The sequence below is a fragment of the Chanos chanos genome, chromosome 6, assembly GCF_902362185.1.
Source record: "Chanos chanos chromosome 6, fChaCha1.1, whole genome shotgun sequence".
NCBI lineage: Eukaryota > Metazoa > Chordata > Actinopteri > Gonorynchiformes > Chanidae > Chanos > Chanos chanos.
This window is the reverse complement of record NC_044500.1, coordinates 31,773,913-31,846,001: the sequence shown is the minus strand read 5'-3', so window position 1 is coordinate 31,846,001 and position 72,089 is coordinate 31,773,913. Positions and strand designations below refer to the sequence as shown.

At 40.9% G+C, this 72,089-nt stretch overlaps 2 protein-coding genes across 3 annotated transcripts in view; one reads left to right on the top strand and one right to left on the bottom strand.

Annotated features, from left to right (window-relative positions):
• The first annotated feature begins 31,510 nt into the window (after positions 1-31,510).
• pcbp4 (poly(rC) binding protein 4) lies at positions 31,511-56,307 on the top strand. 2 transcript variants are annotated; one of them, XM_030776822.1, is made up of 13 exons: positions 31,511-31,618; positions 33,020-33,043; positions 35,287-35,319; positions 37,449-37,565; positions 40,152-40,283; positions 40,944-41,072; positions 42,598-42,672; positions 43,639-43,710; positions 45,951-45,992; positions 46,334-46,412; positions 48,554-48,606; positions 53,723-53,892; positions 55,956-56,307. In XM_030776822.1, the coding sequence occupies exons 1-13, from the start codon at positions 31,511-31,513 to the stop codon at positions 56,305-56,307; spliced, it is 1,386 nt and encodes a 461-aa protein (XP_030632682.1). The 2 variants fall into 2 exon arrangements, with proteins under 2 accessions (XP_030632682.1, XP_030632681.1); XM_030776821.1 differs by having other exon boundaries at positions 48,551-48,606.
• Positions 56,308-70,392: 14,085 nt separating this feature from the next.
• rbm15b (RNA binding motif protein 15B) overlaps positions 70,393-72,089 on the bottom strand; it is a 2,500-nt gene continuing 803 nt past the window's right edge. Inside the window, 2 exon segments of the mRNA XM_030777886.1 lie at positions 70,393-70,983; positions 70,985-72,089. The exon segment at positions 70,985-72,089 is cut by the window's right edge and continues 803 nt beyond it. Coding sequence (XP_030633746.1) covers positions 70,393-70,983; positions 70,985-72,089 — 1,696 coding nt within the window.

Below are 72,089 nucleotides of genomic sequence, written 5' to 3'. Positions count from 1 at the left end.
GGGTTTCATTTCCAAACAGCTCATATTTCATATGAAAGTAATAACAACTGGACAAAGTTCATTTAATATTGTGTATTTCGTGTATAATTAATGCTAACTCTAAAACTGAACTATGTAGACTAACATATCATGAGATTTTAAAAGAAATATGACAAAATGTCATTTCCAGAGTGACATATTAGAGTGAAATATGTCTTATTTAACAAAATCATCACAGCCACTATCAGGATGTGTTTCTACAGAATGGAGAAATAAACCATAACAATGCATTTATATTAAAAAAAAAAAAAAAAAAAATTAGATGCTAAATGCTCCTAACTTTTTCTAACCAAAATGGACCATAGTTGAAGAATTACCCATATCTTCTTTATTTATTATCTTTATTGGGTTTTTACACCAGTTTCCAGTCAGTCAAAAGGTTAAAATCGATATTAGGCTAAGTCTGAAACAAAGCTGCGGCCTAGCAACTTTTCTCTGCATCAATATTCCAAATAAAGCCTGGACTTGAGTGCCTTATTGTTTGAATGAAAGGTTAACAACATTTGGTATGAAGGCAATCGTCTCGAGTTTTGTAAAATAGTTTTCCACCCAAACATTGTCTGTATATGGTGATATTGTATTCTGCTGCAGGTTATGTAATTTACATTGCTGTGCCAAACCCCTCTTGGTTAATTCCATTTAGTGTGTTGCAATACCAGTCCTCTTGCCATCAATTCAATTTTGTGCATTTCTAAGTAAAACAACTTGTCCTTAGTTCCTATTGTTGCTAAGTAACATGGCCTGGAAGCTAGATTTCTACATAGGACCATTCCCCTCTCATTCTTATTCTTATTCTTATTCTTATTCTTATTCTTATTCTTATTCTTATTCTTATTCTTATTCTTATTCTTATTCTCACCCACTTTTAATAAACATCTGAGAAATTTTCATATCAAAAGAAATGTGTATCTTCCTCATAAGCGTATGACTTGTTTTTAATCACTCTGATACATGTGGGATTTTTTTCAACATTTTATACACACATGAAATGTTGCTCACATATAATAAACATTTTTTTATTCTTAAGAACATTTAACAAACAATGAACAGTTTTTTTTCTGCATTTCTAGTATTCTATCGCATATTTCTGTCAATCTTTTTGTAACTGGCAGATTAAATCCAGCTAGACATGCCCCTGCTTTAAAGTAGTTAAGAGGTATGGTGTATGTCTGTTTTCCTACTCTTTTTCCCCTTAATGGACATATTCTAGAGCACCAACTGATTGCGTTCCCTCATATAAAAATTGCACACCTATTCTCCAGTTTTCTTAGCTGTGTTGCCTGGTTTCCTGTAATGCCTGAGATGTTATTTTCCAATTTGCTGAAGTGAAGTGTTATGCTCTGCTGAAGGTTGTCATGATCTCTATGATATCCTGCTGCGGCTGCTGGCAAACGACTTCAGTATCATTCTAGTACTGCCCTGTCTGTTATAGGTTTTGGCTCTTTTGTTCGCCTGAGTTTGCTCTTTTAAGTTTAGCTTCCCCTTTTGTGTGTGTTTAAGTGTATTTGGCACTTTGTTTTGCTTGGCCCCAGCTGGCTTTATTGTTTCTTTTATAATTCATGTCTTGTATTTTTTCAGCCTGCTTTAGTTTGCTAACTATTTACTTTTGTGTAGCTTGCTCTTCCTTTTCCTTTAATTTGTTGCATAATTGGTTGCAGTCTACTGTATCGCTGCCTGTTGCTTTGCATATCAGGGCCCTTTGTACATGCTTAGATACAAAGTCAAAAGTGTCTTTGAAATTTACATTATCCAAACCCAAAAAAACATCAGGATTTCTCACTCACTGGACTACAAAATAATAGACCAGGCTACATCATTCTAAACTGAATGCTCATGAAAGTGCAGAAAAATCCATGTGTGGTTCTTTTAGGATCAATAAAAGCCTCCCTTGTGACATAATTACAATAAATTGATCAGTCACAAAACTTTCAACAGTGTATTCTGTCAAACAAAATCTACCAGTTTTGTCATATATGTTGTGTATGTACAGCTCATGTCAGCAGTGATGGTACATGGGATTTACCACCCAAAGCCCGATGGCTGAAATTAGATTTCGTGGTTTGGTGTCAAAGACATTTCAAGATTGCATGGAACAACGTGATTAACTGAAGATCCTTGATACTCCACTGAGGTTGGGAAACAGTTGAGTCCAACTTAAGCTAGAAATTAAATCACATCCGATCTTACATGAGGTTTTCCTGAATTTGCCTTTTTAATGTATAATTTGACTGCATTACATAATGATTTCAGATGGAATGAGGACGACACAATAATTAAATTTTGCAATTCTGAGGCCTTTTGCCTGTCCTCTACAGAACTGTTATTGGGAGCCAAACTTCAGCCCACAGTCATAAACAGACAAGAGGCTGTCTCCCCTGTCCTACTTATTCATCATTTGCTAAAATGAATGTACTTTGTGACCTGAGTAGCCCGTCTTCGCCTTGTTAAGAGATGGTGCTGATTGGATTGAACAGTGCCGGGCACCTGCTCACTCTGCTCTGTCATCTTTAAGGCAGCAAGAGTATCAATTAAAACAGTCAGAGAGTCAGCGATGGACAATTACACACAGGGCGAAGGAGAAAGCGCCTGCTGCTCGGCAACGCCTCTCTATAAAAAGGAAACCAGCTGCTCAGTCCTAAAGGGCAGTTACATCCTTTTGCCACAAAATGGAGATAAATCAGTATAGAGAACGACAAACTGAGTCATAACGTCTAATGTGGTAACACTGAGATGATTCTCTCATTATTTCTCCTCTTGTTTGTAGTCTGTAAACATATGGATGTGATTTCTTTCTTAGCCATGTCAGATGCGGATCAGATTTTAATTCATTATTCCTTCAGTCCTTTAAATTTGTTGAGTTTTTGTTTTTGTGTCATGAATGATGAAGGCACAGTACATTGATTATAAGAACTACAAATCATATGAATATGAAACATTTTTATGATAAAACATATTTATAAGACATGTAGTCACAAGGCATAAGGAGTATTTGTAGGGTTCTTTGCGCTAGATGGCAGTAACAGATCCCATTCAGATCTTCATGGGATTTTGTGGACCAACCAAAGTAGAATATCTCTCCTCGTCCAATAGGCGCGCCACTTGAATCACGCGCGTTTCGGTGCAGGAAGCGCAAGTATCTATTATTGCAGTGGGAAACATAACCCCCAATTTTAACGCAGTTCAAAGTTGTTAACCTAATTCACAAAAAAGACAGACCACCAAGACTCTAAGATGATGTTGGTGCTGTTTAGTTATTCATTTATCAAATTAACTACTGAATAAAATACGCTTTAACAACTTTCAAATAATAAACACAAGGTATATATTTCACTTTGCCACATAATGATCAAATATCAAGCAACGTAATTCTTCTCGTATTAGTCATACAAATTCATACATCCAAGTATATCAAGACTTTACGCAATTATTCTCTTTCAAATAATTAATTTCACTTCAATCGATTTTACGCATTGTATTTCAGTGTGGGAAACACACGGTGCGGAAACCAGTGAACGCTGACTAATCCCAGTCATTTATTCTTCGAGACAACTGGATGTCATATCTATCTCCCCATGTCTCATGATTCAGATAACTCTGACATATCTGTGAGGTAAGGGAACTTGATAAAATAAGAGATCATTTAGGATGCGCACGACACTTACCCTACCCAACAGACTACGAGACATAATACTGAGCAGGGGGTAGCCGTGGCATAATTCGTTGGAATCTTGTGAGGCTGATAAAATGTTGTCGTTCAATGATATGAAACGACATCAAATGTTCAGCTCGTATTTTCAAAAGATGGTCTGACCCATGGTGTATTGTTTTTCATTTAGCCTCTCATTTGTCTGCTGTAATTGGATAGGGTAGTCCCACGTACGCTGCATGCATCTCCCTTGCCCCCCTTCTCTCTCTCTCTCTCTCTCTCTCTCTTCCTCGCTCGCTCGCTTGCTCTCTCTCCGGTTTATTGTTACACTCTGACATCAGGATTTTTTGTTACAGTAAAAGCTTCACGCTGACAATGTGGACATCAGCCGGGGATATGTAATATAAATCTGTTTTGTTTATTCATCGCGTTCAACTCCACAGTGAAAAAGGTAAGAACACTTCTTTCTAACATTGTTTTACGGTCTATTGAATGCTGTAGGCCATTATTTCAGTTTTCGCTTTTGAAACCGACTGACATGTTCTGGTGAATAAAAGTCAGCACACCGAACGCGCTATGACTGACTAAAATATGTCGCGGACTTCAGAAAGATGTTGTCCCGTAGGGAAACGTCGTGCCTTATCACAACAAATACCTTCACCAGCTGAACTGTCTCAGTACCACAGTACTATTGAACTTTGAAGAACTAGCTTCTATTTGACGTGTAAAGCAAAGACCAATAAATATTACGTATAACTGATTTTGTGACGAAAGGACCCAGGTAAACCATAACTACTTGCTGTTTGTGTTGTTCACGTGTCTTTTGCGAACAGTGTATTCAGTTAGCTTGGATACATTGTCTCAAATCGGATTTATTAGAATGAAACAAAACAAGTTCAGGGCGCGCGTTTACTCGTGCGGTCATACTAACTAGTGGCTAATGCAAAGAAGCTCAAAGCCGGACTGTGATTGTGGTGCTAAGCACGGCCGGGATCTCGGTCTAGGGTGTAGGTGGCATATGGCACGGTCTCGACAGATGTTCAAGGATTGTTATAGTATTTTATTAGGATTGAGCCCTTGTTCTACCTATTGTACGTTGGAGATATACAGTAAAGGGTGACACATCGACATTATTAAGACACAAAACTGTGATAGAGAAGGTAGAGAGTCCGCGTCCGGACGTGCGTACATATTCAGAGCCTGATTTCTGCTCATCAGTTAATTTCATTACATTGGCCGGAATCTCTAAATGACCACGCTGATCGTCACATAACTCTCGGAAAGAGAACAAGCACAAATGTTCGGAATCGGTGGTGTTATACAATTTATTTAGCCTATCAGAAATTCTGTGGTTTAATAGACGTCGATATTTGTTATGGATTGTATGGCTCTTTTGAATGCTGTTTTGGAGGAAAAAAAATCAGCGTTGGTCTGTAAAATAATGAGATGAGTATTCGCTCAGTAATAAAAGAAATGGGTTGCTGGTGGCCTTATTCATCATGTAAATACACGTTAACAAAGGCATTTCTCCCGGCCCTGCGAACAGTTTTATAGAGGTTAAAATGTTCTATATAATAATCATCCGGATTCAGACATTATGAACACGGGAACTTTTAACTATGACTGTAACATCATTGTAACAGTGACAGCGGATGTAACAGTTAACAGTGACAACGGGTGTAAATCAACATTTGACACCCAAATCCTTTAGAATGAATATATATATATGTGTGTGTGTGTGTGTGTGTGTGTGGGTATGTGTGTGTGTGTGTGTGTATATATATATATATATATATATATATATATATATATATATATATTCAAAAGCAGAAAGCAGAGATGCGGACTTGGCTGTTTAAAGGAGAACTTGATTAGTTGTGGTGCTTGGGGCTAAAAGCATCAGAATCATACTTGTGAAATTGTCTTTTGCGTTGGATGATCGTTCCTATTAAAAAATGTCAAAGCTGAAGCAAAGTACTTTGGCGCTGGTGTCAGTTTTAAGCCTCATGTCAGCACAGGACCCTGCTCATTGAAAGTCCTTCAAAGCATGTTTAACCATAAAGCAGATGGCTCCTCTCTTTTGAAGACAGGATATGAGTATTTTTTGTCACAGAGAGGAAGAAAGAGGGAAATGAATCAAAAAGGAGGGGGTTAGTGAGTGAGAAATAATATGATTTTAGGTAATCATCCAGCGCAGAATGTCTGAAATGAAACTCCATTTGGCTAACCCTTAGTTTGAATTTGTTTAGGTTTTCTGCTATATGAATCTGTGCATAGAGGCAGTCAGACAAATGTAGTCCCCTCTCTCCATCACAGACAGGAGATTAAAATGAAAGTTTAATCTGTTTGGGCCCCCCCCCCCCCCCCCCCCAACATACTTACATTTCAAAGTACACCACTATTTTTAGCCCGACCAAACAGCACTGAATTCGGTGCTGGTTGGCAGTCAGCTTTGAGGAATGCTCCAGTCATTCTGATAAAGATGCTCTCTCCTGTTCCAACAAATGAGGCTAGATTCTAAGTTTATATGCATGACATACATGCATGTGATTAATGCAAATTTCGCTTGGTGCTTTTTTTTTCTTTTTTTTTCTCCGACTTTGTTGTTCAAAGCTTTGTGTGGAGCCTCACAGTGCCTACAGCCATACACAATGGCAAAGTTGATCTTCTCCTAACTGGGTATTATCAAACAGTACGGGAGAGATATTGATCATTTCTTTGTACAATGACCCTGGTAAACAGCCCCCCAGGTCTGCAATGTAATCTCTAGGATTCATAATTTCAAAGCTAACAGAGTACAACCCTTTAAATGGTTGTGCACTCTAATTCATATTTTCCTTACATCGTCCGTTTGGGTAAGTTATTTTTAAAAGAGAGAACATTTAATGACAAGAGACCAGTATATCTGAATTCAAAACTGACTGATTTATAGCAATACGTTTTATGTGTTGGATGAAGAACAGGCATATGATTCTTAGATGGATATTTTTTGGATGCAACTTCCTTATATACAACTTCCCCAATCTAAAATTGTCAACATGCTGGGCAGAGTTCTCCAGCCTGGTGCGTTTATAGGTATGGTTCCACGTTTTAGATTTGTTCAACAGATGGAACATTCCAGATTTAAAGAGGCTGTTTCCTGGCAGGTCCGTTGAGCGCTTTTCTCTCCTGCTTACACACTTCTTCGCCAGCATGTAAATGTCTGACATATTTTTATCTTGAAGACACAGCTCTGCGACATGTTGTTTATGATTCATAATCACTGGTTTCAATTACAAAGTGCCTGAAACCAATTAGTAATGTTTAAGCAACTGAATTACACATTTACACTTTGCCCAACGACTCCTTTTACCAAAATGTTGTAATCAGTCAGGTCCAAAAAAGATCTATGGTATGTCAAACAGTCTTGTTGCTCTTCAAAAGCTCTCTCTCTCTCTCTCTCTCTCTCTCTCTTTCTCTCCTTCCCCCCTTTTTTCTAGCTCCTAATTTAATGGAGTGGTTTGGCTTTTGTTTAGAGACTAGTCTAAACTTAGAGCTGATTTCCTCTTCTGCTTGTTGTTTGTCACTCATATCCACTTCAATTGGAATTCTTTCCTCATCAATGTCACCACATCCCCCTCCTTTCCTCTCCTCACTTCTCTTTCTTGCCCACTGTCAGTGTTTCTGCCTTTGCTTCTAACTTTGCTGAGGCTCTTTGAAATGCTCTTTGGTGGGTGCTGCAATACAGGCCTCAGAAATGTTCACACTGCAATGTAGTTTACCTCTCTTGCCCTGAATCACATCTGTTTCAAAGCAAGCTGGTAAGATTGCAATGAAAAGATTAAAAAAAAAAAGTTGTGTTTTGAAACATGTGAGGAAGTCTTTTAGTCATGTTTTGAACCAAAAAAAAAACAGAGAGAGAGAGAGAAAGAGAGAGAGAGAGAGACAGAATGCACTGCCATGTTGGTAAAAGAACACAGAATTATTTGTTATATTGTAGTACTGTAGACCGTTATCATTAGCCCAGACGGTGTAATTGCTCACTCAAAAATTACATGCTCGTACTATACAATTCATAACAGAACCGGCGCCTCACATTGAGAAACAGCCCACCGCTCTGTGTGCCAGTGACATATTGAGGGAAAAACAACCAATCATTCTGAACAAGCCTTCCCTCATTTCTTAGCTTTCTGAGAGATTGAGGTCATTGTTAATTGAAACTCAGACACATGTTAATTAGTGAAATGCCCCCCCCCCCACCCTTTCCCCAACACCACCACTGAAATTCCCTAACCAACAGTGTCCTTCATTTAATTACTATGTTCACGTTACTGCTGGGAGCCTGAGATTTAAAAGCCTCCCAAAGTCAGTGTGGACACAGAAAATAAACATAAAGTTAATGATGTGCAAAAAAATGTGGTTTTCCATCTCGTTCAATTCATTATTTCAAATGAATATGACATTCAAAACTGTGAGCCGGACAATTTCATGATTTGATATGAACTTAAATATCTGTATTATTTATTCTGTTTTCATCAGTGTTCATTTTAAAATATTTGCTCTTCTTTAAAACATGTTAAATACGTGTCAGCTGTAAATACATTATCAAAGCTCATTATAAAGTTTGCTGTTCACCAGAACTGATCACAAAAAATGACAGACAGGAGTAATTATGTAATGGACAGCTCTGCGTAATCTCACAGAATATCCCATTTTTGCGGTGGATTTTTAGATATAATCTTACTGACATCTGTATCAAACACCTGGTTTTCCAAACAGAATGCCTGTCGTCCGTCATTTTAATCAGCTACTGGGAAGCTGTCATGGTGTGTCTGACATGTACCACCCATATCCCACATATACAAACAAACAAAACGCATCCTGCAGTACTCCTTTGAGATCTGTCCAACGGAGCTACATCTGAATTCCAATAACAGTCGCTCTCGCCTCAAATGATAGCTGATATGGAAATAAATTGCATGTACCTGGTGGTTGTTGGTTGTGTGGAGATATGTTTTAGTATGCTGCATTTGCTTTGGGAGAGAGAATCCCCACCTGCTCCCCCCTCCCCATTGTACAGCCTTTTTCCATATTAGCACTCAAGTTTAAGTGAAGGGTGGTGAATAGTATGGACCTTTGGGCTTTCTGCCGGCTTGGTTAATACGGACTAGGGCAGAGCAGGAAGAAAGGAGCATTCTCATTTCAAAGCACTCTGAATTCTCTCCGGGATAAGGCACTAAGCTGAAAGAGTGCTGAAATCTAGTCTCAGATTGGAAGGTTACAGGTTAACTACTTACCTCAGGGAACCGAGAAGGCAAAAACTCTTTTGTCATATAGCCTAATGCAGAGCCATTGCAGCATGGACTGAGATTGGAGAGGAGGGCCAATGAAAGTGTCAGATGGTAACACGGAGATGGTGTTCCGAGATACACCACTCTGAAAAATAATTATGATATCTACATATTGAGGCTAGCAATTTTTACCAAAAAAAAACAAAAAACCCACGATTCCCTAATTGTGCTGAATTTAAATATTGTATACTTCACATTTAGCTTGGGTGAGAAGAAGAGAAATGAGCATGTATACAATGTACAGAGTTCTCAGTGCTCTGAAGAAAATAAAGCTCGATGTTTGCCCCATTACTCTTGTTTGAAAGGGAACAATGGGTGATCAGGTGGTACAATGGAAAAAACTGCTCGCCCACCTCACAAATCCAGGACTCTGCAGTACTTCCGGCTTGGCCTGGCGTCCGTACCAACAGAATTGGCAGTGTTTGCGGGTGGCAAGCCAGTATGGGTTCAAATCCCTGTCGCTGCAACAGCAAATCACATGATTGGTTGGGGGTGCCAGATTAGCATTGGGCTAATGTGGGAAGCATAGTGTGAGCCTCCGCCTGTGTTACAGCTTTCCTTAGGAGACCTCTGCAGTCTGGTGAGGAGAAACAGTTAGTGAGCCTACATGTATTGGAGGGGACAGTAGTCTGACACCCTCCTTGGCCAGTGACAAGTGAATGGGGATTGGTGACACATGACTACATGTCTAAACTGGCTTAAAAAAAATGCAAAAATAGGCAACAATAAACTTCATCCATGTCTGTTTTCTATGTCCTCTGAATAAGAATGTTGGAGGTGGAAGATATGGAGGAAACAAACAGGGCAATGTGATTCAGCAGTCCAAGCTTTTCAGCCCGGCAGGCCTCCGATCATCCGCGTAATCGAGTTGAACATGAGCAATGTTCTCTCATCTCTAATGTATATCTCTGCTGAGGATCTAGGTCAAATGGCGTGTCTCGTTAAAAGGGGTGAGAGGACCTCCCCCAAGTCGTTAGAAACCCCCACCCCCAACCCACCCTCAAAAAGTGGGTTATTCACCAGATAACAGAAGAATGCCTTGTTTGTCGCTCCATTTTTGCTCCATTCAGGCATGACTGCACAATTATGTCCAGTAAGGCCATGGCTGACTAAAACAAGTTTTTGTCTTCTACAGTCTCACAGACAACAAGAATACCATGGACTGTTTCTTATTCACTCATAATTTTTAGGAACATGGACAGAGCATTGGACTTTTGATCCATGTAGAAATGGGATATGGTGTATCTGCATATATAATCTCAGATGTCAGTTGAGGTGCCTTGGCCTGGCTGATTTAAGAGCCCTGAGACAGTGGTGACCTACAAATGCTAGCAACCCACCATGACCTTTATCTGTCCCTATCCCATCCAATCAACATACCCCAGGTGACGCAGACAAATGTCCACGATCTTTTTTTTTTTTTTTAACAAGATGGACAGATTGACACCAGAATGAATGAGGTCATTCCACTATGTCAACGGTGAAAGGGGGCAAAAAAGCATTGCCCATTGATTTCATCTTTAATTAAGTTGGAAGCTGGTGGAATATTCCATGAGGTGAGCATGAGAGAGCAGGGCTGTGTGTGGCTCAGTGCTACTGAAATTCTGGGGCTTATCGGAAAAAAAAAAAAAAAGTACAAATTAATCCCTGGCAAATTTAAAATCCATTCAAGGCTCCTCCTCAGATCCTCTGGGATGTGATGTTCCCATATGAAATCTTAATCTTTCTTAAGTGACAAACCAGCTGCTCAAAGCATTTTACTGATCACACAGATGCGCAACACAATTCGTCTAATTTTTTCCCTCCCTTTGTTGTTAAGTAGAACAGTTATCAGCTGTCAACTTGGTGAAACTCAGAATAAAAAAGATATTTGGTTATTTTCTGTAGTTGCTGCACCCCAAACCCAGATGAATTGCCACGGCGGAGGAATCGGTCATAATAGACCCCTCACATGTCATGAAGAATGTTCCGTAGGCTGTGAGTGGTGGGGGTTTGCGTGGGTGCATGCATGCACGTCTTTATTCACTGATGCGTCAGTGGAATTCGTGCGATGACAGAGCGACCACTGTGCTTTGCCTCCGCCGTCATTTCCCTCCTCACAAGGGGCAGCTTTGTATCTCTGTCAAATGCCATGGCGCACACAAAGACAGTGACAGGCCGAGCTGGGCCCGGCACTCACACACTGGACAGTGAGAAATGCCTCCTCTCCTTCTCTGTCTCCCTCTGGATCAGTCTGGTCCAAGGAGGACAGAAGAATAGAGAGGGAGTCAGAGAAGAAGAGAGGGAAGAGAGAGAGAGAGAGAGAGAGAGAAGGCACTAGCCGAGTCCTGCCAAGTCAGTAGGCAGCATCCATTCCCGGCTTGGATTTAATATCCTAATGCACTCCTGGAACCACAGATTTAATAAGGAGGGAGAGAGACACAGAGAGAGGAGAGGGGCCGTTTTCAATAATGAAAACTGGCCAGGATCTCTCAAGCAACGAGAACGAGAGAGAGAGAGAGAGAGAGAGAGAGAGAGAGAGAAAGGAGGGGGTGTCAGGGAGGGGCAGGGGGCCTTCCATAAATTACACTGCTAGGGAGTGACACATGCATCTCCAAAGACTCTTGGAAATGCCAATAACCGGACTCATTTGTACAGCAAAGATGCGGCGGTAGCAGTCCGAAGCAGAAAAAAAGGGCTTCGCTCGGTAGAAGTCTCTGAGCTGGAGCAGTGCTGACGGAGCACCATACTCAGGTCAGGGTAGAGTATTGGAGAAACCCTCCCTGGAGACCCCTCTAACTTCTGTGTCCTCATGGTCCGTAGTCCTGGGTATACATGTCTGTGGGAGTAATTACAGAGCACATCTCTTTGTTATCAAGCTCTGAGGATATGGTGTCAGTATGAATTAGGGATGAGACAACCCTGGAGCTGACAGCAGTGCTCATTTGAAGATATAATCATTCTCCCTCATGGCGCTCACGTCAGTCCCCCCTCCTCCTCCTCCTCCTCCTCCTCCTCCTCCCCCCGTATTCCTTCATTTCTTTATACCTAAATACAACTAATAGCTGTTATTAGACAGTCAGGTCTCCATGAAATAAATTGATTTGGTTGACCTAGTTTGAATTGTTCAATGCTATGTATTGAACAATTCTATGTAAAGACTTTCTTCCCCCCTTATGTATATGTGTGTATGCTTGCGCATGGGCGCACACACATGCGCACACACACACACACACATCCCATACTTCGGTAATGATGTTATGATAACCAGCAATCCTGGTGCTGTAGTGCCTACAGTTTCAGTGCTTTGGCCTGCACTCTTGAGTGCTCAGAAATCACCTGATTTCCATTCCGGGAATAGTGAGATAAATCTCTCTGAATGACGAAGACTCAAAGAGTCTGGGCCTGTGTGCAGTTGCAGTGGAGAAGTTTGCACAAATATATGAGAGGCGTGTATGCTTCTCTCTGCTTCTTTTTTTTCTCTTCACGATACTCACGGGGTCAAAACTCATGTCTGTCGGAGCTCTCAGCACATTCATCGTTGAATACCTGCCTGCCAGATTACCAGCCAAAGCCAAGATTCTGGTTTTTACTCAGAAAAGAAAAAGACAAAGACAACTCTTGTGATCACAATGAAAACAAACCACAGACAGAGAACGAGTGGGGATGTGTATGTAATGGATAAAGAAAAGCATCATGAGGAGAAAGGGAAGAATGAGAAAGTATGAAGAAAAAATATTTTTGACATGTGTGTGCGTGTGTGTGTGTGTGTGTTGCATGGTTGTTTGTGTTTTTTTTTTCAGAATGAGTAGTCATGAGAGAGAAAAATAGACATAGAAACAGATATAGAAAAACATAGAAGAATGAGAGTGTGTGTATGTGTTTGTGTCTCCCTTTTCATCGATACGTGGACTGCTAATGACACAGACACAGTGGCAGCCAAGCACAATAACACAGCATGTAAGAACTTACATGTCGATGTGTGTGTGTGTGTGTGTGTTTGTTTATTTTTGAAAACAAACCTCTTCTGTGATAGGATAAGATGTATATTTGTCTTGTTCTGGTGTGACTGACTGAGTGTGCCCACGTGCACATACAGCCCATGGTGATGTAGCATTTCTTTAAGTGGGCACCAAGCCTGCTTATCATTCTAGTGGATACACATACAAGGTTGGATGCATCTCCTTCTCTTTGATCTCTCCTGTTTGATTCGTTCCTCCCGCACCCACCCCACAGCGAGAAAGCCGCCCTCTGGTTACCTAAGCATCTGATAGATAGCCAACAACCCTTCTGGCTCCTAATGTTCTGCACAGCGTTTTGATGAAGCGTCATGGATTGGAGGGGAAGGTTACAAAGCACTACAGTGCCCAGAGGTACCCTTCCCAAACTGTTTGTTGCCAAGCGTTGCTAGCGTGACAGCGGCGACTGCTAGCTGTTGCTAAAAGCAGCTTGCTTTCCCAGCATTGGTTAATCTCTTTCTACTTGCTGTGCCTGACTTTGACAAAGCCAGCACCCAAATAACCACTCTGGCTTTGTAGCGATGGCCAGGCCGAAGGACGTCACAGGGTCTCCGTGTTTTGTTTTTTTGTTGTTTTTCTTTTTTGTCTTTTTTGCCACGACAGATAAATCCCCGTCTTAGACAGAAGCCCCATGATGAGTTTGATAAGTCTATTTATGTTCTTTTAATGCAGGTCGGAATGAATCATTCTGTATCGGCATGTTTTTGTTTGCCGTTTGGAGGTTTTTTTTCATTCCCTTCTGCAGCCGAGTGCCTAAAATATTTAACAAGGCTTGTGCTATTTTTGGAATGGAGCTCTCTATCTCTCTCTGTCTCTCTCTTTCTCTCTCACTTCTTTTTTTTTCAGACAGTGATGCAACGGCTCTGACCGCCAGTTTGAAGCGATTTATGGCTTTGTCCAGAATCAAAAGACCAGTATACCAGACAGGCAGAGTTTAACCCTGGTGTGTCTGTTGAAGGTGTGTAAATAGTAGGTTTCTTTTTTTTTTTTTTTTTTTTTTTTTTTTTGCTCGTGCTGCCCACAGTCAGACTGCCAACCTGGTGGCATGCATGTTAATCAGTCTCGTCGCATCCCATGTCGTTTCTTTCTCTCTCTCTTTTTAGCCTCACATCCTTGTTTTTCTCCCCTCCCTTCCTCTTTTCCCCAAAACCTGCTGTGCACCTGTCTGTCAATGTGACAGACAGATGGGATTCAGAGCTGAAAAATCTGCATTGAAATCTGCTCTTGTCTGAGTCACAGAGATGGACTGTTTTAAAGAAAGCTACCCCTGAGCTGTACAATTTCAAACAGCATAACACACACCCCTCCTCCCAAAATGCTGTTTGGGATTAAAAGAAAAGGTCAGATGTCTCCATAACCTGGTCGATTGTGGAGAGACGCTAGTGAATGGTTTGATAGATGGCTCTCACTACCTGCTCTGACAGTCTTTTACTGTCTGATCAGTGTATGCCGAATTGCCCGGTGCTTCGGATATACAAGTGTGTTTGAATTAGATTTCTCTCACTCCCACATGCCTTCAACCTGTGACTTAGACCTTGTGACTTTCATAGGATAGGTTCTCTTTAGAGATCCAATGGCTTCTATCAATCTTCAATAGCTTTCGCTTTGTATGAAGGATTGCTTTACTCTAAAAATTGCAGGTGCGGAATTTTGCAACGTAATCTTATCTGCCTCACGATCTGGATGTAATTCTGGATTACATGTTGCTTAATGTCCTGGATTATTGATATAATTTTGAGATAATTTTGTTACTCACAGATGGATACTACGGCTTGCTGGTAATAGTTTGTTTGATGGTAAACAGGAGATTAAATTGAAGATGGTGTTTTTCCCAGGGTGTTTTAGCATTTATATTGGAAACCAGCTGGAATGGTTTGGAAAGCTATAACGGTCTATTGAATACACAAGGCAAGCCTATTGTTTTACTTAAATTAAATGGAAAGAAAGATGTTTAAAATGAGAATGTTGACATTATGGGACAGATGAGGGTTTTTTTTTTTTTTACAGTGACTCCCATAAGATGGAACTCAAGGTCAAAGATGCAGTTCTCAGTCACAATGGACTGGCGCATTTCAATTATTTTTATTTCATGTTTTGGCTGACACCTCCACTCCGTGGCACGTACAAATCAGGGTGCCCATTTTAGAGCATGGCATTTACGGTTGCATTCCAGGCAAGACAGCTTCTGTACTTAACACCGACAATGAGGTTTTATCAGTGCGGCCCCCTGCCAAAGTAAAGCGAAAGGTGATAAAGTGTTCTGAACAGTTAACTTGTTTTCACTAGCAAGTATGGAGAGGTACGAATTTACTGACTGACTGACAAATTCAGCACTGTTTATTTAGACATGGCCTAGGATCAGTTAGGATCAAGTACGATATTGAATGATGAGAGAAAAAAAAAAGGATGATTCAAAAAAGAAGATTCATACTTGATTAAATATCAATGAAATCTGAAGCTGTGATTTCAGAATAATTTGTCACTGACATTTAGAATATTCTAGACTAAAATCTCTAGAAATGCTTTATATATATAAATGTATTAAACAAAAATCTGGTCAAAAGAATTGAAATATTAAAGACATGATCACAGGTCTCTGAGGCTGCCGCTGCTGACTCTGAATGGAGGACTGGCTGATTCTCTCATCTCGTGTGTCTGCATTTTTAATCGACGTCCTGGCCACTAAAGAGAGCCTGTTCTCTTCATGTGAGATCAGTCAAAGCCAGATGGAGATCTCCTGCCTGCAACTCATATATTAGTCTTCCTTCCTCCGGCTCTCTCCGACACCGGGAAAAGTACTTTACCTCAGTTTTCTCCCTCTTTCTCTCCCCCGGTCAAACAAAAAGCGTCTGCCGAGCAAGAGTTCATCTGGATGTAAAAATAGCCGTCTTTGCCTGCTGATTGTCAGCGTAATGAAAGGCAGGTGATTTGTTTGCTGTCACTGTGTTCTAAAAAGCTCGCTGATACCCGAAACAAGCAGTGCAGTGAAAGGGGCATAGCACGGTACTCGAAAAAACAGAGACTTGTGTATGTAATCAAATCAAGAATAGCTCAGCTCAAATTACAGCCAATTTATACACAAGGACAAAATGTACATCTCTCTAATTTGTCCTTAAAACATCTTTCGGTTTCTCATGTCTGACTAAGACCAGGTGACTGACAGGAATTTTGGTTAAAAAAAAAAAAGAGAGAGAGAGAGATTTTACTACTGTTTGCTCTTCCGTCATTAAATATTACACAAATAACAACAATTTTATTTACGTGTCTTTATAAAAGCTTGTGGGTCTGGTGAAAGTCAAAGTATCTCTTGCACATATTTGGAAAGTTTTCAATATATTCCTCAAATAGAATAGTATTACTGAAGCTGTGAAACAAAGTAGCTGGTTAATTAGAATGAATGTAAGTGAAAGGAGAGGGGCGCTCTGCTTTTTTGGCAGGCTTTGAAACTCCTATCCCAATCTACTGAACCTCTTTATCCTACATATCCTCCTCTTAACCTTTAGCTTTCCTCGGGCAGTCCTCTATGAGCTGTCTCTGTCAAGAATAAAAGACTCCTGTCATGGCTACAGCCCCAGTCTTTTCAGAGAAGAAACTATATGCTAATTAATACATTAATCTCTCAAATGGCATGAAAATTTATACATTTATTTTGTTCTGAAAGACTGTTCTGAAGTGTCGAATTGTACCAATTGTACTGTGAATTTGTTATTTATTTATTTTACTTATTTAACATCTTTCTTTTTTTTTTTAACAAGGGCAAAGAAAATCCTCACATCTTGTATTTTTTAATCTTGAGCGCAGGGGAAAACGTTTTTTTTGTGGTACTGAATGGCTTTTATCCCCCTCATGTTCCCTCATGTTTGTTTCTCATATATTTCCTGTTCCTAACAAGAACACAGAGAATCAATAAGTTAATATGGGGTATACATTTATTTCTGAGGTGCTTCATGAATGAGGCCGAATTCCCGTAAGTGGGAGAAACATAGACATCCATAAGCTGAAGAGTCTGGCTGTTAGGAACTATCGATCAGAAACTCCACCCCCCCCCCCCCCCCCCCCCCCACCCCTTGCACTTTTTCGCTCTCTGGTGGCCTCTCAGGTTGCATGCATCATCATTCTGTGCAAGAAGAGAGGGCCAAAAGAATAGGATAACATACAGGAGGGGTGAACGACCTTCATCCCTAAGGGGTAAAGGTCAAAGGGCCTTATAGGCTTTTTACCTCATCAACAGATCCAATATGCATATGTCTGATCCAAGATTTGGTCTTTTGGGGTCAGAGATTGTAGGAGCAGAGGAAGAACTGAGAGTTCTGGGAGGCGTTTCTGATCATGTATCTGGAGTATGAGAGAGTGGAACTGTGAAGTGGCATAATCAAGTGCAGTTAAGTAAAAAAACTGACACTGCTTAGAAACAGTTCACTGAAATGAGCTCAAATGAGTCAAATCTGGATAATGGAAAATAATGAATCATGCAGAGCAAATGCTTAAAAATACGGAACCCGTTAAAGCGACAACAGCCAACAACACAAAGTCTTCAAACATATTCAAAAAGAAAACATGAGAAATTTCCTAAGATTATCACATTTTTCGATGGCCTAGATTTATAAATATAACACAAAGCTTCGTGGCAGAGTAAAAATTTTCTTCAGATCTGACAGCCGCGTGGGAGAAACACAATGATCCAGCACATGTAGAGGAGAACTCAACAGCCAGCGGGCCAAATGTGCTCTTTAAGTCTTCTGTGGTCTTGTGCCATGGAGGCAGTGTGTATTCTCCCTGGAAGAGGCTTTTATCACATGATTATTCAATCCAGAGCGAGGTGGATGTCATTAACAAGCTCCGTACTGGGACTCTCTAAGGAGACTCTCTGCAGTAGTCTGTCTTTTTGCCTTGTGATAGTGGTGGCAGGTCAGACTGGATATAAAGGCATGCTTCGACCCGTCATTCTGGGCTTTTTTAACCTCCCACAGGACTCTTCCAAAAATATTTCTTCAGCTATTGTACGCATTGCATGACACCACAGCGTCTCCCATCTTTTGGAGTTTGTTGGTTGTAAACAGCTTGTGGCTTTTATTTATTTTTTTTTATTTTTTTTTTTTTGGACGATGAATATCTAATTTTGTGGCGTTGGCAATTTTTTTTTTTTTTTTTGCTTGAAATGGTAGGCTTTATTGGATTTACTAAAATAACATAGGAAAAGCATATTTTGTCATTTTCTGAAACATACACATTTCAGATTACCCTCAAATAACCACTACAGGAGATTTTTTTTTTAAGTACATTATGGGTTAAGATTCTAATGTATGTGTTATGCAGGATTATTCATTCTTTGTGCTTATTGATTGAAGAGTGCTGCTAAGCAATATGGTCAGGGCAGAGTGGGGGTTTTAAGGAAGTGCAGCCGTGATTACTGTCCAGATGTCCATTAGCTTAATTGAGAGAAAGAACAGCAGACTACTGGAGACCTACCAGAAAGAGGGCTAGAGCAAGCAAGAGCCAAGTGGAGGCAAAATATTCTGTTTTATCTCAGTCCTAGGTGGTAACAAGATCACAATCTTTTGCCAATGCGTTAATGCCCTCTCTCCCCATTAAAATCTCCATGTCATCTCACGCTTAAGTCTCCTCTTTTCAGCCATACATTTCTGCGTCCCTCCCCCGTTAGGAGCGGCGGTTACTTGCTTAGCCGGACGGGCGTTTGCGGAGTCGACACGGTCACATGTTTGGTGTGAACCTCAGACGTACAGCTTTATAGCAGCAGGAGACACACTTCATCCCTGTGTCATTCACGAGGACAAAGGGGTATTTTTACACACGGAGATGTAGCTCTTCTAGCCGGACTGTAGTCTGGCTGGTGGAGACAGTAGGCTCAGTGACTTGATCCGTCCCCCGCCCAGTCTCTGCTGCACACAGGCGCATATGCATTTGAACTATTTAAAGCCTAGATTCTTTACATAATGCTCGTTTGTGTATCAATGTAACGGGTCTTTGTAATATTTTGAATGTGAAATCATGGGGTTTTTTTAATTCTCGGTGTCGTCCTTTTCAGCTGTTGAAGGGTTTACGTTTAACACTTGCGCCTGGTCTAGTTTCGGACTCTTTCAGTTAATTTAGTTTTTTTCTTGAGATGTAAAGTAATGGGACTGAAAGGACTGCAGATGCGTGAATTTTAGTTTAAAAACTCAGCTGCTCAGCATGTCCTTTGACAAAGTATACAATTTGTCCAAAACGGAAGAGACACTTATACCCATAATATGACACTAGCATATCCTCTTAAACTCTTCCTCATCCACTCATATAATCTTTCATATATTTTTGGAGTTAGTTTAATCCCACTGTATTTTTCTGAATAATTGCCAAAGTTACTTTGGGAATTCAGCCCCGTATAATTACTGTGGCAGACAAAATAATGATTTTAATTGGAGGGAGAAAAAGTAACGTGAGAGATTGACTGTGTGCCTTTCGAGACCATCTACAACATCAAAACGTCATTAAATATTATTGTGGGAAATGAACAGAGAGATAGACATAAAGTAACGGATATCTGTAATAATGTTTTTATTCATTGAAACTACATTAAATGGCACTGGGACATTTTTGCACATCATTTTAAAATATACATCAAAGACAAGTAGTCTCACAAAACATTTTATTTTTCACATAGACAAAGCATCAAAACAGGTGTAGATTTCTCCAATAAGTTCAAAACGTTTCAGATGGGTTCCCTCGGGTTTGACTCCACTCATAACCAACAGACCACTGCGTGAGCTATCACCCCACTGAATTGCACTGGACAGGAGAAACAGTGTTATATTATCCGTTGTAGTGGGAAATTAACGCAGTGACTGCGGAAGCCATAAGGTTGCTTAAAGTGTAAGGGAAAAAAAAATCAATACGCTCTGAGGGGGTTAATGGCCAGATGACTGAGGAGAGTGTGTCTGGTTGTCTTTGGCTTATGGAAGTGACTGGAATGGTGAATTGGCCACAGGGACGGCAGGCGTTGTTTGGTCCGAGCTTGGATGTCGGGGTGGGAGGTGGGGGGATGGGTGCTCAGTGGATTGTTGAAACATGGGTTTGACAGAGAATTCGTCCTCCACCACTTGAATGACCAGGGGCACGGCGGAGAGCGAGTTACATTGGCTTCTTGTCATGTTGAGTTTGGCTAAACACTGGAGCGAGAGAACGCGCTGAACTGCTAATGTGAATGTAAGTAGCATTTGTGTACATGCTGGAATAATTTGTATGTGTAATTTGTTAATCCATTGTAATACATATTGGGTATTTAAAGTGGCATACATTACAAGGCTTGGTAGATGTGTTTTTAAAGATACTTCTCATAAATCATATTTTGTTGTTTGTGCAAATGCAAAATATACAAAATGAACTTTGCGAGCTCAGTAAACATTTAAGGTTTAGAATCACGTCAGGTCTGTCCCTAGACTGGCAGCTCTCGTGTTCCTTTACTTCATCAGCTTTTATAATTAGTGACAGAATGAAGAGCAGATTCGGTGAGTGGCCTGAACCGAGACCTTTAGCGGATGGTTAGTCCGATGACACTGGACAGAGTGTGCAACAGGCCCCGTTCCTCTGTACGAGCAAGGAGAGACATTTACTAATGAGGCCAAGCCTTCCAGGCTGTCAGACTCTTCCATCAAACGAACATACACACAAACATACACACACATGCACGCATGCGCGCGCACACACACACACACACACACACACACTGAGTGACAGAGCAGCGCAATGAATCACAATTAGAGGGAAATGGCATACCAAGTCTCAGTACCATCCCCTGTTCTTAAGGCTTGTTATACAATAAACCCACAGAATTACAATACAATAATTACATCATTTATGTCTGCTTACAATTGGTGCTTTGAGGCCTTCGTTCATTATTTTGGTTCTTGGGTCTAACGCGTTGTTGTTTGGCTTGAAACAAAAATGAATGTCAGAGATCTGTTTATGAAAGCTAATTCTCTATTCAGTGGCATGCATTTGACATGATACGAAATTACATGTACTCTAGTTTAAATACCATCGACATGAAGAACCAGGGAAGAGACCGTCTGTGCATGGTACTAAATCATTTTACGTGCGCTAAGATACAGTAAAAAATATTTGTTTGCTGTATGTCAGAGAGCTATTTGTTCAGTATGTATTTAATTACATTTAAGTGATAACCCATAGAACCTGCAGAAATGTATTTGCTGTACGTTTACTTGAATAGAATTAAGGTTTTAGAAGAGACATTGTTGCTAAGTACTTTCACAGCTGAACTGTAAAATAGACTCTGTTAAATAATTAAGGCAGCAAAAAGAAACCAACATGGCTGCAGTTCTATTGTTGAATCACTGAAGATTAAGGCAAGCAAAGGGGGGGGGGGGGGGGGGGAAGCACTGTTCTCGCAATACAATTTTTTTTCTTTTAATTTTATTTTTTTTTTATGAGTGATGCATCTTCCTTTTGGAGAATGGAATCACGTGGTGTGATTGATTAGATTGCATTGTGCAGCAGCTTTAGTTTATAATGAATATAAATCTACAGGTCACCTTCAGTTAATTAGCCTCCCCTTGACATCGTTTGGCCTGCAAACACATGCAAGCTCACTGTGTCTGTACGCTCACTCTGACAAACATTCACACAAACAAACATGCACGCACACACACGCACACACACGCACAGAAAACCAACAAAACACAATCAGGCCCGTATTTGTTTACCATTTGCCCTCTGCGATTTTTTCTTTTTAATCTGAATAACAAAACATGCAAAAATCTTTTTTTTTTTCTCTTCATTTCAAATATCTGACTGTCTTTCGTGGTATTGTCAGTATTCTGGAAGTATTTGTTGATCTTTATAAATCTTATATGAGTTTGTTTCCCCAAAGTGTAAATGTAGATCTTTATCAACAGGAAGTGACAATGGAATTTCATACACAATATTTTATATTATAGATATTCGATATGACTTGAAGCTTTATTCGATGCCAATGAGATTCTCCATTCCACTTCTCAAAGTGGAAAGCAATTGTGTATAAACAGAGAGAACTAATAGAGAGCCCTATAAATGCACTATACATGGGATGATCTGGTTGAGTCTGACCTTTGACATCAGTTCTCTCCTGTTATAAATGACTACATTCTCTCTGAGAGAAGAGGAAATAAATAAGCCAAGCAAAATGACAGATATTCTATATCCAGGTGGAGATCATTACAGGGCAGATTCTGACCAGTAATTATCTATGTAAAGTGATAAAGCAAAAATATCTCAGTCTCAAATGATCTTCAAACAACAGGACTGGCGGTGCCACATTCGTATTTTTCTTGTTGTGCAGCATCTCATCAAAATCCCCATATGAGACAGGGGTTTTTTTTTTTGTTTGTTTGTTTCTTTTTAATGATTTGCAAGCTTCAATGGTAAAGCTTACAAGTTTTAATTGTAATATTCATTGTTTTGATTAGGTTGTGCATGTTGCTATGAGACACAGAGGTCAGTTTTTGGGGTTTTCTTTTAGAGAGAGTAAGACAGGATGGAATGGGAAAGTCTTGTTCCCTGTAGACCTCATTAGGCCTTGAGGGGAAGTGAGGTGAGTCTGACCACTTTAGTTCTCTGAGGAAGAGCCCTCAGTTTATACTACGGTTCTCACACCTTTAAAGAAACTCACAAACTCTCTACTTTTCAGGAGAACGGTGACCCCGATCGGCTGAGTTCTCGTGAAATGCTCATGTCTCTGCCCATGTGTCATCGTGAAGCTGAAATATGTTGAACGGCTTAGTCCGTAAGAATGCCTTTCTAATTCGGAGTCCCAGTAAAAGCGTAATAGACGGATAAAATGTGATTGGAATTAATGAGGTGCGATTAGACGCTGATTTTTGCAAGCAGACGTGAATCGCTGACTTTTTTTTTTTTTTTTTTTAATAAGATGTTCGAAATGCAGTTCTTCTCTCAGCTCCAGTGGACTGTCTGAAGGCCCCTCTTCCCCACCCGCTGGGGTCCAGCTGTCCACTTCAGAACAGCTGAGGTACTTCCCAAAGATCAGAGACACACGCCCGACCTGCCCCTGCTTACGCAGCTGACAACCCTGGCCTTGCCTCCCTCTGCTCCTGCTATGTACCTAAGCCGTTTTTTTTTTTTTTTTCTTTGGGCCGTCGCAGTGGTAACGGCCGCTCTGTGGTGGGTCGGTGGTATGCCCTGTTGTTTTAGCACCATGGTCGGCTGGGCCCAGGCGTCAAGTCCCCAAATGAAGCGTATCTGAGACACCTATCTGTCACTGGAGAGCCAGGCAAACACAGACTCACTGGCTCACATGTCTCCAGCAGTCTAAATAAAGAGGGCTCGGAACTCTTCTATTCTTTTATTTAAATAGCAAAATCATCGTAGTTAAACTATAGGAAATGAATGGTTTGTATTTTGTAATACATAATGTAATGTCTACTGTGTTGGGCTTAGTAAGAGCTACCTTTCATACTTATCTTTCAGTAATACAAGAAGTCATACATGTTTCTCCTTTTTTTGCCTTGGAAGATGCTCTGATAGGCTTCTCATTCACCATTCCTTCCTCAATCCACTGCAGCATTAATCAGATTCTTTAGCAAGTGAACTAGGGTCAAGGAAAGCCCTAATAGGTACTCAAGAAAATGCCTGATGAAAATACAGCTGGACAGGACACTGAAAGAGCCATCCAAAAAATGTTTAAAAAAAAATAAATGAATAAATAAATAAATATTGCGTTGTCTTTCTCCCCAAGTTCCTTTCTTTTTTTCCAGTTTTTATTTTCCTCCTCTTTTTATTTACACTTCTATCAAAGGGGATGTGGTGACAATCCTCAAGTTCTGTGGAGCAGAGGTCAGTGGAGTGCAGGTGGAAACAAGACAGGCTGGTTTTAGTCAGGTAATATTCTCTGAGTCTGACCCTCTCAGGTTGAAGTGGAGGGAGGAAAAAAAGAGGGTGTCGGCTGGAAGGGGGAATAAGACCTCGGAACTGAAGAGTGGAAATCGAGTTTCCTGCTGGGTACGCCAGACATGCTTGCCAGGGCCCAAGAAGGATAATAACTGCACTGCCTTTGTGGAGCATCAAATTAAATCAAAAGGGCCAGTTCCAGGTTATTGCCTCTACTCATTAAATACCTACTCATGCCTTATATACCCATCCTGGCTAGATCAGTGAACAAATTTAATTCTGTGGGTGCGCATAGCTGGAGCCATCCTCTCCAAATGAGGGAAAATGGAGACTAGCCAGTGTTAATTTAAGACACAAGTGCAATCATTGGGAAATATGTACTGACATGTGCATGGTGCTGATGAGATGTCTTAGTTGGAGATAATTTGTGTAAATCGCATAGGAAGGGGGAGATCTTTAGCCAAACCAAATGTGAGAAGTCAAAAATGTAAGATTCAAAACACGTTAAGGTGTGAGAAGATTTTTAAATTGCTAAGGACTATGTCTATTTAATGAGGCAATTATGTACGAAATGGATTAAAAAGAATTTAGGCGTTGAATTTGAATATGTGTGGCATGATACACTTCAGCTGTTTTTAGCCATGGATGATAACGTAATTTGTAGATGGCATCATCTACAGACCACTGTCGCAGGAAGAATATATATTTATGTAACTGCACAGCCCTGAAGTGACAATAGCTGACTCAGTTTGTAAAATATTTATATACTCTAGTGTTTGATTCCTTGTTTGAGTTTGAGAGGCATTCTTTTAAAATGGTAGATACTAGATAACTGAGTATCAAAACTAGCCTGTTTGCTCATGTGTTGAGCCACCCTGACAAACAGTGGGGATTTGGTATGGAGAGGTCATAGTGAACTCATTGTACCTTACCTCAGCTTCCCTTTGTTATTAATCCAGCCCAAGCTGACTGAGCCAGGTTGATTTAAAAACCGAGTCACCGCTGGCACTGTAATTCCTAAACACTGAGATTAAATACTGAATTGAACAGAAATGTGACAAAGCGGAACTTTGTGTGTACTTTAGTTTTGGTTGTATTTCGGGCTCTGGTTCATGTTGCATCAGGATGCAATTCCTTGGCCAAATAGCACTTTGTGTATAACACTCAGAACAATTGGATGTGTCAAACTTAGGACCACAGTCTGTGTAGCATTTTATATTGAAACTGACTACGCTCTGAATGTGAGCTATTACTGTGCTCTCTTTAACTGTGTCTTGTATGGGAGTGTGTGTGTGTATGTGTGTATGTGTGTATGTGTGTGTGTGTGTGTGTGTGTGTGTGTGTGCGTGTGCATGTGTGTGTGTATGAGAGAGAGAGAGAGAGAGAGAGAGAGAGAGAGAGAGAGAGTGTGTGTGTGTGTGTGTGTGTGTGCATATGTATGTTTACCTGTTTATATGTCTTGTATCTATTATCATTCCCATTGTAGATATACAATGTTGTCTCTCAATACACCAAATCATTTTTCTGGCAGACTTTTTAGACATGTACCGTACAATCTCAAATCACTTCCACTGTGGATTATTCCTCTCTTTTTGATTGTTTCAAAAAACAAAAAAAATGGAAAAAGGTCAGTACTGACATTGTCAGCCAGTTACAGAACAACAACGTGGTTTTACACGTTAACTCATCTTCTACTGACAGCGAACGCCATAGAATACCTCAGAAGGATAGTCTCAGTTCTTTTTCAGCATGTTGTAATAGTAGGTGCACAAACTGCTGATGTACATTTTGAGTGCTGACATTCAAATGATGGCTGCTTGTTCAGGTCTAGCATTTGAATAATCCCCTGGTGTTGTGTGACACCAGGCGTCTCTCTGTCCAAACAGTGAGTCAGACTAACATCTGGCTCTGCTTACTCTTATAGCCTTTACATGAGTAATGTCACAAAATGTCACTCTACTCAGCCTGAATTGCTTCTCATTAAAGATATCGGTTTCTCCTCTTAGCTGTATTCATGCCGTTAATTAACAAATCAATTAGAACTGTCGCTCGCACAACGGTTTATTGGAGGTTCTGTTCAGTCTTTAGTTTGAACACAATGATTTACAAGACCATGTCGTCTGTGCTTTTTTTTGGCAAGAAAATGACATGTCATCTGCACATATGACTGACAAGAGTGAGCTGTAAGTGCTTCAACAAAATAAACTGGTTTCTACCTCAAATCCATTTGTCCTTCAGACAGTCCATTTCTCTGTGTGTTTGTGTGTGTGTGTGTGTGTGTGTGTGTGTGTGGTGTGTGCTTAGTCCTTTAGTGAATGAGTGAGTGTGAGCATGTATTTGTTCGTGAACGTTCACATGATCAGATATTTTGCGTCTCCCTCTGTCTGTGCTTGCGACTGCATCCCACTTTTGGCACTGGTTCCATACATGTGGCACATGTTTTCCACTTGTGACGTGGCAGTACCAGAGCCGCGGATGCCAAACTCCGGAGCCGCAATCAGGATTCCCTGCCCAACTCCCCCACCCCTCACCCCCAAATGTGCCCTCCCCCTCTCCCTATCTCCCAGGCAGCTACCAGGGCCCTCATATAAATCCCTTTTGGTCATGAGGTCGTCAAGTGGCCAAGGTCACCAGTGCCATTTAGCTGTCAATCACAAAACATAGCTCTTTTGCACTGGGCAATGTTTCCCCTCTGTTCATGGCTTTGTGCACTCAGCTCTTTCTCCGCCAGAGAGAAGGGAAGAGAGAGAGACAAACAGAGAGAGAGAAAGAGTGAGAGAGTAAATATTACTACAGCACAAAAGGCCTGGTTCTTCAGGGGGGTTTTGTGTGTATGTGTGTGTGTGTGAGTGTGTGTGAAGGCTGACTTCAATCTCTCACAAAAGCTGTCTGTTAAATCCACATCCTCCAAACTGAATGAGCGCAGTGTTATAATTATGATAATGTGCCTCAAAGCTTTGACAATATAATAACTTAATATAGAGTGATCTTTTTGCCTTTGGGGAACACTTTATTGCATTTATTGACCTTTAAGTTGTTGTTGTGTCAGAAGCTTGTCGGTGGGGAAATTGATTTGATAGTAATCAGAAAATCCTGCTATCACATCTTCTTTGAAAATTTGCTCTCATGCACTCTCAGTTCTTGCTCAGCTCCACTCATGGTTTCAGTAGCAGATATGTCACTACACCATCAATTATCGTAAAAAAAAAAAAAACACACACACACATAATAGAGTTTTGATGTGATGTAAGAGCCACAAAAGAATCACTCTAAATTGAACCAAACCGCTTTTCGCTTAAGCTGATACACTTTAACACGTACCACACTGTATCCTCAGAGACCTCACAAGCACCCCTACTATTACACTCAGCGTAATTATGGTGATCAGGATCACTGGCTGAGTGACTGGGAGAGAGGAGGAGAGGGAGGGAGGGAGATAGAAAGAGAGAGAGAGAGAAGGAGAGAGAGAGAGAGGGAAAGAAGAGTGAATAAGAGATGTTGCTTTGTCTGTTTTCTGTGTTAGGGCCTTATTAGAGCAATGGGATATTGTAGCACTGCAGCTAGACTGTTTTAAATAGATTGTGTGTGTGTGTGTGTGTGTGTGTGTGTGTGTGTGTCTCCACACAGATCCATCCGTCCGGCTCTTAGTCCTCATGGTTTACAATGATATCATCACTTGAACTAACTGGCTTCTCTTACTGATAATAAGGCTTTAAATGCACAAAGGAAAACCTTTACTAACAAAATCATTCAAATAAGAAAACATAACCACATCCTCATTTTTGTTTCATTTTCAGTTCTTTATTTTTTTTTTACCTGAATTTATTTAGATAGATAGATAGATGGATAGATCGATCGATCGATCGATCGATCGATCGATCGATCGATCGATAGATAGATAGATAGATAGATAGATAGATAGATAGATAGATAGATAGATATACACACTTCAGAAAGTTGTGGCATATAAAGACTGTACCTGACTCATTTATTTCACACCACATAAATAAACACAATGGATAGGTCACTGACAGTGACACCAGTTAATGAAATCAGTTACTGTGCTGTTAACTGATTATTTCCTTTATTTACTAAAACCCATATTCACAGACATACCGTGCATCAGTAGCTCAGGAACATCCAAGCTGTTGACTTAAGGGTTCTAATCCTATTAATAATACAGTATTACTATCACAATATTCAGTAATTATTCTCATACTACATGAAAGTTTAACTCAGCACCATCTTTTTTAAACTTCTTAAATTTGAGGTCTCGGGGTTACATAGATAACTATACAGAACATTCAACTGAGGCATAGACAACATTTGCCTTGAAATAATATGTAGTACTGACTCAAGGTCAGCTTTTCAAGTGTCTTCAAAGAAATCATCAAAGACGTACACAGGGCAAACCCATTTAATCAGATCCGGCTTGTAAAGCTTCCAATAACATTAGCTGAATGTTAGGCCTATATTTGCACTTAAACACAATGCACTATCAAGCCAAGGCCATCTCTGACTGAGAAGCTTCTGGAAAGAAAAAAAAAACTCTCAGAGATGGAGGGATCGTAGGCCATTAGTAGAAATGATGTCCAAGTAGAAGCCCAACCCTAGAGATCAGTCATGAATCAGTCATGGGAGGGGAAACAGAGAGAGAGAGAGAGAGAGAGAGAGAGAGGTTGGGGGTGCTAAACTAAAAGGGATGTTAACCCTCATGCTGCAGAGCATTTGAAAGCATTTCAATAATTCATCTCTACCATATTGGTGGTCTGTTTTAGAAAATTCCTTTGTGCGTGTCGAAGGACGCGTGCTAGCTCAGTCTTCTCAAATGAATCCTGCCTCAGTACACAACCCTGAAGGAAAAAAAAAAAAACACACACACACACACACACACCTCGACAAACATCGTAGTCACCTGCCATCCCGTCCTGAGAATGTGATGTTCTCACCCCCTGCGAAGATAAATACGAGAGCACGTAAAAATGCCCAGCGAAAGAAATGAAATAAACTGCCCTTCTGACCCCCTGTCGCTGATCTGTGGGAGCAAATGCGCTAGTATAGGTGGATTGTACCATTGTGGAGGGTTGAGTGTGGAGGGTTATGGGATGGGCAGGCAGAGACCTGCCACGTTTGAATGCGTGGCCTTGACTGACAAAGCGTGATATGTGAGCTTTGCGTCAGGGACGAGGAGGAGGGGAAAAAAACACAACACCATGCAAATAGCAGCGCTCTTCTGTGGCCTAGCATGCAAGCTGCATGCTAATGCTCCTCATGAATCCAAAGCTTGCGTTAATATTTATACTCACCCAATGTGTTTGAATTATGCACACATATCTAGAGCTTAGAAGTGCTTACAGATCGAGTAGTGGTATGGTATAAAAGCAGACTCTGTGACTGATGTGTTGGGATATTGTTGGCTGTACTTGACTGAAAACATTCCAGCTGTCATGCTAATATGAAGACCGCACTGTAATAAAGAGACGTCGCTTTGTAAAAATAAAGAAATTAATAAGAATAGCAATGAAAGGAACTGCTCCACCACAGCAGAACATATGGGCAAAGTATGTGTCACACAATAGTTTTAGATTTTAATGATATCTGGGTTGAATGTTTTTTTTTTGTTTTGTTTTGTTTTGTTTTTCTTTTTTTTTTATCAAGTTTGTATATTTTTCTTGAGGATTATTAATGATGATTTTCTTTAGGTGTTAGGTGTTGCTGGAAGATGTGAGTGCTTTACTAAATGTGTGTGTGTGTGTGTGTGTGTGTGTGTGTGTGTGTGTGTGTGTGTGAGGGCGCACACATGCACATGGCCTACTCATGGCTAGGATGTGATCCATTACAACCTGTCCTGACAGTGAGCGCACTTTGTCACCGGCGGGAAAACCCAAAAGTCATTTAGCTATTACCAATTGTTCTTCATTAGCCTCAGCGTTTTATCAGCCAGGCGGAGACAGGTCAAGATTCTGTTCAGTCTGGTCTGAAGTGATGGCACATGACTGTCCAGGTGTGACCGCAGGCCTCTGTGGCTTTTCGCCTCTCCCAGCGCGTTTCATCCAGACTCATTAATTGGACTGTGTGGCTGTGGTGTAAGGAACAGTGATGCTAGGTAACGATGGCTATGAGCTAATGACACAACATGCCCCCGACATTTCCACTTGCGTGACAGTCTGTCAAATCCCCCGTTGGCTGCAAACCTCATGCATTACAAATTCTGCTCACGTGGAACTTGAAGTTGAGAGTTTCTTTTTTGAGCCAGTATCAGATTTGTGACCTACTTTTGAGTGCTGCACTTTTGAAGACTGTCACTAAGGCAAAAATTTGGATAACTGGGGATAAAGACACACACATAGATATAATTGTACTGGGGATGATGACAGTGGAGTCTTTAACAAACCTGTTGGCTGTTTTTCATTATGAAAGCCAGAGAGGAATATATCTTTTTTTTTTTTTTTTTAACCCAAGATTAATCGTTTGCCTTTGGTTTCTCATCAGCCAAGCTGAGCACGTTCCTCGTTAAGACGCTGAGATGATGCTGGTGTAGCATGCGTTTTGTAGGCCACTGTTATTTTTCTTTTGATGCACTTTCCAGAATATTCACAGAATTTTTCACAAAAACTGCTGCAGTCTAAATTTGACCAGTAAAGGTGATCTATCTATCTATCTATCTATCTATCTATCTATCTATCTATCTATATGTCTGTCTGTCTATTTACAGGCTTTCTGCCCAGCTGTTTTTTGGTAATCACCATATACATATATGTCATTTTTTGGCAGCCTTTTCCTGTTTCTGTCTGGCAGGATCAAAATGAAAAGATAGTTAATGTACACCTGGAGATGTGGTGTGTCCAGGTCCGTTAACACATGGACTTAACAGAGTCCAGCTGTTGTTTGCAGTGCCGTGCTGGTGTTAAGGGTATGTTCACATGACTCCTGAGCACAATGCTAAGTCCTGTATCAAAAGCCACCCAGCAGTGTCTGCTCACAGCCTCGGGTGTCTTACAGACGAAGAGACATACAGACACACACACACACACACACACACACACGGAACCTTTACTTTCCACAATGCTCAAGTATAGGAAACAATTCCCTGAACTCAGCACGTCTTCTGTTTTGTTACTGTCCTCTGAAAAAGAGCTTGGAATGTTGCAAACACACACACACACACACACACACACAAGGCAAACTGTGGAGCATTAATGTGTAAAAGCCTTCACAGTTAGTGCTGTGACAACTATAATTCCTCTTCCTTTTGACTGCTGGATGGGTAAAAAATGATTAAACTACTGACTTCACAGTTTGCATGCGGTTACAGCTGGTGTATGTATCATAGCACTCAGAGCTGTGTGACAAGAGAGAAATGATCAAATCATTAAGCATTGATGACAAAATGCTCACTGTTTTTTTTTCGTTTTGTTTTGTGTGTTTTTTTGGAGTAAGCTGTGATAAAATAAACCACACCTCACCCCACAGATCATGTAGCCCATAGGTCAAAATATCTCTAATGTGTTTCCACAGCGTTGTGAGTTGAGAGAGAGCACCGCTCCCCAATTCCTCCCCCTCTCCCTGCCAGTTCCCCGCACTGACGAGCCTCTTTCATGCGTCTCCCTGGGCTAGACTCCCACATCAAAATGAACTGTGAGCAGGACTTTGGAGAAGGGGGCATGAACGTCACTCTAACCCTCAGGCTGCTCATGCATGGGAAGGTAGGTCACATCGCTGTCCCGAGATCAGTTAGTAACACGTAACAGAGAAACTTTTGCTGTTGCCATAGTTATTCACTTGTAAAGATTAGGAAGGGTAAATTTGAATATAGTGAAAAAGTTCCATTTAAAATTCTCTAGATAAGACTCATTTGCCAGTGTGCTTACTGGACCCTTAAATACCTCTGCTCTCCTTTTTTGCCCTTTCTAAGAAAACTTGAATAGTCTGGCAGTTTTTGAGAGCAGAAAAACGATCAGAGTGTTTTTAACTAAAAAATTAGCAGCTGAATTCAGTCTGATGTTTACAATGCACCCGTATTGTGAGCTTTATGGATGACCTGAGGTCAGAGTGATTGCTTTGTGTATAACAGTGGGGATTAAGAGAAGGATTACAGGAGCTGAATCTAAAACAGTTGTTGAGACCAGACAGTTATCAGAGTCTAAAGTCTGTTTAATAAATCAGCTTGATTAAATCAAATCTCCATATGTTATGCCATCCATATGCCCAAACACTGATCTAACACAGGTTGTGCAATTATAAACATCATAATGGTTATGAGTATGGCTGAGGTTGAGAACGTCAGATAACCCTTAAATTTCTGATAAAGGTAACCAAATGTTTACATTATGTGTTTCAGTGCTAGTTATTGTGTACCATCCTGTCGAATCCAGATCATCAGTCAGTAACACACTGAGCTGAATGAAAATGAAATATGAAGTAAAAAATGAAATGAAACAGTCCCATAAATCACTCATTCCAGCAATGTAAATCATTCATAAGAAAATCAGATTCATAAAGTGAACTGCGTTCTCACTCTCAATACATTTTCACTTTAAATGAGTGTGATTTCAGTATCTTTCCTTTTTTTCCCTTCCTTTCTTCATAAAAATGTGAGAACACTTGTGCACTGATAATTAAGAAAAATGTATATCACAGTTATAATTTATGATTTAATGAAAAAAAAAAAAACGTTTCACCTTTTCCTGCTCTGACCTTGAGAAAAGAGAAGTATGTCAGATAATCTATATGTCTTTGACTCTTTTTTTTCTTTTAATCTCTTAAGTATTAAACGTAATATATAGCACTTTAGGAAGAAAAGAATGAAAGAAAAAAACATGAAAGCAGGCACTGGGAGTATAATCTACTTTGGAGTGGAGTGTGTGTTTGAAGTGTGGTTGAATATAAGTGGTATGGTGTGAAGCCTAGATGACTGCAGAGGTGGCTTAGCTCCTTAGGGATCTGGCCTAGTCTGATAGTGATCAGAGGAGTGTCTTAGAACTGTGGCAGCAGTCAAAGCTAACACACACACACACACACAGCTCAGGCCTCAACTGAAGCCACAGACCACGTCTGAAGGAAGAACTCAGATCAATACACTGACATTTGGTTTATTTCTTTTGCAGGAGGTTGGCAGCATCATAGGAAAGGTGAGCATCTCTCTCTCTGTCTCTGTCTCTCGCTCTGTCTCTCACTCTCTCTGTCTCTCACTCTCTCTCTTTCTCTTCCTCTCTTGTCCCTAGTGCATGCCTCTGAGTATGTATGACTGAACCCTAGCATGTGCTGTATGAGTTAGAAATAGATATTATCTCAGTTTCTCTAAGTCAGAATGGGATGAGGCCTCAGGCGTGGAACTCAGCATCCTCAGTCTTGTCAAATCGACTCCTCAGTGAAATGGCACTTTGATATCAATTAACTCAATGGTTCCTATGAGACACACATCAGGTACAGTAATGGTGTGAATTTGCTGCATCATTAAATATTCAACATGACAATTGTTTATCCCTCTAGCAGCCTAAGTCCGGTTTTTCCAGGGTGTGTGTGTGTGCATATCTGTGTTTGTGAATGCGCTTGTGTGTTTGTCTATGTGTGTGTGTTTGTGAGTGTGTGTGTGTTTGGCTAAATAAAAGGAGCCAAAAGACACAGACATAGACACACATTTAAGCACACACAGACACTCTTTCTCTCTCTCTCTCTTACACACACATGCAGACACAGACAGACACACACACACACACGCACACACGAGCGCAGACAGACAGCAGCTCGGACTGAATCTCTCCTGACAAAAAGGCACTCTCTGTTGGACTGTCCAACTAATAGATCCCTGGGCTTTTGCCAGCCTTTGTGCATCAGTCCCACGGGACCAGGCCCAGACGCCAGTGCATGCTTGGTGCCTGATAGGCTCTAGACCACTGTAAATATACCATAGCTGTTTGAGTATTAATACAATTTAGCAGAGGCTTTTGTTATTAGATTTGCTTTCAAAACAAAGCTGCTCACAGACATCTATCAGTCACATTTTCCTACTGATATTTTAAGAATTTTCTTTGATAACATTCAACTAAACATGCAACAGATGATAGTGATGTTAGTACACCAAATCAAGCATTATCCAGTAACTCACTGTCGAGACAGGTGCCTCTCTCTCCTTCATATGAAACAAACATCAGAGAATGAATGACAATATGATTATGAAAGTATGTGTGTTTTAATACAATTACATTTGTATAATACTGAATAATTATATACGTATGTGTATCATATGCATATTTATGTGGGTGTATGTACAAGACGTGGTATTTCAGTGCAAAAGTGTATCATTTTTTTTATTTGTAATGGGTATATAATGTAGTTATATTTTACCAGCAGTAAGTATCTGAGCTGGCTAAATTTGAATATTAGGCCTGCTCATTGTGGATCATAATTTTATGCATGCATCCCTGAGGTTTCTGAATGACATTTATGAGATGGTTATCCGTTAATGCCCGATCACGTCGCAGTGTGAGCCGTATTAATGGGCAGGAGGCAGCCACTGCTTTCTCTCACTTCTGCTGTCTTCCCCTCCATTGTCTGTCTGTCTGTCTGTCTGTCTGTCTGTCTGTCTGTCTGTCTGTCTGTCTCTCGCACAGCACAGATGAAGGAGTGTGTTACATATTCTTCTCCCTCGAGTCTCTACTGAGACTGTTGATCCCTAACGATTGTGCACCACAAAGTGTGGAAAAAAGGAAGCAGAAAAACTGAATTTAGGGGGAAGGATATATATATATATATACTGAAATATAGCAGAAAAAAATATCGTTACATGTTCAGTTGCTTCACAAGCTGTGAAGGGGTTCATTGTGTGAAAAGGTACATTGCATTCATGTCCAACATTGCTTTACGTCGGTTTCTTGAGAGCAGAAATGACAGAAGAAATTACACTTAATGCATACAGCGCATGTTTTTGTTTTTTTTTTTTATGTGAAAATCTGAATCAAAATCACCATCAGAAATCTGCAGTCAGAGGGCTAGTTTTTTTCTGTGCTCCACTCTGACGCCAGTGAAAAGGCTCTGAGGCATGTTGAGTTCAGGTATTTGTACATACCTGAATAGTTCTGTTAGTTCCTGTGTCTGTGCAGAAGAGAGACTATCTGCTTAAGTGATTCAAGGGCAATTGATTCCCCAGTCACACCAAATGCTGGGCCCTCAATTGGAAAACCTGTTCTCCTGGGACCTATTCATGCAAAAGCCATATTGCTGTGTAGTGGTGCGGAATTGATATTAATTTGGACTATCTGTTAGAGTAGTCAAACTCATTTAATAGTCAAGTAGGAGGACATAGTGAATGACAGCACTGTGGAAAACAGTGTGGCGAGAGAGTCTAAGGGTGTTTTCTTCTCTTTCTCCACAGAAAGGAGAGACAGTCAAGAGAATACGAGAGGAGGTAAGTTTGCTGGTTGATGCTACAACGTTCTACTGTTGTTCTTGTTTCTCTGCACAGTACACAACATCCATACAGAACAGAGGAGATATTGCGTTTGAAGTCAGGTAGGTTTGGAACCACGTCAAGTGGTAATGTGCTGGTGTCTAGCTGCAGGAGAAACTAACCTCATTGGTTATATACATCTACAAGAAACCTGTGTTGTTAAGAGAGCTGCCAAAGAGGAAAACGTGAATATTTAAGAGAAAATTTTCATCTCAAGGGTGCCTTACACACACACACACACACACACACGCACATTTACGAGACACAATATAAATTCATTAACTCATGCTGAATAGGGTACTTGTATTTCAAGGCTGTTTTCCATTATCAGTGATTCTAGAGCTCAGCAAGAGAAGATTGAGAGAGAGATTTAGCTATGGAAAGACTCAGGTGTGGCCTGGTGTAGACTAACACATGAGAGATCTCTTTTTTTTTTTATTTCCCCTCATAAAGCTGCTGATGTGAGGCCAAGGCGTTTTCTAAGCCTACTTCAGTGGTCAGATCCTAACAGCACTGGCATAACAATGCAGCAGACAGACATGATGCTTCTGTCTGCATGAAATGAAGACTAATGCTTTTTTTTTTTTTCTCCTCCTCCTAAGATGCAAAACAGGCCCTGAGTCTTCTAATTAACTTTGAGAGGGGGGATTGACAAGGAATTGGAATCATGAGCTGAGGCGAGAAGGGGGGTTGGGGGGTTGGGCAGGGGGCAGGGGGCAGGGGTGTGGGGCGGGGGGTGTTAGCAGTGTACTCATTTGTCATTGGAAGGCTGCCATAGGGTCATGTGGGGGGCAGCGGTGACATAAAAAAAAAAAAAAAAAACCTAAGCGAGTGCCTCAGACCCACTGGCGGCTGTTTACGCTTGCCCATACCTTCCTTTGATCAGCAGTTCGAGCACGACCCATTCACACCCCACTCTCCCTTTTTCTCCCCCCAAAGCCTCAAAAAATGAAACTTCGAATGGTGTCCTTCGTCCATTTCGACTACGTATCTTGAGGATTAAATAAAAACAGTCATAGCAAATGTAACACCTTCTTCAGCCACATGTAACAGTTTTGTAAACACTGAAAAATGCTAATCAGTATGTCACCTCGTAGGCGCATTAACACGCCATTAATCAGTGACCTGAATGGGATAACATATTGTTATGTTCTGTGCCGTTGGCATGAATGGAAATTGTAAATGTGGCACTTGTGAAGTTTTGAATCAACTCAGCTTTCAACGTCTAAAGAGACTGGAGTGTCTGTAGATGAGTGGTAATGTGTGTGGATGGTGCAGTTTGTATAGGCAGTAATGAGAATGTGTTGGAGACTGAGAGACGCTGAATGATAGAGAGATTACATGTAAGCGAGACAGACAGGACAAAGCCCTGCAGGATGATGATTCACTTCACACCGTCCATAAGATTTAGTCATCAGCACATGAGCTGGCATCACACGAATGAGTCAGTGAGGCAAAGGAGTCACTCACACAAACACACACACACACACACACACACACACACAGTCACAAATACACACACACACACACATATTCACATACGTACATGGATACATACATAGGCTATCGTTTGAACATAGACATGCGCAGATATTCATGGTCAAACTAATGGAAGCATCACAGACATGCAGCCACACACACGCACGCGTGACGCCATAGGCACATGACCCAACGAGCACATTCAGATATAAACACATGCACGTGTGCACAAAAAGGCACAGTGATTACCAGTATACACCCTCATCCATATTTCAGCATTACTGCGTTCATCCAGGGAATACAGTAAACAAAGCAGAGGGACATGGGGAGGAAATCCAGTCAGGCATGAGATTGACCCCCACAGAGCTTTGAGGAGAGAGAGAGAGAGAGAAAGAAAGAGGGAGAGAGAGAGAGAGAGGGGGGGGGGGGGGGAGAGAGAGAGGGAGGGAGAGAGAGAGAGAGGGAGGGAGAGAGAGAGAGAGAGAGAGCAAATAGCACTAGTGTAAAGAGCAGAGCTGCGGAAGTGATACCTATCTTCTCTTATCACTCTATCTACAAAACCGCTCATTTCCCCTGTCTATGTATGTCTCTTCCCTTTGTCATTACAGAGCAGCGCACGTATCAATATCTCAGAGGGCTCATGCCCAGAGAGAATCATCACAATCACTGGACCCACAGAATGCGTCTTCAGAGCCTTCACCATGATCACATTAAAACTGGAAGAGGTGAGCCTGACACATGCACGTACACACACCTGCACACCTATTCTCCCGTTTACACTCTCTCAAACACACGTGCACACACCCGCACACCTATTCTCCCATTTACACCCTCTCAAACACACGTACACCAAGGATATATATCAGAGGTCACAAGTCTGCAGTAGAAAAAAAAAAGGGGAAAAAAAAACCTACAGAATGCAGTCCCAACCATAACATTTTCACTTGTCAATCAGAGCTATGTGTGTTTTGCTCCCTGGAGTCCCCCTATGTGAGATTGCCTGGTGTGCACTAATGAGCGCTCCAACACAACAGCGCCTCCACCGAGAGGCTTTGAATCACTGAGAAATTGCTAAAACCAAATCCATTATTTCCTTTACATTGTGTTGGCAGGCAGGGCGCCATTCATTAAACATCTGTTAGGAATCTCCTGCCACCCCCCGCAACCCCCCCCCCCCCCCCCCCCCCCCCCCATCCCATACCCACCCACCCCACTACAAGCTCTTCTCTTCTGCTCTGCCCAGAGCGGAAGCGTTGTCATAGTAACCTTTGGGGTGGCCGGTAGCTTGCATGCGCCAGGCACATGATGCACATTGCTGTTCAGTTTTACAAGGAGCTCTATTGAGATTTTGCCCAGCTGTGAGTTAAAATCATTTTTTCCCCCTCCATACTCTTTGGATTTCACTGAACGAAGTTTTCAGACAAGACACAATTTCAGCCAAACTGTTATTTGTTATTATCATAAGCATTGAATAACAAGAAATAGGATCAGAACTATTGGATTAAGCCCAAGTTTGAGTGTTCTGACTGTAACCCATTTTCTCACTTTAATGTCAGGATAGTTAGTGTCTTAGATTCTTAATAATAGATCAGGCCTTGGGAGATTCAGAGGTTCTGAACATTCAAAAGAGCTGAGTATTATGCTTTTGGGCTCGGTCATAAACCAGACAAACCAGGTCACTAAGTCACACTTAATGCTCTGTCCGTCCAGTCAAATCAGGCGTCTTAGGTTGGTGTCTAGAGTGTAATGTACTCCAGGAGTTGTTCAGCAAAATGAATTCATCATAGTACAGTTATAAGGAGTGTTTAAAAATCTGCATGGCGCTGCATATTTCTCTGAGGACCAATAGAGAAGGCAGGCGTGTTTGCAGCTATTACTATACGCTTCATATTTTGAAATTAAATCTAGAGGGTGACGTTTAAATCTCTATGATCCAGATGGGTAAAGACATGTGAGAGTAGATGAAGGAAGAGTGCAAATCTGACTAAAGAAAAAAAGGCCCAGTCAGACACGTTTGGATATTCATTCTCAGTTTATTTTCAAGGACGCAATATTTGAAAGAACAGAACAGTGTTATTTTTTCTTTCCTTTTTTTTTTCCCCTGGCTGTTCTCTAGAGGTTTAGGGATAAGACAGAAAAGGAATTCTTAAACGATATCTCCAAATGCTGTGCGAACAGACACTCTCAGCTTGGAAATAAATATGGGCTTTGTGCGTTGCATTCTGGGACGTTCTGCCTCTAATAATTCTGTTCACGTACTTCCAGCCCAGGCTTGATGGGCAGTGAGACAGCTCATGCTATTTACATTTCAAACCCCAGCTAGAGTCCAGCCTGCGCTAATTGATTGCAGCAGTCGTAAGCCACGATTTGGACTGATATTTATTACCTAGCTTAATTAAAGTACGAGCCTCTGAAATTGCGGCCGCTGACTTATGGACGCACGGAGCCATTCCTTCCGGGCAAGACGACAAACTAAGAGCGATGCTCATTTTAAGAGACATCCAACTTCTTCAGAACTGTATTCCCCAGATGAAGATGTGTCCAGGACAACCTCTAAATTGACACTCAAGGATCCTAAGGATTACACTGGGTAAATATTGTTCATGATCTCTCTATGGGAGTCAATGGTACTGGAACGACAAGCTCGGCTGAACTTTATTCAATCAACAGTAACCTTTAGCTGGCAGGACCATTGATTGGCAAACTCTGAATAGGGGGGAATTGATTAAAATTGTGCTGCTATTTAAAGGGCCGTTAACAAGCGTGGACTCAAACATAAAAGATTTTCTTCCAGGAAAAAAAAAAGCTGCTTTGTTTGGGTCCAGATATTTCTATATAGTGTTTTGGCTTTTTATTAAATTGTTTTGGCATTTATTTGATGTTTTTAAGATCATAGAATGCCCTGTATATAGGGAAAATCATTTGTACTTAACGTCTCTGAAGCTTTTTTTTTCCTCCTTTTTTGTTGTGGTAGTGCAAGCTTTGGAAACCTCGCACTAAAGTCAAATTCTTTCATTACTGGACTGGTTTTGGACAGTTTCATTACTTCAACCTATTTCATTTAGAGACATCACGTCCCATATATGACTCAACGTTGTCTACAAACTTATTCTATCACATGGAAACTTTTACCTGAGGGTGTTAAGGGCGGGATGGTTGAAAACTTGTCGTATGCGGTACCTAGACTTTGAATTAGCTGACGTGCTTCTTTTCTGACTCAGATCTCACTCTTCCCAAACACCTCACGCCATGCCAGTGTTCTTGTATCTCTAAGCTATTATTCACATACAGTGTGTTCTCTGCACCGGCAGGATCTGGCAGCTCTCGTGGCTAATGGCACAGTCACCAGCAAGCCTCCGGTCACCCTGCGGTTGGTCATCCCAGCCAGCCAGTGCGGCTCTCTCATCGGGAAGGGTGGCTCCAAAATCAAAGAGATCAGAGAGGTGAGTGGAAAGTGGAAAACAGCCTCATGTTCTCCTCCTTTAGGAGAGCTCTGTGGAGCTCTGCTTCGTATCTGGCCTGTTTCTTCCCTGTATATTCGGTTGCCAGTAAAAGCCCATTTATTTTACATTTATGGTTTCAGCTGACAAGCGGGCATGACGTAATGCTTTATGCCATGTCATGGAAGTTGGGCTAATGTAGAGGTGGAGGGAGGTTGAGAGAAGGGTGTGTGCCAGGCAGATTAAATCAGGAAAGCTGGCTTTAGCAGTAATGCACACAATTAAGTAGAGTCATAATTGATGCCTTTTGTGAAATCAAAAGCTTAGTTAACAGAGAGACTGATTTAGTATTTACTACTGAAAATGAAATTGTGTTATTATTGGGTAGCCTCACATGTTCATTTGTCTTTTTGCAGTTCACAACAGTTTCTTATGGTTTATGCCACAAAGATGAAGTGTGTGTGTGTGTGTGTGCGTGCGTGTCTTCATGTGCATGTGTATGTGTGTATGTTTGTGTGTGTGTGTGCGTGCGCGTGTGTGCATGTGTATATGCATGTGTGTGTGTGTGTGTGTGTGTGTTTGTGTGCGCATGTGTACGTGTGTGTGTGTGTGTGTGTGTGTGTGTGTGTGTGTGTGTGTGTGTGTGCGTGTGTCCATTTACAGAGCACGGGAGCACAGGTACAAGTGGCAGGGGATCTGCTTCCCAACTCCACTGAAAGAGGCGTCACGATATCTGGCACCCAAGATGCCATCATTCAGTGTGTCAAACTCATCTGCACTGTAATACTAGAGGTACGCTGCCCACCCCCCTGCCCTGCGCCCCCCCCCCCTCTTAGTGCACAACCAGAAAGTAAAAACACTGCAGATCTGCCAAAGCAGAGTGTCTCCTGGTAGCAATACAGCAAAGTATTCACAAACATGTTTCAGTTATGAAAGACTAATGTGATGTTTGTGTATTTGAGACAGAGGACTTGGTAAAATGTGGTAGAGATTTAATGCTAATATACAACATATTGGGAATTCCTCATTTATAAAAACATGGCCTCAGGACTTGCTGCTGTTTGTCTTATGGTGCATCTCAGAAATTTCATGTAGTTCTTATAAATTTCTTAATACCACCAGGTTACCGGTAATAAACTTTTAAAATTGCAACGGTAACTACAATATGCTTTCGTCAAAGGATTTTTCTTAAGGGGAATTTCAAAATTTACAATTCTTCTCAAAACAATTGTCTTTTATTCACACTCAGTTTGGAGGAATCAAATTTTTCATTCAGTAGAATTAGAATGCGCCCTGCTGGTTTTCTCTCATTGTTCGAGGGTTGGAAGGCAGGACGGCTTGTTTGAACCATTTTGGCAGACTTAGCACCAGAGGCTACAAGCTCACATCAGGAATCCCCAACGCTGGCTGCCGTCACCTGCTCGCAGATGCAAATTATGCAAAGTCACTCTATGAATCTTTCAAAAGATTCTCTGTTTTGGTTGAGACGAATAAAAAAAAAAAAATTAAAAAAAAAAGAGCAGCACTACACTGCCATTAAGTTGATATCATTGCACTGTTATTACCCCCAATTTTATCATTTTATCTTTATCTTGTTGGGAAATGATCTCCCCAGTGAAGAAGTGTGGGATTCTGTGTTACTGTCATTCTGTCTCAGCACAGACATTAAGAACTGTTAAAAACAGAATAGGCTCGGGGTGGTAAGGATCCCGCTGAGTTTCTTTCTTTCTATCTTTCTTTCTTTTTTTTTTTCGGATGTCAAATGTACACGGGGGTGAGAGCAGTAATCCCTTGACATTCACGCTGAAGAAAAAAGCAAACACTCATAAGTGAATGCGAAAGCTCTCAATGGCATGCATAAATAATCCAGTCTATTCCTTCCTGTATAAACGTAATGGACTACATTTAAGTAATGCAATGATGAGCTGATCAATAAATGCATTCCATCTCTGTGTGCATCAGCATTTTTGCTCATTAAACACAAATAAATTCATCAATCTGTTGTTTTGCGCTGGAAAGATGCTTTACTTGAAGAGTAGCTGGAAATCACTGAGCCTTTGGAAAAGTATTTCAGCTCATTTTTAATGTGTCCAGTAATTTCATTGATTTTACCTCCGATCTAGAGAGCATATAATGATGGGATATAGTTCTAGGGTTTTTTGTCTGTGTGTGTGTGTGTGTGTGTTTATGTTTGTGTGTGTGTGTGTGTGTGTGTGTGTATGCGTGTGTGTATATGCGTGTGTGCGAGTGTGTCTGTTGACAGTGTCTGTGTCCAAAAAAGTGATCTGTTTGTTTTTTTCCACCTCTTTGTGTGCAGTCTCCTCCAAAGGGTGCCACAATTCCTTATCGCCCCACCCCCGCCCCAGGAGCTGTCCTCCTCTCTGGAAATCAGGTGAGAACAAACAAACAAACAAACAGACGCACAGTAAAACGCTCACCGAGAAATAAAGACGAACCGTGTTTCTCTCTCACCATAGTCACACACAGTCAAACAAATATCTGCATCGCACTCGTACCCCCTGTGAAGGTATACACTTGCACCCACAAAACCAACACACTTGTGAAAGACTGCTTTTGAAAATCTGAAAAGAAATAAATAAATAAAATCTTGCACATTTTTCCTACAGAAAACATTCAGGTTCCGTAGAGCTTCTCTAATGTCTAGATAGTTCATACCAGGCCTCCTACTAGAACAGATATCTTCCCTTTGCTGACACACTCAGAATACAGAGACACATGAACACTGGAGATCAGACGTTTCTATCTTCTCTGAAGCATGTAATGACTAACTCTTGTCATGTCAGCTTAGTCCTCATTTATGTTTTGCCGTTGATTGATGCTCTATGGCTCATTCTCAGGACTGGGAGAGAACAGCCCTAATGTTTATTCATCGCGGCGTGACTATTCATTACTAACATGCCTATGTGTGTTAGCAACAGTACCATTAAGATCAATCAACGTCATGAATATTCATCATCATTAAGACTGGTTGGAGTCATACCATAGCACAAAAATTAATTAGAATTGCAGCAAGTTGGACATGTGTGCTTGTGATAGCTCATAACTTTGATTCAAACATTAGTTTATCAGGAGAAGAGGCAAGATTAATGTCTATTAATGAAATTAAAGTTTCATTTTTTTTTTCCTATCGGGAAAAAAAAAATGTTCTTCAGAGATTAGAGCTGCTCTGCTGCCATTCAAAGGACAGATATGAGAGAATTATGAAAATATAAAAGGCCTTTGATGATGATAATAATAGTAATAATAAAATAATATTAGGAATACTAATGTAATAGCAGCAGTATTGAAATGAAGGTTTGGTCTTTGTTGTGCTTCTGTTCCCTGTGTGCCTCTCAAGGTTTTCGAAGCTTCTGAGTTTGGGTCTCACCCTCTATTCTCAATGGCTCAAGGAGGTTTGGATCTGCAACAAGTGAGTACAACACTATAAAAGGCTGTTCTAAAGGAGCCATCCTTCCTATCGCTTCTTTTTTTTCTTTTCTATCATCTCTGCCTCAATGTGGAGGTGGGCTTTTTGTTTCCTCCCTGTCAATGTCTCTCAGTCACATGTTGCAGCCAGACAACACCTTGAGCCAGGGAGATGCCAGAAGCATTAAACCTGCAGTATCTCCTTGCTGGTCTTTTTTTTTGTTTGTTTGTTTGGCATAGCACATGGCTTCTCCCTCCATATCCCTGAGTTCCTTTCTTTTATTTTGTTTTTCTTTTCTACTGCACTCTCATATATTTAACTCTTGTTGGATTACTGTGTTTATTGACATTTTTCTTCAAAGAGTATACAGCATAATACTACAATGCAGATAGCATCGTGTTTCAGAAGAGCTGTAATTTGTATGTATATGGTTTACTGGCAGCTTAAGATGATTAAGAATTATATTTTCAGTTTGCTGAGAAATGTTCCCGTTGAAAAATCGTGATTATGTGTTTGTACGTATAAAATGTATAGAAATTGTGCCGAACGCCTCAAACTCAACTAACTTTTAGCAACAATTTATTTATTTATTTATTTATTTTCAGATACACACACTCACACTTACACACGCACACACCCACATCCACACAAATATATACATATTTTTAATAGAAACTTTGGCATGACATGGGAATAATGGTGAAATCTATGTCAATTCTTTCCTTTCTGTCAAAAAGCCATTGTGTTGACTTGTCTGTCCCAGTGCTATAATAAGAGAGTCTATCTGGTGTTTGAGTACTGTGTAACTTAATGTGAGTTCTTAGGCTCTCTGATAACATCAACCAGCCTACAGTCAGCAGTTTAGCACATTACAGAGAACATGTTTACCCAGGCCGGGGGGTACGAAATATCAAGGCCAAGTCCTGTTGTGTGGCTCTGTGTGTGTGTTAATGTGTATGTGTGTGTATGTGTGTGTGTGTATGTGTGTTTGTCTATCTGTGTGTTCTTAGCCCCTGTCTTCGAATACCCCGTGTTAGTGAACCTCTTATCTAACTACGGTTATATGGGGAGGTATTTGACACACACACACACACACACGCACCTTAGAGTAGAGAATGAACATGACGTGAAGCAGGCACACACGTTGGCATCCTCCAAAATGAGTTGAGATAAGTGCTGTCTGGCAAGAGCCTGGGGACTGTCAGCGTCACAGCAGCACTCGCTAATGAAGGCGCTGCATGAGTGTGTGTGTGTGTGTGTGTGTGTGTGTGTGTTTGGGTCTATCTGCGTGTATGTGTGTGGGTTTTTTTGGTGTGCTGTTGAGGAGAGGGGCTTTGCAATGATAAGTGCTTTGGCAAGGCGATTAATGCTTTTATACATTATTTACAAGCATGCTGAGCTTTGACAGGACTCAGGAAGGATTGAAGAGAAATATTAAAGCAAATAAATTAAATCATTTAGACTAGCACCCCCCGCCCCCCACCGACCCACCCACCCACACACACACACACACACACACACACACACACACACACACACACACACACACACACACACTCTCTCTCTCTCTCTTTAACTCCCTGTGTCTGCGGTAGGTGAACACAGATGGATGTATGACTGATATAAGAAGAAAGGGTCAAAAGCATAGAGTGGAGAAGAGATATCCACTGAGAGACAGAGAAAGGCCCAAAGAGAGAGAGAGACAGAGATCAGAGAAAGAGATTTATGAAGGACATGGGGGGGTTAGTCTCTCTCATACTTCCCAAAAACCTCCCACAAGAGCGTTACTTCACCCCAGGGGACATGCTGAATCTGTATTGACAAAGGAAACAGAGTTTAAAAATGTTCCTCTAAAACCTGTGACCAATTGTTCTTATTAACTCAAGCCCAACACACACACAGACACGCGCACACACACACACACACACACACACACACATCTCAGCTTTTTCTTCGGTATTGCTTGTAATTTGTGCGTCATTGGCTGCACTCTCTGCAGCGTGTTTAAACTTTTAAACAGGCTTATGCAAGAGAGCCTCTGGGAATAGCACACAGAGCTCCCTTTTGCCCTATGCGTCTGCCTACAGAGCTTCTGATTCTCTTTGATGCAGAGGTCTGAGCTGCAGTCTTATTTGAAAGCTAACCTCTTCAGAGGAGCAACAATGGCATCTTTTGAAGAGCTAAAACATACCTCGTGACATGGCCCATTTTGACTCAACGCCTGTGTTTGTCTCTGTTTACAGGCATACACTGTACAGAACCAATATGGCATTCCACATTCAGAGGTAAGCCACATGGAGATGACACTCTCCGAATTCCTTAAGGTTTGCTAAACGGCCACCTCTTTTGATGGGCTACAGTATTATAATATTGCATATATTATCTTATTATCTTATTATCTTATTATCTATCTATCTATCTATCTATCTATCTATCTATCTATCTATCTATCTATCTATCTATCTATCTATCTATCTATCTATTTATATATATATTTATACACATACACACACATGTACTTATACATGACAAAATCACCCTTTAAAATAAAACCGCATTTGTTTTTTTTTTTCTCAAACCATCTCTCTCTCTCTCTCTCTCTCTCTCTCTCCCTCTTCTCTCTCAGCTGGCCAAGCTCCATCAGTTGTCCATGCAGCAGGGTCTTGCCCCGATAGGCCAAGCTGCAGCCACCCCTGTCCTGCCTGGTATGTATGCTTTACTTACATCTAAGGGACCTTGCTTTTCTGGTGAGGTGAGGGTTGGATGTGTCAACGTTCTAAGGGATAGTCATTTAAAATAGACAGGAGGCAAACAGGACTTACTGAGCTTTCATCTGATTGCCAGCTCAGGCTTGACCTTGACACAACCTTATGTTTCCCCTCTCTGATTGTTTATTTCTGAGGCTGAGCATACAGTAGGTTTTGATAGGCTCACTGCCCACACCAAGGTTTGGTTAGCACTCAGTCCTGACACTCTGTGGTCTTTTTGTGACTTCTGTAATATGGAAAGACGATAGAACTTCTCCCTGACCCTCCACCACATGGAAATGTCATGGGTGTTTTTTTTTTTTTTTTTTAACCTGAAGATATCATAAGCAAAAAGCATCTGGACCTCTGAATGGTGCTATGAGAGGTTTTCGTAACAACACTATGCCAGTCTAGGAGCGAGGTAATGCACCTGTGCTCCGTGGAGCATATGCTAGTATAGATTAGACAGGGAAATGGGGCCAGCCCTTGCAGGGATTTCACAGTAAGCGCCAAGGCTTTTCAAGTCCACTTAGAATTTCAAGCGAAACCAACCCCTCTTTCTCTCTCCCCCTCTCTCTCTCTCTCTCTCTCTCTCTCTCTCTCTCTCTCTCTCTCTCTCTCCCTCCCTCTCTCTCTCTCTCCCTCTCTCTGTCTCTGTCTCTGTCTCTCTCTCTCTCTCTCTCTTTCTCTCTCTCTCTCTGTCTCTGTCTCTGTCTCTGTCTCTCGATCCCTGTGTCTCATCTCTTGTTCAGTCCAACAGACCCACAATGTTTACCCTCCAGTCATTTTGTGATGTCTCTCGACATGTCTGACGATCCTGAAAATTTATTTAGAAATGAGTTTGCACAGGCTCTTGTAGTCTACAGACTGTTAAACATTATAGTAAGTATTCAGTTTGGCTATGGAAGAAAAAAAAATCCCTCTAAGCAATCAGTGCATCCGACGCAATGGCAACCCTCCCGCTGCCCATACAAGGAGAGCATATCCTCTTGTGATATGGCTGGGGAATTCGATTATGTTGGAGGTAAAAAGCTCATCAGTCAAGGCAGTGTTTCAGTCTATTAAAAAGGCCCCTGTCGGGCTGGAAGGCAGCGCGGTGCCCCTGCCGAGACAGGAAGTGGGAAAGTGGGAAAGTGGAGAAGCGGATGGCTGTCGTCACTCTCATTAACGGACAGGTGATAGCATGTAGGTGAAGGGAGGAGAGACGATAAGAGCTCACTGCTTAAAAAAAAAAGGAAATGAAGAGCCTGTAGAAAGAGATACAAGTTCAGATGTTTCATTTGAGATGAAGATACACTGTAGCGAGATTAATACATACTGTTTTGACAAAGTATTATCGTATTTTGACGAGCGCAATTTTTGGATGTATCTGGAGTTTACTGTAGCACAGAGCAGAACTCATCTATGTCAGCGTACCTGAATTATGATTGATGATCAGGCCTGGTACCAAACACCAAGCACTCTCAGACACTCTCTGTCCAATTGAGCTGCCACTCTCACTCTCTCAGGAAAAGAGGCAAATCTGTGAAAGACTCAACTTTTCATCCATTTTGTCTAAATCTGAGAGAAGAATGATTCCAGTCTGATGCGCTCAGTGGAAAGTTTGAACAGAACTGGCTCCCTGAGTCGCCATATTTCTTGGCAATACAATGTAATTCAGATTCAAACAGGAGTTTTAAAATGTATGTAAATTTTAACTCATCTCTTCATTTGCATAATTCCACACAATGGAATGAAAGAAAACAATCACCATTTTTTAAACCTTCCTTTAGTCTTTGAGGAGAATCTAAACCCCTTCATGCATAGTGCAGTTCATCTGTGACCAGCAAAAACAAAAAAAAAAAAAAAAAAGAAGAAGAAAAAGAAAAAAAGACAAAAAGGAGAGAAACAACACACGCATCTATCTACTTCCATTCTTAGAATCTCATAGTCAGAATATTGAGTGTTGTCAAGTCTGAGGGGAGAATGATTAGCATAAGGAAATGACTGATAATGGGAAAATGCATAATGCAGTTTTCATTGTTTGTTCCATTCATCATTTCTCCAGGGCTTTTTTTTTTTTTTTTTTTTTTAACTTTGTGACCCTCTTCTCTCAGCAGGCATGGAGTCCAACTCCCAGACTGCTTCCCAGGAGCTCCTTATTCCAAATGACGTAAGAACAGCACCCCAATCCCGGTGTTTGCACATTTAATGACTCACAGCCTATTTTCATCCACAAAGACACAAATGAGAGGCTTTATGGTGAAATCTCTACGACTCTAATTTAGTTAAACAAGTTTAATGAGCCACTCAACCCTCCTGATTCAAGATGTAACTTTTACAGCCATAACTTTCTACTGATACAGCAATGTGTATCTGTATTACCTAGTATGAACTGCAAAAGGACACAAAATTTGTACGCATATCCAGCGTAGGCCTCATGTGCATTGTGGGGTGCTTTTTATTTGTGATATGTGTGGTTTGTTTTTGTATATTAAATTTTGTTTATTAAATTTTAGACTTTGCCACAGAGGCATAACAGAATCCAGGGTATATCCAATATAAAGGTGATATTTCCCCTTAGGATTTGAAATGTGCATAGGTTGCAAACCGCAAACAGCACAAGTAGCAAAAGTATGTGAACGGATCTAGTTCAGTGTGTTCAGTTCAGAAACAGAGATGTATTTGGCATTTGGCATTTTTGAATTGTGCTGTTTTGGTATTAATGCTATTTACATAGTATTTCAGTTGACTTTGTGATGTGTACATCATCACTATAATACATTTAATTTATTGTTGTTATAAGTTACATTAAATTAGTACATATCATTTCAAATTATATTCTTTGTGATTGGAGCTAATGATATTTTAAGGGTATGATTGCAATTGCATTACAGCACTTTCACCTCTATGACTCTAAATGAAGTGTAGTTGCCATACTTCACAACCAGCTCAAAAATAGATTTAATTGTATTAATAATTGATTCGTATAATGTATTTTCTTTCCTCTTAAAACAAGGTAATGAGTCAATAGCATGAAACAAGCATGTTTATAATAACCTTAAGGCATATTTTGTGTACACTTACAGTACACTGTAGAATAATTAATTGTTATTCTAACACATTATTAACAGGTACATATTAATTGCAATCTGTCCAACAGCTGTAATGCATTATTAATGCATTATTAGTACTCCAAGTTAACTACAAACATGACTTGAATGCATTGAATAAATTAGAGAAATATAAGCATCCCTCCAAAACCACGCACAACCGTATAGCTCCAGAGAAGAAGTCATCGCTGAACATACAATGTACAGTGACATTAAGTGCATCTTAGTGATGTAACAATAAGCCATAGCAGCTGTTAACCAATGAGAACGCGGAACAGAATGCACTACGTTTAAAAAAAGCACAGAGCAGAGAAACTGTTTGCCACTGTGCTGAGGAATGTTAGCAGTAGCCAAGCAGCTAAACCTGTGGTGGTTACAATAGCTTTAACACATGCTTAAATAGACAGTATAAGCCATAAATCCTTGAATTGAACATCCTTCTAAAGCATATCTCACTAGAAAACAGTTCTGACACAAAATTATTGTGTGATTCTCCAGCATATTTTATTGAGATATTTTCAATGCAGAATTAATGTGTCATATCCAAGGAAACGTATTTTTAATGCTATATTAATATATTTTACTCTGTCATGCTCTGGTGAGGTATAGGTGTAACTGAACATTGATATGCCCTACTGAAGCACACTATATGACAGAATAGTCACAACACATAAGACATAAATCCAATCCTTGCAAAATTTTTGCAAAGTATAGCTGAAACACAAAAATTGCATGGCCCACTGAAATGCACTTTTCAGAGGTGAAAAAAAGAGTGAAGTATTAAGTGAGAGTGTATGCTAGAGTGTACTATTAGTTAGTTAGTTAGTTAGTTAGTTAGCTGTGAAAAACAGAACAAGAACAACACAACAATAGATAGAATGTTGATGTCACATCAGCTAAATGAAAATCCCTCCACGTTAAACCGTGTTATGGATGTGAACATTTTCAGGTGTTTGGAACATTGTTAAAAATCCTTCCCGATAGCGCTACACAACCCTGACGCAGAGCGCTGTTACTCAAATCTTTCTCGTTGCTTTCTCACATAGATTCATCAAAGCTTTGACAAAGACATCTATCCATCCATCCATCCATCCATTTCTTCTCCCCCCAGATGCTCAGAAGAGCTTCACAAGGCTCAGTTCAATGCTGTCACAGTGTCTGACTTACTTAGCGCTTCTCTGCTGTCAAAACAGTGTGGTAAATAAAGCGGCCTACAGCCTTTCATCAGGCCCAGAGCGCACAATACAGAGCTCTCTCTCTCTCTCTCGCTCTCTATCAGGAGGCGAGAGCTGCGTGCCAGGCATGCCTTTAAACTGGGGCTCCCCCCCTCCTGCCCCCAGTCTCTCTGAGACCACCGGACTAATCTGCTGGATCTCAGCCCTACCCAGGTCACCATGGCCACCATAACCCGCTCTGTTATTTTAGACCCCACACTTGACCAACACAGAGAGTCCAGCTCTGCCTCATATCAGCTTTTATGAGTCATGGTTCACAGAAACAAAGAGGATACCAATATTGGACAAGCTGACAAGATTGGTTTTGTAGTTTACTCTGTGTATAATAATACACTGACCGCAGTTGTCACAGAACAAAGATGTTACATGATTTATAGCATTGGGATCTCTCAGCTATTAGTAGAACTGGACAGTAGTTATACAACATATTAAATGAATTGATCCTTTGTATCCTTAAATTGGATGCAAATAAGACACAGTAAGCTCTATGAGGGGTGTTTGTGTTCATGTTACTATGATATGACATTTAAGGTAATTAGTGGATCATAATGGTGTGTTATAAACAGTTTAAGGAACTAATAAAGCCTGACAGTTACAGTGAGTGGGTATTAGTTTCAAGAATGTTACATATGTTCCATATTAGCTCATGAATACTTACTGTAGAATATTGAAAACATTCCAAGTATGTGTGTATACACTTCAAAGAATTGCAGTGTTTCTGTAAGAGACAAAATTTAAATGTATGTACATTTCTATGTGCACAAAACCTATGAACAGGGGAGATAGCGTGGCATTCATTATTGAAATGCCCTTGCAGCATTACGATCCACGGCAAAGCGACATCAAACAGACATCAAACGGCTGGCACACTAAGTTGTTTATCATACGCAATCAGGTCTCTCTCTCTCTGGAGGAGCTGTTTCTCCACAGTAGCCCACCCCTGCTAAGACTGAGGAGACACAACGCATTTAGACTGGGATCAGATGGGTGCTAGAAAACACAGAGACAGACACAGGTTGCAAGTTTAAGCCAGAGAAACAGTCTGAGTAGCTCAATGCGAGAAACAGCATGAAGGCAAAGCTGCAGAGGCTTTATCTTGCCTAGAGCTCTATGCAACCCCCCCCCCCCCCCCCTCCGCCCCACACGCACACACCACACACACACACACATACACACATACACACGCCCTCCAGCCCGACAGCCTTTTAACATCACAAACTGCGGCAGAGATTCACCCAAAATAGACCCATCTCTACTTCGATACCAAGCAGATTTTCCCTCGCTCACCCATTTCATCTAGACACCCAAAAAAAAAAACAAACCCCAAAGTCAGAGTGAAAGGATGTTGGAAGTGTTGCAGTGTTATTTTATTGGTGATAAATAAACATGAAAAGGAGCTATGGAGCGTGTCATTATGTTGTCCTGTTGATAAGGATGGATGAATAATGTAGGGACTTGTAAAGAATGCTGTTTTGTGTGGACTGGAGATGTACGCTAAAGGAGAGAGAGAGAGAGAGAGAGAGAGAGAGACGGCGCTCCCTGAGTCTTCTGCAGTAGGGTGGCAGCGAGACCTGGCGGCCATCTGAGAACGCTTAGCCACCCTCATAATCAGCTGAGCCATTAATAGCCCCAGGCACCAGGGAGAACAGTGTGACAAATCAGGCAGCGGGGCGACCGTATGACTTCTGAAGAAAGGAATGTTCAGCAGACACACACACACACACACACACACACACAGACACACACAAACCGAGGGAGAACAGAGGACTGGTGGAGAGAGAGAGACTGGGGAGGGTGAACAAAAGGGGATCTGTCAGTCAAATGAATGCCAAACTGCCAACACATCTGCAGCAGTGTCACTTTATCATTGTCCAGGCCTGACATAGAAACCCTAAGGATCAAGGTCTGGACACCAGTCCCCCTTCATCAGGATCCTGACAGTCTACCCTGAGTTGGGCCTAAGTTAACTTATTTCAATGCGTTGGAGGCGTATTGGGCACAGCCCGAAGCGCTGGTCTCCGTATCCGTGGTTAAAAAAGCTTTTTGGGAGAGGGCAGATGAGTCAGAGTTCAGCACCTGTTGTGGGTTTACACCGGCCGCCCTGGATCTACAGAGCAAACATAGCCATTAACAAATGCTCATCCACGAAAGACAATGCCAGACCTCCTCCTCTGTCCCACCCATTATCAGCCCCCTTCCATTTCTGGACCCTGATAATGAATAGATGCACATCCAACATTTTGATACGTTGACCTTAAATAAACTGCAGAGTTCGTTTCAGCTGAGAACCGAGCAAAACGCAACCAAACAATGACTTGTTTTGTGAAGACGTTTTTTGTTTTTTTGGTGGTGGTGGTGGGGAGGTGGTAGTTCTAAATACGCTAGATAAGAACATTTCCATTGTCTTGCCCTGGAGGTAACAGCACATTCGAGTTACAGCTGAAAATCAATAGCCACTTAGTCACACGGATAGGCAGGAAGCCTGTGTCTCTTGGTTTACAAATTTGGAAGAGATTGTAAGTGACCATGGGTTGGGGAGATTATTGGCTTGAACTGATGGATGATGAGTGTCACAGTGTGAGACAAACAGTGTGGATTAAAGGATGTACCAGATTTGCCATGGTCCTCCCTGCCCTCCCAAACTAATTTGTACCAGACAAAGACTAGTATGCCCACAAATCAATTTCTATAGTTCAAGTTTCTACTTGATTAAACCCTACAGTTAATTGCTCCATTTGCTTTGCCATTGTTTTAATTATTTAAGAAGAAAATTTATAACAGAAGGAATGGTGTAAATGTTTTGCAAAACGAAGATAATATTGTATATTTATTCATTTGTATATTTTACAATTTTCCAGTTTGACGTCAATCAATTGGTAACGCCATGTTCTCAGAGCTAAGTAGTGCTAATTGGTTGTTTTTTTCCTCTCTATTGCCACAGCTGATTGGTTCGATCATTGGCAGACAAGGTACAAAGATCAATGAAATCCGCCAGGTATCTGGAGCACAAATCAAGATCGGCAGTCAGCTCGACAGTACCAGTGACCGACATGTCACCATCACAGGCTCCCCAATCAGCATCAACCTGGCCCAGTACCTCATCACATCCTGGTAAGAAGCCAAGTCACCACAGCAGCTCCATAACATCTAGATATCTTCTCCATTTAGATAGATAGCTTTTCCATCATTTGCTGGTCTGAGATCAGTGTTGCCCTTTAGCCCCCAAATGATTCAGATGAGCTTTTGATTCAAGATGAAAATCTCAGGACTTGTTTCCTGGAGCCTTTTCCAACAGCGCTTTCCCCTAAACAGGGTCACGCTTCAATGGGTTTTATAGACGTCAGAGGCACCACACAACTACAAAGTGGAAATAGTTTGGAAAATAAGCCTAGCTGAGGAATTAATTGGCTGTGTTTGGAGCGAACAACTTGTTAGGACTAAAGGCACAGCGTGTGAAAGTCTCACAGACAAACTTAATTCTATCCCTTGAGATTTGTGTAGGCACAATTTCATCAAATGATGTATAAGGGAAAAAAAATGTATATACGTCAGGGAACAATGCTCTTCAATATAATTGTTTTTTTTTTCTTTACCGTTGAGAATGTAGATTTAATTTAGTAATGAAATGCAGTTGGTATATTGCTTTTTACACAGGTCCCTATTTGCATATGAAAACAGCCCCCTCCCGTCACGCTTATTTAAATGCACAGTGATTAATAAATGCACAGTTTATAAAAAATATTCATAAATGAATCTCAGAACATGAATCTAAACATGGACTTGAGAGTGTAAGTGAACTGAAAAAAGGAACGTATTGTTTTGTGAGTTTGAATCAGTGCGCCAAATTAAACGAATGGGAAAATGTATTCTTTAGTGTCTGGCTCATCTGATCATGAATAATAATGAGAAAGGTGGATAAATTAGAATTAAAAAGGTCTGTCTAATGGTAGATCTAAAAAGCTGTTTGGAAAGTTACCACATTTTGTTGATACTCTTGGAGGCATTAAAGTCCTTGGTGATCTTGAGATGCAATTATATGTACTGTTTTCCATTATGGTACTGTAAGTTCACTCTGGATCAAAATTAGGTCAAGACTAAAAAGATTTGTGTTTTTCCCAGGTGTGTTCAACAAGCAGACTTGTACAGAAACTGTCAAAATCTTGTAAGATCTGTCAGGGTTTCCCATTCTCTCCCTTTAACAGCTGCCTGTATGGAGGTTTTTTGTTTTGTTTTCATGGGAATAGCTATGTTAATTTCAGATATTTTGGGGGTGAAACATTTGTTTCTCCCAGTTGTTTTTACATGTGCACAAATATATTAATTTGGAAGTTTCTTATCAGTTGAAAATGTGTCAATTTGGTTTGTGAGAACAGAAAAAAAAGGATTATGTCAATACTTGTAGCAAAGCAACAAATCCATGGCACTCCAGTTGAACAATACCTTATTAACACCCTGATTCAATCAAGCCCTTTCATCTCGATATGATTATTCATGTCTCGCAACTCTTTCCCCATGGACGTCACCTCCAATCGACGTCGCTGTCAAAGAGTACGTCCTTCAGCTGACGTTCTGTTTCAAACCATTGCATCAGAGAATTCTGCATATTGAACACACCCCATTCTTAATTGTATCCGATGACATCACAAGGTCAGCACATGCCATAAATATGATTTTTCTTCAAAGAATTCTATAATGTTACAGCAAACATGCATTTGCAATGGGTAACATGTTGTCAAATGCGTTTTTATTCTTCTTCTTCTTCTTCTTCTTCACGGTGAGGTCCGATTTAAGGAAATCCTAATGAATAAAATCATTTTGTTTCTTTTCCCAAAGCCCCTACCCAAGCCATCACCCTGAATTAAAAAGCACCTCCCCCATGAGTGCCAAGGTCCCCCCTCAAATAATCTGTTGCAACCTCCAGCAAAACACACCTCTCTTATGATTTTTTCTTTTTATTTCCTTTTTTTTTCTCTTTTTTTTTTATTTTAAATTTATTTTTTATTTCTCTCAATTTCTTTCTTTAACATGTCTTTTATTTAACCTTCTAACCCTTCTCCATCCGGGTCCCCATCCCTCTCCTCTCCCTCCACCTTCCCTTCCTCCACCTCCTCTCCTCTCCTCCTCTCCTCTACCTCCCTCCCTCCCTCCCTCCCTCCCTCCTTCCCCCTGTGCAGTTTAGAGACCGCCAAATCCACCGCCCAGTCCTCCTCCATGTCGACCCCTGTAGACCTGAACATGAGCTTCACCCAGCCCGCCTCCCCTGCCTCGTCCTCTGCCGCAGCCCTGGCAGCGATGGGCGGTCTGCCCCACGCTCCCATCCTGGGCGCTCCCTATGCCCTTCCCCTCTCCAGCCTCCTGGGAATGAAGTCTGTTCCCTTCCTGGCACTCTCTGCACCTGCAGCCACAGCTGCCGCGGCTGCAGCCGCCGCCGCTCCGGCCCACGGTACGCTGGCCTCCTACACCGCCAAAATATCCTCCGCCAACGGCATCAAGAAACCCGAGCGGCAGAAATTTGCACCGTATTGAAGGCGACGAGGAGACAACACTGAGACCCCGCACCTCCGTCCCTGAGACAAGAAGAAGGCAAGGAGCATTTTCTCGCAGTCTTGTCCTCCTGACTGATGTAGCTGTGTAGTCTAAAGAGACTGTACTCACTTTCTTTTTTTTTTTTTTTTTTTTTTTTTTCCTTTCCGTTCCATAGTTCGTCCTGAAAACTACCAAGACCTTGCAGGAGGACAATGGCTTATTTGGATAGCTCTATTTCTGTGTTCTGGCTGAGTTAGCCTCAAAAGCCATAAACTATTCCTAACTTCAAAACCCCTCACTCCCAAGTCCTTCCACTCATATATTGTCTGCTCTTATTTATTGATAATTACAAATTATTCCCGTAAAGAGTTTATAAAATTAAAACACTGGTGACTGAAGTCCTATGTATCAGCTTTTATACAAAAAGACGTCTGTGTATGCTTCTGTATACAACTTCCTGATTTTTTTAAGAATCTTTGAACAATGTGTAAAAAGAAGAAAAAAAATGTTTTTAAAAAAAGAACTACAGATGTAAACCTCGCTTTGTGTTATGTTTTAATGTGTTTTTTGGTTTTTTCTTTTGGTCACATTTGTTTGAAAATTGTCGCGTAATTTATTTTATTTATTACTGAGCATTTCTTTTACTGGTTACTGTCTGTTTTCTGTACTGGCTTCAGGTGATCATTGTGGATTTTGTCCAGTTTATCACAGTTAAAGTAGACAAAAAAGTTTCCACAGCAGATGGTTTTTCACTTTTGACTGACCAGAGCAAATTTCTTTATTGTTTGATATTGCCTCGATGCAATGTTACATGGATAAAATGATTAAACACTAAAAATTTCTAAAGCTAGGTCATTTTGTTTCAAAATTGTGAATTAGGATAAAAATTGCTTAACACAAAGAATTGTTTTAGAGTATGAAGGCTTTTTGTCACATATATATGATGGCATATAAAGGCTACTATGCATGGTAACTGCCGTTGTCAGAAACTAATGCTGCATGTTGAATTGGCCCTCCCCTCACCACACAGATGCACACACACGTACACTAAAGCTAAATTAAACAGTAGCCAGGTCTCATTGATGACTGCCGCTGTAACAAGCAGTGTGATAGAAAAGCAATACAACACACAGAGTGTTGAACAAACACCAAAATACACACACACACACACACACAAACACACATACTGCAGACCTAGAGGCCATCATAAATGTGCATTTACTGTAGTCTGTAAATTGTGACCGTTTCATTCACAATAGTATACTATGTAGGCTCCCTCTGTTCTGTTTTTTGGGGTTTTTTGGTTTCCTTTTTTATAAATATATAAATATGACTCACTTATTTTTGTAAACCCAAATCTTATGAATTGAATGTGGCCACAAGTACTCACCAATTCATACATTTAGTTGTGGTTTAACCTTGACCCTGTTTTTTTCTGGGTTTTTTTCCTCTCCTTTTTTCCTAACGTCTCTTTCACCTATATTCATTTGCATGAATTCAACTTGGCGTCTATGCAAAACATCCTTCAGTGGTTCCACAAAGTATTCTAAGAGCTGCATCGTTGACAGCCCAGAACAAAACAAAAAAAAAAGAAATAAAAAAAAAAGAAAGGAAAAAAAAAAGACGGGTAAGGGCTACAGAGTGTTGTGTTTGTAGAAGGATACAGGCTGCTGGCTACTTTGAGAACCATATGATATATATAAACTATATATCCTGTAATATATCATTATTATCCACTGGCTCATTCCAAAGCCTGACACAGATCCACCAACACGACTACTAGAGGAAAATGTACCACTGCAATGTCATGACTTTGCACTTGAACATGATAATCTCACAAAGGCCAAATGAGAATTAAAAATCAAAATGTTCAATTGCTTGAAATATTTTTTTTCCCCCCCCCAAACATCCTTTTTTGGGTTTTCTCACACAGGTTTGTCATATCAGCCTGACATATTATATGTGACTTAATTTCTTTCCACTCATCAAATGCCATACAAATGAATAAAACCTAAACTGTATTAACTTCACTCAGGTGCATGGTATTGAATTCTTCTGCATGGAAACCAAAGAATGACCTACATGTAATGAATTTATTCCTATCTTAATCTTTTAATGTTTGACAGGCATGGCACGTCGCCTTCACTGGTTAACATTCAACACATTGTTTTACTGTTAAAAAAAAAAAAAATGTTTTCTGCCTCAAGACTGTCTTTTCAACACATCTGTGCGTCATTTGAAAACATTCTGTGAAATCCTATTCGTGCATGTATGTGTATTGTTGTTATGATATAACAAGAGCAATACATATACATACATACATATATACTTACATACAAACATACATACGTGTATATACATTTTTTTGTGCAATTGTTGTATATTCTTATGTACTATAGTCTGAAGGTTATGGGCCTACTTTCTCTATACTGACTCAAGGTAAGAACATTTTATTGAGAATGAATTGCCTTAGCAGTTTGCAAACATATACCAGTAGAGCAAACATGCTCTTCTATAATGACACACAGGCACATCCGTAACACCCTCCTCCTTCTGCTCCTCACACTCTGTCGTGAAGCACCACCCAAAATGGCCTCTTGCCATCACCTAGTAAAACACAAAGAGTACAATCCAGAGATGAAAGCCAGCTATGAATATGCTTACACTTCAACAGCTGCTCAAACACAAACAAATTCTTTTAGGTGGCAGGGTTAGGCCAGGCGCGTGTGTACTCAGTGTGTGTGTGTGTGTCTGTGTGTGTGTGTGTACTCAGTGTGTGTGTCTATGTGTGTGTGTGCGTGTGGGAGGTGGGGTGTGGACAGTGATGGTTTTAGGGGGTTGGGCAGGTGGTCATAGTCTTACCAAAATTCCAATTTCACACAAAAAACCCTGCAACCTCCCCCTCCCTTCACACACACACGTACACGCGCACACACTTAACCTTCCTGTGCTTTTTAAGCGAGACAGAATTTTACCATGTAGATTTGCCACACTCTCTCTACTTCAAATGAAAGAATATCCCCAGACAAAGACATGAAAGGAATAGAGTAATTACACCAGCGATAACCTCTTGCAGCCAGTGTTTAGAATAATAATTACAATTTACCAACAATTAAAGACAAAAGAGGACCAAAATGGAAGCTTGTAATTACGTTCCGATCAGCACTTCTCTGTGGAGAACTTGGCAAACAAGAGTGGGCCGGCGCCCAAATGAAAGCCCACAGTCAGGGCTCATGCTCCCCACCACAGAGAGGGATGAACTTGGTCTCAGCACACAGAGGTCTGGAGGAAGTTGAGCTTGACTGAAAATACACCCCAAAATTAACTGTTTAAGAGGACTCAACAGTTTGATGTTTGCCATACAATGCAAAGGCTGCAAGCTACAAACCCTGTTGCTTTAAGGTGCCTACCTAATGTAAGAACATGAAAAAAAGAAAAGAAGAAAACTTTGTTACGGTAATTTAACTGAATGTGTAAAAACAACAAAAAAAAACAAAACAAAAAAAAGGGGGGGGGGGTTGAAGAGGAAAAGGCCCAATAAAGAAAATATTACAAATTTCAAGTTGGTTTCTGCACAACGGAAGGAATTTATGACATTCTAATGAGCAACATAAGGAACTGGCAGTAATTTAAACATTCATAAATATATTTGTTATGGAATCTATAGCAGCTATAGAAAGCAAAGATGACCATAAAGCTAAATAATTATGTGGGTCCTACAGTTTACTGTTATGACAAAATCTTCTCGGGAAAGGGCTTCGACAAAAATGTCAACACAAGCCACTTCAACAGAAACCCAGAGTTGTAGATATGGATAAAAACAATAGTATACACTGTGGGTACACATACATGGTTGTATATCTATATTGTAAAACTTTCCATCATAACTTAATGAATCAGATGTGAAACTGATATGACAGAGCAGGGAAGGGGAAAAAAAAGGTAAAATCACTTCAAATGGACATAAAATAACTGCACAGAGTGACATAAAATAACTGCACAGAGTGTACTTTCATTTTAGCTCATTTCTAAAGTATACAAGATATAACATATGCATGATTTCGTATTTTCATTAGCTTCCAGTGCCTCTACGCAGCTGGCACCAGATCAGACATAACAGTAAAAAAAAAAACCCCAAACAAATAAGCTAGATAAAAAATTCTGCCGCGAGGCGACATGTGTGGACATGGTTCAGGATCTCACAGTGCTGGAGAGATGTCAGGAAAAAGAAGAGCTTTTAAAGCACTGACCACAGGTGCATAGTCATTCATTAACGAGACATCAGAACTCCATCATGAGAACAGGGAAGGAACAACACACATCACATAATAAATGTGTCTTATCACAGTAATAAGCTAAAAAAAAAAAGAAAAAAAAAGCAATCAATCATTCCTTGCTCATTTACAAAAGCAGTTTAAGTACAAGAGACTGACAGGTGTAGTTAATCTTAAGAGTTGGCATTTTCGCTATACATAAACGTATGTTCTCCTCGACACAGTACAAGATTAAAAGAATACAAGAGATCAAAAAGATCAAAGACCAACTGGGACATTTTGCATGGATGGTTTGTTAGTGAATTTTTTTTTTGTGAAGTGTTGGTGTGACATAAAGATGCAGGGGGTTTGATGTGAAGTGAAAGCCAAAGCAGACAGTTCAGGACTCTGAGCACATGAATGAGAGCCGGAGCATAAAGGACAAGGATTTAGACTACTCTGGTATTAAACAGCATCTTGAATTGAGAAGCTCCATTCTAAATGCAATTCAGTCCCAGTCTAGGCTTAATCACAGTGGGTGTTTTTGTGTGTATGTGAAGCAGTGATGAATGCTGGATAGGCTTACTGCTGCTTAGCATATTTTTACCTGTTCCATTTTTTTTTTTGCAAATATATTAATATCAAGTTCAAATAGCGTGTGTCGTCTATCTCCATATACAATTCTGATTTCTGCCTTCCAATGACATTTTTCTTTACTGCCAAGCACACATCCATTGCCTATTGCTGATTTCACTCTTTTAAAAATCCTACATGGCAGTAATTTTTAAAAAAATGGAGAAAAGAAAGAAAATAAGAGACACTGATGTATGACTTATTGATGTTTAAAATGAGTAAGGACTATGTGGCAAATAAATAAATTACCACTTGAATATATTCATATAGTTTCACAGAAATGTTTTTTTTTTCTCAGCCTTCAGGCTCAATTTAAAATGCAAGGAGGACATTGTTGAATACCCACTGGAAAGGCTTATTAGCAATGCAGGCTTTCAAACAGCAATCTAAAAAAAGAGAATCTTGTAATTTAACAGTCACTCTAACATCATATGTTTAATTAATTTGTAACCTGTAAAAATAAAAATCTCAAGATTTGTTGATGGCAGCTCAGCAAAGTTTTACTCATCTCATTGCCTAAACAATCATTTGTCAGGAATTTAGGGATCTGGTCAAACACAGACCTACAATTATTGGCTCCTCATTTCCACACAAATCACAACAGATGGATCATTACATAACAACTGTTCAAGCATAATGTAACTCCCAGGTTAATACATTGTGGAGGACCGCTTACTGTACTTCTCTGTAGTATGCCCTTTGATAGTCATCAAACTGGTATGAATAATCAGTCAATGAATATTTCTACAACATGAGTACAATATATCAGAAATAAAGAGATTACACACTGGTTACTTGTACGCTTGTCTTTCACTGCTGGGAACTGTTGTAGATTTGTTCACTGAGATGCTGCTGTGCATACCAGTAAACTAAGGCTGTCAGTGTCAGGTTTTTATTCCTTTTGCTAAGACGGGTGACAGCTAATCCATAGGCATTGTTTCCTTATCCTAATGATCACCTGCAAACAGAGTGTTTGTGTGTGTGTCTGTGTGTGTGTGTGTGTGTGTGTGTGTGTATGAGGGGGATGGTACACACAAATAGAAGGACATGGCTTGTTTTTCGAACAGACTTTTTTCCACATCAGTCTCTACATAGCGCATTGCATGGTAACAGCATTAAGGTGATTGTTAAAACAAGACTAAATCTACTGAGAGATTATCAGGACATTATTTAGAAGCTGAGAGATAGTATAGATGTCTGCTAGTTGAAAAGTATCATGATTGTGCATTACAGGCATTGTGTTCTGAATGTGGATTCATATGACCAGTCCACATTATATTTAACATACAGTGACAGACCGTGTAATACTTCATAGAGCTCATGTCCCTTCATTGTTTTTCATGAATGTCTGCTTGACATGCAAACCATGAATATCTGAACTTATTTGGCATTACTCACTCAGGTATCAGTCAATGAGTTGTCTGGCGACAGCAACCTTTAGGGGGACCAGCTGTTGCCTTTAACCACAGAAAAATCAACTGACATTACTTAGTCCAGACATGCCATCTCACTCTCACTGTGTAATAAAGATCCCTGGTCCAGCGAAATGAAACTCTTGCCATAGTATCCAAGGCCGGTGAAGTTTCCCATTTCAGGGATCCCCGAGAGACAGACGGCCTGGAGGTCCACAAGGACAATCACAGGATGAGATCAATCAGAGCAGTGAGAGAGGAGGTGGAAGGAGGAGGAGGAGGGGAACCAGCCTGGTCGCAGCCTCTCCACACAAACCACCATCTGCCAAGACTGAGCCTGGGGAAAAGACACGAGGGGCCAGCAAGTAAGGAGAGGGGCCAAGGAGCAAGAGTCATTTTATTACAACTTCATCTCAAGTACCATCAATTTCTGTGACTTTAGATGCAAGTGTTTTTTGGGTTTTTTTTAAAAAAATGATTACAAAATATGTAGCATGTAACATAATAGCCAGGTGCTGACAGCACTGCTTCAGAATTTGGTATTACGGTATTTATGGAGTTTGGTGTTATGATGTAGAACATATGAGATATCATTTGAGATGTGCTTATAGTGCCCATCATGAGCATTCTCATGGGCAAGCAGAACAAAACTGACAAGACTAGAATACAATTACACACTTTTGAGCAATACGTTCATTTACAAGAAATGTTCATTAAGACATAATCAGGGTGGTTTAAAATGAACAGCTAGAATGAAGTGTTTTCAGTATTTACACATGATGAGCTGTAATAGATCCCTTCTGACACACTCCCAAATGTAAAACATATCCTCACGCAGCGTTTTATGTCTAATTAGCAATATAAGCAATCTCCCCAAGGAGCCCAAAAAGTGATAGACCACTCATGTAAATTATCCTCTAATTTTGAACTGCATCATGGCCTCATTTTCCTTTAAGCCAGGAATGTCTTGTGAGTTTGTTACGACTGTTTTTTTTGTTGTTGTTTTTTTTTGGGTTGTTTTTTTTTTTTTTTTTTGTAGTGTGTCTTCTCATCCATGCCTTTAGGGGTAGGGAGGCTTGCTCATCTATTTCAATGTTCATCTGTTACGATGGCCCCAACAACAAAGCAATTACTGTTATCGTCTCTAAAAAAAGACACCCTTAATGAAGTTAGAAACTATTTAGGAATAAAACTCCTTGGTTGTGCAAGCTGCACCACTGAACTGGTTCATGGTTTAAAAATATACTCTCAAAATCTCGTGTGAGGATAAAGAATCCAACCATTGTTTCAGCAAGATGTTTCCACTCAGACTGGTTAGTCGGATTTTGGAGACAGTGGCCAGAGCTTGTGACAAAAAAAAAAAGGAGCACTCTTTGTAGTTTAACCACAATGCTTTCAGTGACAATGCAGGTATGTTACAAATATATGCGGCAGCTGAAGCCCCTAAAGCTGCCTGACAGAATGCAAAGCTCATACTTTAAAGAGGCTCTACTGATATCATCCAACTGGCTTTTGGAGACTGTGTTTGTTGTTGTTCTTTCACCAAATCCCACTAGTCATTCCTGGAAAGCATGCTGTCACCCCTCAGCACCCAGCTCCTGACCTTAGGAGCTTTGCCCTTTTTTATTGGCTCAGACATGTCGCCGTGTAAGCTGATGATCTTAGTTGCAGTTTATTGGTCAGGTTTTGTTAATACATAGCCTGGAGGACACAGCAGGCAACAGTATGTCTCAAACTCTTAGACCCCTATATTAACCACAGTCGCCTTCTGAACTGTTGCCACCTAAGCATAGCCACAGCTAATGCCACAGAGGATGACCTAAGACAGGGGTGGGAAACCTTTCTTCTAGACATTTAACTTTCTGAGAGATTTTGTATCAGGCCAAATGTTACGCCACACCTGCTGCAGCTAATAACTTCCCTGGCATCTGAATATTACAGCCTAGCTGCATTAAAGCTAAATCATCTGGAGCACTGATTCCAGGAGAATAGACTGGCAACCAGTGAACTAATGTTGGAAAATTGTTCTGCTCTCGGAAACAAACAAACAAACAAAAAAAAAAGGATCGAGGTCCTTGTTCAATCAATCTACATTTAAATTATAACAGCAGTAATTCAGAAATACCAGCTGCTTTGTGATGTAAAAGGAGGAAGAAAATCAGTAAAGATCAGTATTTGCTCAAATTTGCAGGGTACACAGCAGCGCTCTGGTAGCGGTCTTCAACGGTCCAGAACACTCCATGGTCACTTGCTTAAGTCTGACCAGTGCTAATTGAATGTCTAGTCCACAGCTTTGTGCTCTACCCAGAGCCAACATGGAGGACAAAAGAGAGAGACAGCGCAGTCACATTACCAGATCTGGTTCTATCTCTGGTTCTTCGGGGAGGGGTAGCAGGGCCATGTTCCATTGATTTTTTTCCTCTTTAATGGATTTCATTGGAGCCCTCATGATTCCACATAAATATTTCATTACTTTTGCCTTCCATTTCCTGTGCTTTAAGAGCCAGGCCGACTTACAGTGAGTGCACCGGGTCGATGACAGCTACCAGGAACTGCAGCGTGCAGACCCAGATACCCGCTTGCTCAGACCACACCCAAGGGACCTCCTCCCGCCGCATCACTGTTCAGAGCTGCCGGAAAGAGCAAAACAATTAGCCAACGAGATTTATGGTATGGTACGAACATTGCCCCCAATGCTGTACAACCAGTTCCTGTATACAGTGTAATGTATTGTATTGCAGTCTGTTGCATGAGCTTATGTATGAAAGGGTGTATACCATGGGATTCACATGAGCTTGCAGGATAAATAAACTGACTGGTCTAGCTATGACCCTTTATAACTGGCTGCAAATTCAGTCGATTCAGCTTAAATGGTTCTTCCTGATTCATGGGAAAGCTAAAGGTGAGAGCATTCCGTAGAACTAAATATAACGAGTTGTTTCAAAGTGTTACTTTGATTTTCTGAAGTTGTCTTAGAATCGTTATGAGCATTTATCTGCAGTCATTTCTCCTTACTTAATATTTTAATGTTATGTATAAAAATACTGGACATATGCACACGTTTACCTGACTCTTTGTTGAATCTGAGAGAAGCTCTCACTCATGATACAGCTGAAAAAAAATGTTTATATATATATTCCGTTGAAATGAGGTGTTAATGTATTCAGGTGCAGCGGAGCACACTAAGTCGAGCAGACATATACAGGTCAGAGGAGATGCTGGATCAGCACAGCACAAACACTGCATTCTCAAAGAAACCTTTCAAGAGTAGGATCAAAGGATCCATCAAATTTAACAACAAAACAATATCTCCTGTGAACCATTTGCTTAACTATATTTATACATGGCACTTGCGTATTTCTCAATTTTCATTTTCTATTCACCACCTAATGGTTCATTAGAAATGAAGTCTCAAGATCAGGCTCAATGAAAATTTCAGAGACAGCTGTGTATACAGCTGCCAAGGGAATGATTTAAATATAAGTAACTTAAATATGTAATAACTAAATATCTAGGACATACTAGAATTCTGCCCCTTTCAACCTGCTGCAGAAATGCCCGTAATCTCTCAGTCATTATCCTAAAACAGATTTCTGTTATGTGGCAAGGCACTGAGAGTGATCTAATATTATTATGGTCGAAATGAATATCTGAAAATAAATAAATAAAACAAACAAACAAACAAGTCTAAAAATAACTAAGTGAGTGTCCAATGAATTACCTGCCCTATTAAGAGCAAACTGCTGAGTGAATTAAGCAGTGTGTCACTCAAAATCAAAACAGACTGGCCAGTGAAGCTGGCAACTGAGGTTTGGAAGATTTGTCAATTTGTCAGGAAAGACAACACATTCCAATCCAGACAACCTCAGCTTGATCTGCTTAGCTCACTCGCTCAGACATTGATTGAGTCATTACGTATTAATTCCAGTTAAGAAGATTTCATACTAAGTGCTATATGAAAACAGAGAAAAATAGATTGTTGTATGCCTGTTCACATTTCTTACATTATATGAATTTTATTTATTTGAGAATGCATAGTTTGGACACATCTGTGCTGTAACATAGAACTAACTGCCAAAACAAAGGAAACATTTCAGGAAAGGAGGGATAAAAAGCATATGAAGAACAGGTGTTTCCCCAGAGATGTTTTTTAGTTAATTGAGCAGATGAACATTCTGTCACATGTAAAGTCACGTGTAAGCATGATGGGAGATCATTGAGAGATGAGAAAGTAGTGCACATTTGACAAGAGCTTTTTAGAGACTAAGATGTCTCAACTTGCTAATGCTTTTATGAGGAACAGATGAAAATGTCAAGATAAAGTGAAGATAATGTTTGTATTTAAGTGTAAGTGTGTGTGTCTGTGTGTGTGTGTGTGTGTGTGTGTGGGGGGGGGGGGGGGGGGGGTCATTGCCATGGGTCAAATAACCAGGAAAATAATGATATAGTTACAAGCATCATCCTTCACCTGCCGTTCTATAAGCAAATAAGTAGGCTACATGTGTGGCACACACCAAATTCGGATGGGAGCAGTCTCTTCCAGAATAACAATGTCTCATTCCACAGGGAGCATGTACTGAATGGTTTGATGTGCACGGAAACAAAGTGCACTATATCGTGGCTCCAGAGTGCGACCAAAAATCTGTCAAGTGCGACTAAACATTTTCATTGGTCGCACCGGTGCGCCTGACATTTAGCAGGTCTGTCTGTCTGTGTGTGTTTGTAGGGGTTTTTTCCCCACCCGCATTCTGCGAAGACCCGCCCCTACTTTGCCTCTGATTGGCTCTGACCCTGATTTTCTTCTTCGCTGAATGCGGATGGGGGAAAAAAAAAGATAAGGCTTGTGTGTATGTGGGTGTGAAACCGCGCCATGTACTCCTCGAGCGAAATCACAACCTGAAAACATACCGGTAATTCAAAATGAAGAGAGCCACTGATTGTTTTTTTTTTCTGCAAGAAAAGTGCTGCGGTGCCCGTTACACCTGTACCCGGCCCTGAAAGGCCAAGCCCATACCCGACATCATCGGCGGAGGTAACCGCTCCACCACCTGTCTCCCCTGTCCCCGGTAAAATGCCTAATCCTGACCCAACATCTTCGGCGGAGACAGCCTCATCTGACTCCGAGGCGGAGCCTACCACATACAAAAAGGCCAAAATATATGCCTTTCGCAAAGAATGGCTTGTCCAATTTCCGGGGCTCAGATATAATAAAATGGCCAACATTATGCATTGCATTTATTGCAAAGAGTGCGAACAAAGCATGGCTTGGAACAGTGCTTTTGCTGTCGGAGCATCGACGTTCGTTCCGAATTGAAACATTAAAAAAGCACGTTTCCAAGAAACACGTCCTGTGCCGTGACAGGTGCGTGGCCAGCAGAACAGCCCCCTCCCTGCAGCTTTTCAGCGCCAGGCAGCGACAAACCGAAGCAGTGAGGAGTTAGGCATGATAATAAAATTTAACACTGCTTATAATATAGCCACAGAAGAGCTACCTTGTACTAAGGTTAAATCCCAGATCATCCATATGAGAAAGAACGGGTTAAATGTAAACAGTTGAGGTTATTGCGATTTCTTGTTTGTGCTGTGATTTAAATAAATTAAAATATATATATATATATCTATATCCGCACCTTTATTCCTGTTTACAATCATTTACATAATGTGTTAAGAGAATACAAATGTGTATGGGAACTGACCAAAAAGGTAACGCTTTAACTGTATTATTGCGGCGCTAAAATGCGCGGTGAAAAGTTAGGGCGCAGCAGTACAACCAATGTAAAAAGTTAGTCTGCAGCCCAGTATAAAGCAAAGCAATCTCAGTCACTAAATCTCAACCAAATTGAACTCTTACAGGAGAGCGTGGAGTGATACCTGAAATAGCATTTTCCAATACCATCAACACAAGACAAAACGCTGGTATTTCTTGTGAAAGAACGGTGTTGCATCAGCTAACGGTTCCAGAATCTTGCTACATTTATGCAAAGGGGCACACAAGCAGTGGTGGTAGTTTGTGGTGAACCAGTGCTCTATTAAGACGGTTAATGATGCTGCTGTTTCCCATATTTTGGCAAATATTTTCTCAGAAGGTTATTCAGTCCTTCTCAGGAGGGATGAACTAATAAATGTGTGTCAAGACTTGCTCTGAAGCCTTTGCCACACTGCCACCTAGTGTTCAGACAGTCTGTCACACACAGGCATCAATATTAACTATCTCACAACTTTTTTTTCTTCCCAGACTGATGCACTCACTTGTGGAGTCTGGTTGCTTGGTTACCACTTTAACCTTCACATATTTTTTTGAAGGCAGGATTCAGATAGGTAACTATGGAGACAGGATATATGCTTGAGGATATGAAACCACATTTGCTGAGGTATTCAGACTCATTATAAACAGAGACTGATGTACAATTGCAAAAATAACAGACACTAGGAAACATAAAACAGGACTAAGGTGAGTTAAAAACAAGAACATTAAAGGTTTACTTACATTTTCATATGGCATACATAATTGAAATACAGACAGAGAATGCCAAAATGTTTTGCTGTAGTATAAAGAACTGTGTGTTTGGGTGTTTGTTTTTTTTCCTTCTTAGAGGAGGTCACACTGCAGTTTGTATGTAAATTAAGAGAAAAACTTTTTTGTGCAAATGGCCTTAGTGTTGGCATTTGGATTAATGTGCCCTTTAACATGGCAACGACAAAAACATCAAACAAAGCAAAACAAAACAAAAAACTAGCTACTGTTTTAAAAACAAAATGATTTGTAGTGATGGATAATGCTAGGGTTTTGACAGTGTTCAAAAAACATAGTTTAATTTGGAATGCGTGGAACCTGTTTGTCAAATATGAGAAGAGTCAGTGGGCAAAAAGACATTTTGCACTGATGCTAAACCGTAGTCATGTAAATAGTTCAAAACATTAGTGTTATTGACCATTTCTTAAAGAGGCACAGCATGAAGTCAATATAAGTTACAAATTTGGTCATATTACCATTCAGACACGGTGTAAATACGCATGAAGCACTGTCATGGAAAAGGGTTTCTGAGCTGGGCATTGAACCAAAAGAAGAGGTCAATCTGTTTCCATACTTAAAATTATAAGAACACAAATACCTGATGGATTAAAATATAACAGAGGTAGATGTAACCCGTCATGACACAAATGCCTTCTCAAAACTGTTACATTTACAAACTTAGCAGTCTTAAATCTATGCTTTGTTTGTTAAAACATGGGAGGGTAGTAACCCAAGACAGACATGGACATAATGGAAGTGGGTGGATTTCTGTGATATTGTAAAAACAGAACCCTTAAAAGATGCCGTGATACATAATATCTCCCCCCAAAAAAATCCAAAATATCAATCACTTTGCAACTCCTGTCAAGCCAGCATCCATTAAAGTGGAGCACTGGAGTGGAGAACTCCAGCTAAATTGTCTTGTGCATGCAATATTAAAAAGACATTCTAAATGAAGTACAATAAGTAATTGGAATGCTTTTGATAAAAACAGAATAAAACACATTTCCCTCACACATTTTGGGGTTTAGAAAAGCATGTAAAAATGCAAATTTTTCATCTCATAAACTTGCAAGTGAAATTCTCTCAAACCCATACATCTGCACAGTTTTTTGTTGGTGTTGAGCTATAAAATGCAGCAGCCACGTCTTCCTGATGTAGGAGAAATGGAGACTCTCTACTTAATGAGGTTTGAGGATTTGGGAGTGTTTAACATTTCAGCCTGTCTCCATTCAGAGACAACAGATGCTGCTGATGGACTAAAACAGCTGAGTCAAACGGAGTCTTTGACAATCACAATAACAAGGTGCTCCTCTTCGAGTTTACCTAAAGTCCTGAGGGCTGTTTGGAGGTACTGTTGGGAGAACTCACATGGTGGAAAGGCGTAGAGCATTCCACCCATCTCCCGTTCTTTAGGACCCCCCAGAGGCAGGCCTATGACCCCTGCTGCCTGCTTGTTCCTGAGGTAGGTCACCAGGTTCCGGAGAAGGCGCTTCTGGAGGCCAGGCTCGGGTGGAGGGGCATCTCTGTCTATGGGACCCTGGACGGCCAGGAGAACGGCATAACCATCAGGGCTACCCAGCTTGATCCGTCGGGTCACCTCATCCAACTTGGGCTGGTCCAACCGCAGTCTCTGAGCGATCTTGAGCTGGGTAATCTTGGCTCCTCCTCCTGGTGCCTGGTTGTCTTTCATGAGGGCCTGTAAGAAGCTGAGCCCACCCTCTAGCATGTGCATGTTGGTGGGGAAGCAGCTGTTTTTGAGGACTAAAGCTCCATGCCAAACGCGATTCAGGGTCTGGGCATACTCGGACAGAGTGCTTGGCTTTTTGGGGTCGGACTTTGTTTTATCCGTTTGCGAGTCAGGGGTCTAACTCGCTCTTGCGGTGATTGCGGTCTTGCTCGCCGTCCTTCTTGTGATGTGTGGAATCGTCCTGAGCGGACTGCTCGTCGCCTGAATGGCGGCTGCTGTCAGGGGTGTGGTCCTGGGGTTCAGAGGTAGAGTCTGGCAGGCGACCACTGGCCCGGTCAGGGCTGTCTTCTGGTGTTGATGGAGCAGCTGGACCTCGAACCTTTGACCTACCCCTCTCATCAAAGGGTCGCTCATTTGAGAGGCTTCTGCGTTTACGACGCTCCTCCCACACTTTGCCCAGGCCGCGTTCCAACTCCCTGTCTTTAGCCCAACGCTCCCGGCTCCGGCTGCGTGCCCTCTCCCTGCTGAAAGCCTCTACCCGTCGCTCTAGGCTCTTCGGCGGACTGGTCCAGTCCCGGTCAGAAAGACCACGCTCTCGTTCCCGCTCTGCAAACAATGGGTGAGAGGGTGAGCGAGCCCGCGCCCTAAGTTCCCTCTCTAGACTGCGGTGGCGCCCATAACCGTCACCAAGTAAGTCATAATGGGCTGGCAGTGTGACTGGAGGCTGGTACTGCTGAGGATAGCTGCGTGTCTCCTCCGCTTTGGCAAAATCCACACGAAGTCTGCGATTAGGGCCTCCAAGAGGGAAACCGCGCATCTGTGCACACGCAGCTTGGGCAGCATCAAGGCTTTCATAATGAATGTAGGCGAAGTTGTCCCCCTTGACATAGTCAATGGTCCGAATGCTGCCAAAGCGATCAAACTCGCGGGCTAAAGCTGCCAGTGACGTGTTCGGACCCAGGCCACCAACCCACAGTCGTGTGGTGGGATTGGCTTTGCCGTACCCGATCTTCACTGGGTTTCCACCGATAACCCGGCCTTGCATGGCCACTTTGGCTCGGTGTGCCATATCCAGGTTCTGAAATTTGAGAAAAGCATAAGCACCACCTTGACCACGTGCAGGCCGTTTAATCACAACCTCCTCTATTATTCCATACTTATCGAAGCCTTGTCTTAATTCCGCCTCTGATACATTGTGATCGAGGTTGCCAATGAAGAGATTCCTCGTGGCTCTCTGATCATCTTCAGGTTTTAAGTCCTCCTCAGGTAGCTGATAGGTA

Bases quoted from the DNA above. Each gene is read 5' to 3' on its own strand.
- pcbp4 (XM_030776821.1), top strand. From the start codon at position 31,511: ATGCGTCTCCCTGGGCTAGACTCCCACATCAAAATGAACTGTGAGCAG. The intron at 31,619-33,019 runs GTAGGTCACATC...TTTCTTTTGCAG, and splicing joins GGCTGCTCATGCATGGGAAG to GAGGTTGGCAGCATCATAGG. The intron at 37,566-40,151 runs GTGAGCCTGACA...CTGCACCGGCAG, and splicing joins TCACATTAAAACTGGAAGAG to GATCTGGCAGCTCTCGTGGC.